At 43.9% G+C, this 55,808-nt stretch overlaps 1 long non-coding RNA gene across 1 annotated transcript; it reads left to right on the top strand.

The window, feature by feature from the left end:
- The first annotated feature begins 10,236 nt into the window (after window positions 1-10,236).
- LOC145716419 (uncharacterized) lies at window positions 10,237-42,351 on the top strand. Its single transcript, XR_014139054.1, has 3 exons — window positions 10,237-14,793; window positions 16,629-16,738; window positions 23,732-42,351. It is a non-coding gene; the product is annotated as an uncharacterized LOC145716419 (long non-coding RNA).
- The last annotated feature ends 13,457 nt before the right edge of the window (window positions 42,352-55,808 follow it).

Here is a 55,808-nt window from a genome sequence, read left to right on the forward strand (position 1 = left end):
AAAAAAAAAAAGATAATGAATAAATTGGTCACCCCACAATTTTCCTCCTGTGTCCTGTGATCATTCCCTCCACTTGTTCCCGTCTTTAACAGCCAGTGGTCTGCTTTCTTTCCCTATAGATTAGTCTATATTTTGTAGAATCTTAAATAAAATCAGACAGCATCTGCCCTTTTTTATACTAGTTTCTTTCAGTCAGCAAAAGTATTATAAGATTCATGTATATCAGTAGCTTATTCCTTTTTATGGCTGAGTAGTATGCTGTTGTATGGCCATACCACAGTTTATCAGTTTGCATGTTGAGGGATATTTGTGTCATTTGCAGTTTTGGATTGTACGTGGAGCTGCTGTGAACATTCATAAACAAGTTGTTGTGAGGACTAATGCTTTAATTTTCTTGGATAAATACCTAGGAGTGGAATGGCTTGATCATAATGGCAAGTGTATGTTTAACTTTTAAGAAAATGCCAAAACAGTTGTATCATTTTGCATTTCCACTAGCAGTGTATGAGAATGCCAGTTCCTTGTGTCCTCACTAACACTTGGAATGCTCAGTGTTTCTGATTTTAGCCATTCTAGTAGGTATCTCCCTGTGGTTTTAATTTGCATTTCTCTAATGACTGATGGTATTAAGCATCTTTCTCAGGTGCTTCTTTGCCATAATACATCTTTGGTGAAATCCCTATTCAAATTTTATGCCCATTTTTTAAAAATTGGGGTTTTTTTTTTTAAATAAATTTTGAGAGTTTTATATATTCTAGAAACAAGTCCTTTATTGGACATGTGACTTGCAAATCCCAGTCTGTGGCTTGTCTTTGTATTATCTTAACAGTATCTTTCAGAGAACAGTGTTTAATTTTGATGAAGTCTAGTTTATCAAATTTTTGATTATGGATTTTGCTTTTAGTGCCGTCTAAAGTTTCTTTGCTTAACCCAAGGTCACAAAAGTTTTCTCCTGTGTTTTTTTCTAGTTTTCGAGCTTTGTGTTTTATTATTTAGATCTATGTTCTGTTTTGAGTTAATTTTTGTATATGTATGGGTCACAGTTCATTTTTTGCATACAAATATGGAATTGTTCAGCACCATTTGTTGAAAAGACTGTCCTTTCTCTTTTGAATTGCCTTTGCACCTTTGTCAAAAATCAGTTGTGCATATATGTATGGATCTATTTCTGGACTCTATTCTATTGATCTGTTTGTGTATCTTTATACAAATACCATACTGCCTTGATTACCGTAACTTTGTAATGAGTCTTGAAATCAGGTAGTATTAATCCTTCAACTTTATTCTTGATATCCAAGTTGTTTTGGCTGTTGTAGGTTCTTTGAATTTTCCTGTGTAGCTTAGAATCAGTTCATCAATTTCTAACAAAAATGTCTTTTAGGATTTTGATTAGGATCCTTAGGAATTTATAGATCAATTTTGGAGAATTGACATCTAAATAAATTTGAATCTTCCTACCCATGAACAAGTTATATCTCCATTTATGCCAGTTTTCTTTAATTTCTTTTAGTAATGTTTTAGGGTTTTTAGTGTACAGGTCTTGCACACCTTTTGTCCGATTTATCCTTAAGTACTTCATATTTAATTTCAAGGTGTGATTATTCATTGCTAGTATATAGAAATACAGTTGATTTTTGTAGACTGCAACCTTGCTAAACTCACATATTATTTCTAGTATCTTTTTTGTAAATTTCTTAGATTCTTCTATATATACAATCATTTCATCTGTAGATATAGACAACTTTACTACTTCCTTATCAATCTGGTTGCCTTTTCTTTTTTTTCTTGCCTTAGTGCGCTGGCAAGAACCTCCAGTAAAATGTTGAATAGAAATGGTGAGAACAGACACCCTTGTTTATTCTTAGTCTCAGGGAAAAGCATTAAGACTTTGACCAGCTGGTATGATGTTAGTTACAGGTTTTGCAAAGATATCCTTTCTATGGTTGAAGAAGTTCCCTTGTAGCTGTACTTTGCTGAGAGTTTATCAGGAATTGGATATGGAATTTTGTTAAATGCTTTTTTTTTTCTGTTGGAATGATCATATGGTTTTTCTTTTCTTTTCTTTTCATTATCTTCAGTTAGCCAATATATAGTACATCATTAGTTTTTGATGTAGTGTTCAACGATTCATTAGTTGTGTATAACACCCAGTGCTCATCACAACATGTGCCCTCCTTAATACCCATATTATGGTTTTTCTTTTTAGTTTGGTAATATGGTGATTTACATTGATTGATTTCAAATGTTAAACCAGTCTTGCTTTCTTTGATAAACTCTACTTGACCATGATGTATTATTCTTTGCATATATTTTAGTAGTCAATTTGCTAAAACTTTTAGAATTTTTTTTTTTCATTTATGTTTGTGAGAGATATTGATCAGTTTTTTCTTTTCTTGTAATGTCTTTGATTTTGGCATCAGGGTAATGCTGGCCTCATAGAACAAATTGGGAAGTGTTGTCCTATTTTCAGTACCAGTTTGTGTCAAAATTGGTGTTTTTCCTCAAACGTTTGGTAGAATTCACTGGTAAAGCCATTTGGGCCTTTGGTTTTCTTTTGGAAAGGTTTTTAATTACACATTTGATTTCTTTAATAGGTATAGGGTTAGCTGTTTTTTGGAGGAAGTTTTGGTAGTTTATATTTTCCAAGGAATTTCATCTAAGTTGTCAAATTTATTGTAAAATTTGTTTATAATAGTCTTTTTCCATCCTTTTATTATCTGTAATATTTGTAGCCATTTTACCTCTCTCATTCCTGAATTTGTCTCTTACCCTTTTCTACTGATCAGTCTGACTAGAGGTGGATCAATTTTATTGGTCTCAGTGAACTAGTATTTGGTTTCATTGATGGTCTCTATTATTTTTCTGTTTTCTGCCTCAGAGATTTCTGCTCTGATCTTTATTCTTCCCCCCCCACCCCCATCTTACTTTGTGTTTATAATTTGTTCTTTTTTTTTTTTTTTTTTAAGATTTTTTTATTTATTTGACAGAGAGAGACAGCAAGAGAGGGAACACGAACAGGGGGAGTGGGAGAGGGAGAAGCAGGCTTCCTGCCGAGTAGGGAGCCCGATGTGGGGCTCCATCCCAGCACCCTGGGATCATGACCTGAGCCAAAGGCAGATGATCGAGCCACCTAGGCACCCTGTTCTTCTTTTTTCTAGGTTCTTAAGGTGGAAGTTTTGAGGCTTTTCCACTTTTCTTACATAGGTGTTTAGTGCTATAAATTTCCTGCTTTAGTGGCATTCCCCAAACTTTGATTTGTTGTTTTCATTTTCATTCAGTTCACATTCCGTTTTGATTTGTTCTTTGACCCATAGGCTATTTAGATGTATGTTAGTTTCCACGTATTTGGGGATTTCCCCAAGTGTCTTCTGTGAGATTCGAATCCCTTTAGATTTATTGAGTATCATTTTATGGCCCAGAATATGGTTGACTTTGGTAAATGTTCTGTTTGCAACTGTGAACAATGTGTATCCTGCTCTTTTTGTTTGGAGGGTTCTATAAATGTCAGATCCAGTTGGTTGATGGTGGTGCTCACTTTTTCTGTATCCTTGCTGATTTTCTGTATACTAGTTTTATCAGTTACTGAGAGGAATATTAAAAGTCTCCAGCCATAATTGTGGATTTGTTTATTTCTCTTTTCAGTTCTGTTCATTTTTACTTCCTGTATGATGAAGTTCTGTTGTCAGGTTACATGCACATTTAGGATTGTTGTGTCTTCTTGGTGAACTGATCGTTATATATTATCTTTTTTTATCCCTGGTAATTTTCCTTTGATCTGCAATCTACTTTGATATTACTATAGCCACTTGAGCTTTCTTTTGATTAGTGTTTTTGCATGGTGTATGTTTTTCTGTCCTTTCACTTTTAATTTTTGTTTACTTGAATAACTTCCCCACGAGGCTCAGCTAAGGGTGAATGTTCACCTGGGAAGTTGTTTTATATGTTTTGAACTCTCTTTGTATGGTATTATACAAAATGTCGTCCCTTTTCTCTAACTCCCGTGTCGAATTTGTCCATTTTCAGTTTGGTCTCTTCTGCTTTCTGTGAGAATTTCACGTCTCATGCTAACACTCTTGCAGCCAGGTATTTACCGTGGGCCTGGTGTATGTTAGCCTCTGTTCAGGGTGCTGAGGGTAAGCAACAGAGTCCTGCTGAGGGCGGCTATGTAGTAGTGCGTGAGGTAGATGATAAGCAAATCGTACTCTGTCCATGGTGATGAGCGCTCTGGGAAGCAATGAAGCACTGAGTAAGGCCGATGGAGTAACGAGGTTGGGTGGGCAGGCAAGGAGGATGTTGCTTTAGTGTTGCTGTAGGAGATGTGATCAAAGAGGACCTCTGACAAAGTGACGTTTGGGTGCAGACAGGATGGAAGTGAGGGGTGAGCTCTGTGGAACTCAGCGAAGAACATTTCCGGCAGAAGGAACAGTGAGCACAAAGACCTAGGATGGGAATATGCGTGGGGAGGAGAGTGTGGCTAGAACAAAGTAAGCGATGTCAGAGGTCATCTCAGCCAGCTGGAACATTGCAGAATTCTGAATTACTGCACTGAAAACTGGCCTTTCACAGCACTGTGGTTCAAACCCAACAGTACAAGGGAGGCTTACGCTTTTAGAATTGAGAGGGGGGCGCGGGCAGGGAGGAGGGCTGCTTCTTCCTTTGTAACGTCATCGGCTGAGCTGATGAAGTTGTTGATGTGGTAAGAAGAGTGGGCTGGCTGCGGTGCCCTTCTGGAGTAGTCTGCTGTGGGTGGAGGAATGTTCAGTTCTTTCCCATACCCCAGATTCCCATGATTTTCCTTCTGTTGTCAGTTCTCGAACATGCAGGATAGTCTTAGACAAGTCCCAGGCCTTTCAGAATCTTTTCCCTTATTTGTGAAGTGTGGCCATTTGCATGTACTCTGCCTCTCGGGTGCATTAAGTTACTTGTAAAATCCTTTAGAAAATTGGAAGACTTACCCAATAGATGTTTTCTCAAAAAATGGTTTGAGAAATTCAGCCTTGTTGAATAGTACATTCTGTTCCTTAGACCCATAATCTTACTGTACTTTATATACTTCGCACTGTATGTGACGTCACAATGCTGTTTGCTACCACAAAGTTTGTTAGGATTCAGATTTTCACAAGAGTGTAAGGGGACCGGCCATAGGGAAGGGGGAGGTTGGGCAAACACTTCTGTTTAGCTGGTCAGTTGGTAGTTCCTGTGTTGACAAAGTGCGTGTGTGTTTTTTTGTGTAGCCGATCTTATCTGGAGAGGAGTAAAGTGAAAACATTGACCAAAATAGCGGAAGTGTTGTATTTCAGAATGCAGGAATTCACAAATTTTTATTTTATTGCAGGTATTTCTTGGTGGATTTTTATGCACCAGCCACCGCTGTTGAGAGCATAATGGAACATTTGTCTCGAGACATTGATGTGATTAGACCGAATGTTGTAAAACACCCTCTGACCCAGGAAGTAAAAGAGTGTGAGGGGATTGTCCCTGTCCCACTCGAAGAAAAACTATATTCCACGAAGAAGAGGAAGTGAGAAGATTTACCCAATTGTAGCTTTGTATTTAATTCTCTCACTTTTGAGTACCATGGATTAAAAATTTACAAACTTGACCCTTATATGAGTGTTATTATAGGTGCCATTTAATTTTTCTAAGGAGTTTCTGGCTCTTGAACTCCCTTGCTGTGAGAAGTTGGGGACTGGCTTGCTTAGAGCCACTTTGTAATCTGACATGCCAGCACATCATTCTTGATTTCCTTTCATTAATGTCATTTCTTTATCGGTGAGGACTTTGCCCTACAACAACACTAACACCATTTTGCAGAGCAAAGCTTATAAAAACTGCCTCGGATTGCAAGCTAGTCATTCAGACTGTATAACCGTGCAAAATAAAAATTTAAGACCACTGCATTATATGAGTAACTTTTGACCAGAATGGTAAATGTAATTTCAAAAAAAAAAAAAAAAAACTCGGGGAGGTGTTTTGTCTCTTCACCTACCCCAGCAGCGCGAACGGCCCGAGGCCCTGCAGCTTGTGGCCGCCCAGAACACTAGCCGTGGGTGCCCAGGCCAAGTGCCGAGACGGGGGAGAATCCGGGGAGGACGGGGCGGGGACGCATCTCTCCCTCAACTACTGGGCTTTCTGTAAGAGCAATAACTTTTTCTTGTATCTCACAGTAAACCTGTCAGTGGGTGGGGGGTGTTCTGTGTAGAGGGACACGTATGTCCTGTGGCTTGAGCTGTGGCGTGCCGCTTCTTCTCATTCTCCTGCCCTCAGCACCTGCCTCCTCTCCTGTCCCTCTGCCCCAATGGGCCTCTTTGAGAAAGGAGCCACCTTTAAATTCTGCTCTTCCTGCCTTCTCCCCCTACCCCGATGAGTTGGAAGCCAGTTGCCTTTGAAGTCGGGGTTGCCCAGAGAGCCACCTGGCCCCAGAGCCTGTGACCAGTGGCATGCTGAGCTTTTAAATTGGAGACTTACAAGAAGGCACATCTCTTTTTTCTGTTTTTTATTAGATACTTATGGACCTACTTTTAAAAAACATGTCCTGGAAATAAAAAGACAGGTTTTGTTTTGAGGAACAAACAAGACAAGTTTTTGTTTTGGCTGGGGAGAGGTTGGTTTGGGGATGTTGTTATACTTTGGAGACTAGGAACCAACTAGTCTTTGCTTGAAATGGGTGTAATTAAAGTTACCATATTTAGCAAATAGAAATGCAGGGTGCCCAGTTAAATTGGAATTTCAGATAAACAACGAAGCATTTTTTTTTCCCATAAGTATCCTCCAAATATTACATGGAACGTACTTAGATCAAAAAATGATGTGGTGTTTATTTGAAATTCAAATGTACCTGGGTGTTCTGGATTTTATGTGGTAACCTTGGTATAATACCTAGCCAGAGACAGGGTCGGCTCCGCTCCCCAAAGCTTCAGGGAAGGGAAGCCAGCATCCTCCGGCATCCTGACTTTTCAACTGCATTGCACTGAGGCGAGTTCGAAGAGCATCGGGAGTTAATAGGAGAGAACGCAGCCGGCGTGCTCCAGTTTGCCTCAAACTCATATTCCCTTGGCCTGCCAGAGAAGTGATCTAGAAACTGACTGAAATTTCATTCCTGGTCAGTTCAGATAATCTGTGAGCCTTGATGTACACTGCACTCTTAGAATCAGTAAGTGCTGCCAGCCTTTAAAAAAAGAAAAGTCCATGTGTGGCCTCTGCCCTGGGCTGGGGACCCAGTGTCTCTGGCAGCTGGATGGCATCTGAGGCACGTAAGGAGGAGACTTTCTCCTGGAACAGTCACCGCATCTCCTCTTCAGTCTCCTCAGAGCTGCTGAATCGGAAGAAATTGACAGGGATCCATCTTCCCGAAGGGGTGCTCTGCACGGGGTTTCCAGCAGTGGCCCAGAGACAGAGCTGCTATGCGCACATGGTTGGGGCAGGTACCAACTACTAAGTAGAACCTCTGGTTACGTTAATTTATACAGTCAGATCATGTTAAAGCAGGAAGGGGCTCTGCCTCTTATAAATGGTGACGAGCCTGAGACACAGATGAGCAAGACCGGTGCCCCAGGAACCAGCAGGAGCCCGGCTCCTAACCAACCCAGGGCTTCCTCCCTCTGTCATGCTGCCCATCTCTGAATTCTTGTTTGTTTTTAATTGACCTACGTAGTGTTTGGATACTTTTATACATTACAAATGTACAAAATGATCACTCTGATAGGTCTAGTTACTCACTGGTCACCATCCACAGTTATTACAGTGTTTGGATACTTTTATACATTACAAATGTACAAAATGATCACTCTGATGGGTCTAGTTACTCACTGGTCACCATCCACGGTTATTACAGTGTTAGTGACTATATTCCATCTCTGCTGTACATTACATCCCAGTGACCGACTGACTTCATAACTGGAAGGTTGTACTTCTTAATCCCCTTCAACTGCCCATCCTCCTCCTCTCCGACAACCACCAGTTTGGTCTCTGTTGATGAGTCTGTTTCTGTTTTGTTTTTTAGGTTCCACATAGACGTGAAATCGCACAGTAACTATCTTTGTCTGAGTTACTTCACTTAGCCCAGTACCTTCTAGGTCCATCCATGTCGTTGCAGATGGCAGGATATCATTCTTTCTTTAATTTTTTTTTTTTTTTAAAGATTTTATTTGTTTGACAGAGACACAGCGAGAGAGGGAACACAAGCAGGGGGAGTGGGAGAGGGAGAAGCAGGCTTCCTGCCGAGCAGGGAGCCCGATGTGGGGCTCGATCCCAGGACCCTGGGATCATGACCTGAGCCGAAGGCAGACGCTTAACGACTGAGCCACCCAGGGGCCCCTCATTCTTAAGAGCCCAGAGAGCACCGAGCTTCAACTTCCTCCAGAGGCAAAATACTATAAAAGTCTCTTTGAAGAGCAGTCGTTCAGTGAAGAGGGTCATTAAAAACTGTAGGCTGGAAATAAAAGGGATAAAGTGGAGGTTATCTGGGAAAATATGCTACTTCCTGCTTCATTAGGAATTTCCTGAAAGCGCAGGCTTGTGGCCAGGGCCTGGGAGAGCTCAGACTTCTCCTGGACAGTTGCGTGCACTTGCACTCAGGCGCTGCCCGAAGTAGGTTTTTCCCTTAAGTTTGCGAATGTGCAGTCTGCGTGCTGCATACGTTTTCTCAGGGACCTCGTTTAGTCCTTCCAGCAGCCTTGTGAGGAAGCACTGTGTCATCCCTGGTGTTCGGATGAGGAAACAGACTCAGAGTGATTTGACCTTGACCCCACAACTACCAAATAACAGCTGGGATCTTGAACTGGGGACCCGGACGCCATGTGGTCTTTTCCCCTCAGTAAGCGTGAGCTTGTCCTTGTCCTCTCAGGTTAAACAAGGCCCCTGGATGTCTGGGGTGAATTCTTACCGCTCAGCTAGTAGCAGTTGTCCTCATGGCCTGAGTGTGGTGCTGGCACGTTCTTTTCCTGCACTTGCTGGTCCCTCGGAAGTCGACGGCCGTTCTTGAGCCTTCGAGGTCGTGCTAGTGTTCAGAATCCTGTGGCACAGTTTCAAGAGTGCTAGGAAGGAGGCTGGCTAAGTAGGGCAGCCACGCAGTGTGCCACTTGCCCTCCTCCGAAGCTCCAAAATGAAGCCACGGTCTCTTCCCTCTGAGCTGCTGCTGCCTAGTGGACCCTCAGCCACTTCGGGGCCCCTGCCCCCCCTCGCAGAATACCTGGTGTTGGAGCAGGGCATGTGTGGAGGTCATTTCCAGACTGGTATTTGCTGTCAGAGCCAAGAGTGTCAGCTCCTGCCCCGGCTGGTGGTGGCCTGAGGCGCTGTTTGGTGGTCTGCTCCTGCAGTGGGTGTCTCGGAGCAAGGTGCTGGAAGCAGAGCAGTCGACAAAGGCAGCCCCCGTCTCGTGGGCTAGTAGGGGAGAAGGCGGGAAAGTGTGTGTGGTGCCCAGGGAGGGGAGTCCTGCAGGTGCGGGTGAGCTGAAGCCTGGAGGGTGCACCCGCCCTGCGCACGCAGCCGCCCTGACACCCTGAGCTGGAGAGCAGAGAGTGCAGGAGCCGAGAGGGCCCTGGCAAAGAATCCAGTGCGAACTGGGAGACAAGACCCGCCAGGGATAAAGTTGGAGGGTCGGAGTCTGCGAAGCGCACCGAGCCGCAGAAGCACGGGAGGCCAGGTCCCAGGGTGAAGCAAGGATTCCAGAGTGTTCCCTTTGGGCTCCCTTCCTCGAAAAGATGCATCTTCCTTGGGTTTGTTACCTTGACTACTTGTGGCTCACTTTGGACAGGAGCGAGCTTCTGGAAGTACTTTGTTTCTCATATGGGGTGGGCTCAGGAGGGAGGTGGAGAGTGAGATGGAGGTTGTAGGCCCAAGAAGCCAGTCTCGGGTGTGTTTCGGAAGCCGCTTCCGGAGACGTTGACAAGTCATGGAAGCATTCAGCAGGTGTCTGAATCAGGAGATGACTAAGTCCCGTACCATGGAATGTCAGTAAGGTAGGACTGTGAGGCCCAGGTGATCCTCTTAGGTTTTTGCTGGAAGACCACATTTGTGTTGATTGAGGTGAAATATTTGATTGAAAGATTAGGAGGATTGAAAGTATGAGCTGGGCTTCCCTACTTCTAGTTGAGTCCAGAAGAGTCATTGTCTATCCCAACACAGATGGGGGATACTTTCAGCAAGAGCTCAATATGAACGGTATTCCTTTGCTTTCCTTACAACTCTGTGAGTAGTATACCCATTCTGCAGATGGGGCTACCCAAGGCTTAGAGAAAATAAGTGACTTGTCCAAGGCTGCAACGGGAGGAGTTAGATTGGCGATTTGAAAGCCCACTTTTGGCTCACAGCATCCTTCCACAGGTCGGTGCCTACCATCCCTGCAGAGTAGGCCATTCTCCGAGGGGCTGCTTCCAAGCAACGTCCTGCCCTGGGCCCCCTTCCTGCCCCACACCTGGGCCAAAGGATCCAGGCTTTATCATTATAAGAGGGGAGAGCGCAGATCTGGGACTTGGAAGTGTTTTTAATCTCAGGTCTTCAAAGAGAAGTCATGAGAACGACAGAATAAAAATGTTCATGTACTCTGGAGACCAGGCCTCCTTTCTGCACATTTTTTCCTCTGCCCTGTAATTTCCCACAGAGCTTTTTTTTTTGTCCATACTCCAGGGGTCTGTTTATGAAGCGCACACATGGCAGGTGAGGCCCTGGGCAGGATACAAAGATGAATGGGCAGTGACCCTGACCTCAGGGCCCTCATAGATAGGTGGAAATAATAATAATTCGGATTTAGACTAAATGCTGTGGAAACAGAGACCTGGATTCCTTAGCACTTGGGACTGGGTGGGGGGTAGTTTTCCAGCAGAGAGAGTGTTTAAACAGGCATGGGAACCAGTGTGGGGCATGGGTGGTAGGTGATGGGAAGTGGCAAAACCACACGGTGTGTTTTTGGAGCACCTGGGGGCCAGGCAGGTACGGTCGGGTGGTGGGCCCGGGCTTGGTGTATAGAGAGGTTGGGAATTCGGGGAGGGTCCAAGTCACTGTGTGTGGGTGAGGAGACATTCCATGGCTAAGGGCCTCTTAAACCGAAAGGATCATTTTGAAGAGCCAAGAATGAGTACTGTGCACATTAGCTCACTGTAAAATGTGCATCCGAACGGACCAACCCTCTACCCTGCCCGCATATTTGTCAGAAAGAAATGATAGACATTCACTGTGGAGAAGTACAAGGGGGGGTTGAGGCGAGGTTTTCAGATGCCCACCAGCCGGTGGACAGTGCTTGCCCAGTGACCCCCGGCTGAACTGGGTGTGCTCCGAAATGCTGTGTGTGGGAGCATCTTGAAAGTAGAAATCCTGCTCCCCTTTTGTGGTCTGGGCTGTTGCCACTTTCCGTTGGGAGGGCTCAGGGAGAGAGAGATGTTTGCACCTGAGATTGATCTGGAATGCCACCTGCTAGTACCCGCCCTGTCTTCTGTCCCTGGGAACAGGCCAGGATCGTGTCGGTGGTGGGAAGTTTCCAGAGCAATCTGTGGGATCCCTGGTCACCTGGAAGGAAATGTAGTGTTATGAGCATAGAACTTTGGGTCAGAGACCTACCCAGTGGCCCTGCATTTCCACCCTCCAGCCACAGGATCTTGCACGCTTTCTTTTTTTCCTTTAGCCTCAGGCTTCAGTCCTTGAAGGGAAAATGTGACCAGTGAACCAGCTGGTCTTAAAGAGACTTCCAAGTCTACAAGGCCCCGGTTCAGGTCCCTCTGCCTGGTTTGCTGAAGGGTTATTCCATCAGTGATTTGGGAACCTAGCAGGGATGTGGGGAAGGGTTAGAATACTTTCTCAGAGGCTTATTCTTTGCACACTTCTTTTCATCTTCTGATAAGCCTCTCTGTTGTTTCCGTGGCCTGCCAGTGGGTTCCGTGGGGCTGTTACCCTAAACAGAACAGGTGCCATACCTAATCACCAGAAAACAGCAAAGAGAGCCCCGGAGGCCAGCGCAAGCATTTGCTGGGCTCAAATTACCAACATACTTTTTATTCTTAGAACACAGCTTTAAGGCACATGGACTTAAAACCAAACACAGGCCCAGGGCACTCTGTTATTCCACAGGAGGAAGACACGGTGTGGTGGCCAAGAAGTCCCTGGGTGGTGGCAAAGTCTTGTTTTTGGAGGGGCGCACCACGATCCCCAAAATCAACCCCTAAGTATAGTGACAACAGCAGTACCAAAATAACCCAGATCCCCCAAGCCCAGCGGGGCAATTAGCAAACGATGCCTGAAACCAGACCGAGTCTCCACAGTGCTGGGGACCTTTGGGTTATTGCAAGTGGCGTCTGGTGCTGCCGAATTGGCATCTGCGTGTTGCATCTGCACCCTTTTCCCCCAGAACAAGCTAAGCTGTACCTCCTCTGGGGAGAAGATTTGCCTGAGATGACTCCATTGTGAGTGGAAAAGACAAGGACGCATTGTTCAGTGGACGATGCCAGAAGTAAGGAATATGCAAAATGGGCTCAACCTCTTCATTCTGAGTAAGTGGGAGACCATTGTTTCCATAAAGCTCCTATTGAGCTAAATGACTGGAATGTAACATTCTTTGTCCAAATGAATCCCAAAATGTAAGTACCTCTTTCTGGAGGGCTAGATACTGCTTTTTTTTTTTTTTTTTAAGAATTTATTTATTTATTTGAGAGAGAGAGAGCGTAGGAGCAGGGGGCGGGGCACAGGGAGAGGAAGAAGCAGGCTCCCCGCTGAGCAGGGAGCCTGATGTGGGCTCCATCCCAGGACCCCGAGATCGTGACCCAAGCTGAAGGCAGATGCTTAACTGAGCCCCAGGTGCCCTGTTGTTGTTTTTTTTTTTTAATATGTCAGACTCAATTCTCATTATTAAAAGATTCTGTATTTGCCTACTCGAAAAAATTTATTTGTATGCCCCCCCCAAATTGGTACGGTATTTTCACAGTCATTCGCGGGTGGGGAGGTGAACATTTGAGTCTCCTGTCGAGTCCTTTCCCAGCTGGGGTTGTCCAAGGTGACACTCTGCCTTGTTTCAGCTCTCCTACCATGAACAAGTGTTTTTTTCACGATCTATTTAGTGTGATCTATTTTGCATCTGTGTGCTCTTTGTTGGTGATCTCCATGTTTAAAATGGCCCAAGCGTAGTGCTGAAGGGCAGTCTGGTGTTCCTAAGCATGAGAAGGCTGTGATGTGCCTTACAGAGAAACTGTGTGTTAGATTAGCTTCGTTGAGGCATGAGTTACAGTATTGTTGGCCTTGTTCAGTGTTAATGAATCAGTATAGATTAAATAAGGTGTCTTTAAGAAGAAACACACATAAAGCAAGACTGTGTTGATGGGTCGGCATAGGGGTGATCAGAGGCTCCGAGGAACCTAACCAACCCCATGTTTCTCCTAGGAGCAATGGGTTAGTATTCTCTAACGGAGTGTTCGCAGCCCCACCTTTATAGGACATACTCTCTCGAATAACAAGAATCAACTCTCACTTGACTCTGGGGTCCATGCTTTGTTTTTCTGCTGAGGACTCCTTTGGCATATTTCTATAATTCTCCAACTTTTATCTGCAATAAAGATGATTTTTATTCCCACCATCATTCTTAACTTTGCTTGTCTGGTTGTCTTCCACCATCCTGCCTCCTCTTCTCATCCACACATACTTTATTTTCCACAGTCCTATCCACTATATGTCTACACGAACCCTTCTCTTAGAAAGTACCTCAGCAGAGGGGTTTGGTGATGTGGCCAGAAAGGGCCAAGACTATAAGAGAAGAGCCTGGACACAGGGCTCCATTTAAATCCCAGCTTTAGGAATGGGCAGATTCCTGTGGGGTTTAGCTAAGGCCATGGAAAGGGTTAGATAAGTAGTCTAGCAATCCCCCGCCGTCCCCGCCCTGGCAGGGCTCCATGCTAGCTCAGTGATTTTTCACAGCATTCTCCAACTCAAATACATTTTAATTACCTTTAAAACAAGAGCAAAAGTTTGGTCACAAGGCAAAATTGCAAGGAATTTTAAAGGCACTGATTTTATAGTTAATAGTTATAACCAATGCTTTGAAAGTTGCTTCTTCTTCCGCATACCTTTTACCTGATCTAAATATAATATGGCATAAGATATTTAATGTGGTTCAGCCAAATATTAAGGAAATTAATCCCTCCTCCCTCCTAATCATAATGAAATGGTTTTGGGTTCAATCTCTATTCTGGTCGAATGTGATGCCCTAACAATGATTGTCCTCATCTGACAACACTATTCACACTTTGCTTTCTTTCTTAAAACTTGCACCTGGGTTGTTAAACTAGAAACATTCTCCTTTTTAAAAAATCCAAACATACATAAAAGTACAGAAGGTACTAGAGCAGACTTGAGGTACTTATCACTGAGATTGAACTGATACTGTAAGTTTTGCTCTATTTTGGATCTCTTAAAGAAATAAAATGTTAGATACAGTTGAAGTCCCTTTTTTTGTATCTCTTCTTACCGATTCTTCCAAGAGGTGACCATCATTCTGAAGTCCGTGTGCATCATTCATCTCATTTATATATATGTTCTACTGCATATATAGAGGGTTATAATTTATAATAGCACTTTGTGGACTTTAACGAACTAAATGGATTCATGGTATGGAAGCTTCAGCTCTTCAGCACCATTTTTTTTTTCATTAAACACTATCATTTTGAGATCTGTTGTGTAGGTCTAGTTCACGGATCCCCATTGTGCCACAGGATGCCACGTGTGACTCCATCACACTCTGGCCCCTGGCCTCTTAACGGGCAAGCCCAAGTTTGATGTGCAGTGTTGCAAGCAACGCCATAGGGCACTTCCTGGCAGGTAACTCCTGGGGCATATGTGTATTTCACTAGACATTGAATTGCTGGCTCATTGGGTATTTTCATTTTCACTTTTACTAGTTATTGCCAGATTTCTCTCAAAGTCATCATACCAACTTACACACCCAATGGCAAGATTTGAGAGTTCCTGTTTCAAACACCTCCTGGGACATGGTATTATATTAAAAAAAAAAAAAAAGCAAACTTTGCCAGTCTAAGCATCAAGGGCTACCTCTTTTTTAAACTTATACTAATAGGCATGAGCTTATCTTTGTTTTTAAAGATTTTATTTATTTGAGAGAGAGACAGAACACAAGCGGGGAGGAAGGGTAGAGGGAAAGGGGGAAGCAGACTCCCCACTTAGCAGGAAGCTGGATGCTGGGCTCAATCCCAGGACCCTGGGATCCTGACCTGAGCCGAAGGCAGATGCCCAACCGACTGAGCCACCCAGGTCCCCAGGCATGAGCTTATTTTTGTGGTAATGGTCATTTGGGCTTTTTCTCCATTAATTGTCTTTATATATACTTTGCTAATTTCCTTCCTGGATTGTCATTTTTTCTAACCTGAGAAAACAGAGAGGCAAAGCTTTCTATACAAGTGCAGTTCACGAGGGTCTAAGACCACCACCCAGGTCTCACCCTGCCACTGGCAGGACAGAAGAGGAGGGACCCAGATTCTATGTGCTTCTGAAAACACCCCCTCTCATTTTTGCTTTCCCCCACACATGCACACCTGTGCACACACACAGAGTCTGGCTCTGTTGTCTCCCTTAAGAACTTCAGGACTGGGCGCCTGGGTGGCTCAGTTGGTTAAGCGACTGCCTTCGGCTCAGGTCATGATCCTGGAGTCCCGGGATCGAGTCCCGCATCGGGCTCCCTGCTCGGCAGGGAGTCTGCTTCTCCCTCTGACCCTCCCCCCTCTCATGCTGTCTCTCATTCTCTCTGTCTCAAATAAATAAAAAATAAAATCTTTAAAAAAAAAAAAAAAGAACTTCAGGACTAATACAGTGATGCCCTTTATTCTTGTCTATGAGAGTCACCACGAGAAGGCCAGGATTTCTAGGTCATCCCTCACCCTTGGCAACCCAATCTCCATTTTGCTCAGTCTATTCCATCTTTTGACCCATCCCATGAAACTGGGATCACCCTTGGAATGTCAGGATCATATAGTAGATCTATTTTTATTTTTTTGAGGAAACTCCATGTTGGTTTCCTTAGTGGTTGGACCAGTTCCCATCAACAGTATGTAAAGATTCCCTTTTCACCATATCCTCACCAGCACCTGTTGGTCTCTTGTCTTCTTGATGATATCCAGTGTGACAGGTGTGAGGTGATATCTCATTGTGGTTTTGATTTGTAGTTCTCTGCTGCTGAGTGATGTTGAGCATCTTTTCATGTACCAGTTGGCCATTTTGATGTCCTCTTTGGAAAAAAGTCATTTAGTTCTTCTGCCCATTTTTTAATCAAATTGTTTGTTTTGTCGAGTTGACTGAGTTCTTTATAGATACTGGATATTAACCTCTTATCTGATATATGGGTTTGCAAAAATTTTGTCCCATTCCATAGGTTGTCTTTTTTAATTGTTTCTTTTACTATGCAGAAGCTTTTGAGTTTGATGTTCCATTTGTTGATTTTTTTTCTTTTGTTGTTTGTGCTTTTGGCATCATGCCCCCAAAATTTTGTTGTTTGTGCTTTTGGCATCATGCCCCCCATATTTTTTTCAAGGAGTTTCATGGTATCAGGTCTTATGTTTAAGTCTTTGATGCATTTCAAGTTAATTTTTGTGAATGGTGTGAAGTAGGGGTGCATTTTCATTGTTCTGCATATGTTTTGCCAGGAGAAGAACACGTTTCTGCTGACTGGTCTCTTCAAGAGACCACCCGTGGGCCTTTGGTGCTTGTTGGCCCAGCAAGACTTCTCCAGTCCATTGACTTCCATCTTTCCCAGGTAAATATTTCCTTCCTTCCCTTTTCCTCAGTCTTCTAGTACATCTTTGCCCCCATTTCACTCTCAGCTGATAGATGATCTTGCTCCCTATTTTATTGAAAAAATTAAGGCAATCAGAAAAAAGTTCCACAAATGCTCAAACCATACTTACTGTCCCTCCTTTGTGTAACTGCATCCCACCTTCCCTCCTAGATGCACTGCCTGTGATGCTAGAGGGGTCAGGTCTCCCCTGGGCCTGGGCACCTGTCTCCTTACACCTCCTGGGGGCACCACTCCAGCAATCCACCCCCTTCATCTGGCCTCACCAGATTCCCCTGTCTTCTGGTCATTCCCATCAGCAAAAAACAGGCTGTGAGTTCTTTCTGAGAAAAACTTTTTAAGAGTTATCTGTAGTCATCATTTCCTCTCTTCTGAGTCTCTTGAATGAACATAGTGGTGAAAGAAACGAAAGAACTTCTTGTATTGAGGTGCATTCCCCACACACCTCCTTGGGCTCGCTCATATCAGGCTCACATCACTCAGGTCAAGGTCTCCAAGCTTGGCTCTCATTTCACTTTCCTGCCAGCCCAGCCACAGTTGCTGTAAATAGCATTTTCACTCAGTTTCTAGGCATCATGGCTCTGCTCTTCCTTCCAGTGTCCTCCATGGGCTCCCGGGCTGGTTCCTTCTCATTTCCCTGACTCTTAGTGTTGGGGTGCTCCAGGCTCCACCTCCTCTGTGTCTACTCTCTCATCCACTGTTCTGGTTTTGCATATATATCCCTAGTTTGTGTCTCCAGCACGGATTTCTGTCCTGGGTGCCACGGTAGTATCTCCAATGGCCTACACCCCATCTTCCCTGAAAGCCTGACAGGAACCTCAGGCTTCACGCATCAACACTGAGCTCCTGCTTCCCTCCCCACCCCCAAGCCCAATCTTCTGAGTCTTTCTCACCTTTTGCTGGCTCAAGCCCCAAACCCTAGAATCATCCTGGACTCCACTTCCCTTTACATCCCTGTCTTGTCCCCTCAGCAGATCCTGTTTTCTCACCTTTGGAACGTACCTGAAATCTACCTGATTCTCATCTCCTGCACTGTTACCACTGGGGCTCAAACCACGTCATCTCCTAGAGCACAACAAGAACCTCCTGGGTTAGTTTCCTGGGGCTGTCATCATAAAGTTCGACGAACTAGGGGACTTAAAACAACAAATTTACTCTCTCCCAGTTTTGGAGGCCGGAAGTATGAAATCAAGGTGTCCACGGGGCTACGTTCCTTTCCAAGGCTCTCGAGCAGGATCCTTCCTTGTTTCTTCCAGCTTCAAGTGGCTTCTGACATTTCCTATGCTTGTGGCCACCTCGTTCGGGTCTCTGCATCTGTCTTCACGTGGCTTCTCCCTGTGTCTCTCTGTGTCTCCTCTCCTCTTCTTGGGCTATCAGATTTTGATCTAGAGCCCACCACAAGTCCAGGATGATTTCAACTCAAGATCCTTAACTGATTACATCTGCAAAGACTCTATTTCCAAATAAGGTCACATTCTGAGGTTCTAGGGAGGCTGTGCATTTCGGGGGACACTATTCAACCCACCCCCATCTCCTCACAGGGCTCCCTGATTTGCTTCTGGCACCCCCTGGTCTGACTTCAACCCAGCAGCCCAAGCATATCAGTTCTCTGTGGAAACCCTGTGAAGGATCCTGTTTCACCCAGGGTAAAGGTCAAAGTCCTAATGGCCTATGAAGCCTTACTCAATCTGGTCCCCTCATCACCCCCTATCTTCTCTCCCACCCCAGCCCTCCCCCACTCTGGCTCCCACCCCTTTGGTTCTGGCAGCGCCCTCTACCTGAACACTTCCTTGAATCTTCGTGTTTGCCAGACACACATAGAACATTTATTATCTACCTTTGCCACTTGCTTCCCTTTCTGGATTGTTCACCACTGCACTTATTTTGCCTAGAACATTGTAGCTGGATAAACGAAGAGGAATCTTCCAAGCTGAAATGGTGGTATCTCAAATTAAAGTATCCTGGGCTGTGAACCCTCTCGTTCCAAGAGAGCCAGTTCCAACAGCCCTTCCATGCATTCTAGGTGGAGAACGGATGGGTCAAAAACTGGATAAAGATGAGTAAGGAAAAGGACAGCAATATACTTGTAGATGTAAAACACGAATTACCAAGGCCGAGTTGGCTGTCAGTAGCAAAAGCCATAGAAAAATGCATGCGTGCCCTGTGACCCAAGTTCTGCTTCTGGGCCTTCACCTTGAGTCATGATGACACACAGTGTTAAGGTACCAGGATGTTCACCAGATTATTCTTTAATAAAACCAAAAAGTTGAACACCATCTAAATGTTCTGTAGTAGGAGATCATTGAAATAAATTGTGTATGGATTTACCATGCCACCAGTAAAAATCCCTATATAATAGCGTGAGAAAATATTTATAACATATCGATGGGAGTAAAATGAAATTTAAACAATGCCTGATGGTATTTTAGGTACATAAACTTAATATGAAAATAAAACAGAACGTGCATCAAAAAAAGAGAACTGGCTTTACAAAATAGTAAAAAAACCAGACAGGTCCGATTAGTAGTATCAGTGGGAGTTCATAGAATATACTAGAAAATCAGCAATTGGATGTTGGCATAATCTTGAACACAGAAACATCATTAGGTTGGCACCAATTTGGAAGAAAACCACCTAACCTGAGGGTCATCACAAGGCACCGGGTTAGACACTAAGCAAACTCACTTGGGATGACAACCCCTGCTTTAGCTGTAGTGATGTGCCCATGCTCACGTTAGGGCCCTTATGGAGGCAGCCTGGTAAGCCCACTCTGGGGCCCCAGGGCACCCTGGAGAAGGTCCCTGGTGGAAACCTGGGTAGACTCAGAAGACGGAACAAAGGAGAGGTTTTGGTCTGAATGAATATCTCCGCTTCGCCTTCCTTCTGAGCTCCTCCCAAGGGCTTTCCAATGTGTTCACCTACTGCTTTCTCTCTGGTTAAATGCATCAGTGTTGGTGGTTCATTTTATTCTGCCCCCTAAACCGATCTGAGCTGCTGCTAGGACTGCTCCCGAGACCAGGACCTGCTTTTGCATTGAATTGAGTTGTAGCAATGGTGACGGTCTAATGCAGTCACCCAGCAGGCTGAGGGGGAGGTGGCCCTGAGCAGGAGGCAGTGTGGGACCCGGGCCTCGAGCTGAAGAGCAGTATGATGCAGTCTGGTTGCTTCTTAAAAATACATACATCAGAAGAAAAAAAAAAAATACATACATCAGGAAAAAGCCCTGAAATGCAAAGCACCAACCTATGAGCAGACATTGTCTCTGAGGAGTGTGATGATGAAGCTTTTATTTTCTTCTTTTTGTTAACTGTAATGGCTATTAAAAAAAAAAAATGACCATGTGCTGAAGAATGTGGTAGAAATATTTCCAAGAACAATGAAGAGAGACTGAGCAGCACCTGAAACTAATATAACACTGTATGTTAATGGTACTTGAATTAAAAAAAAAAAAAAAAGCCTGAAAGCTAAAGCATTATAGGGGAAAAAAGAAGGAAAGAAAAAAGAAAAGGAAAGAATGAGAGAGTGAGGGAGAGAGTAAGGGAGGAAGGGAAGAGGGAAAGAAGGAAAGAGAAAGAAAAGGAGCGAGAGAGAGAGAGAGAGAGAGAGAGAGAGGGAGGGAGGGAGGGAGGGGGAAGGAAGGGGGAGAGGACTGAGCATGGAAAACAACAGGAGAAAAAACCTAATGGGTCATTACAGCAAACGTGTGAGTGAGGCCAGGCTTTTGTTTAGAGAAAGCTCATATGGTGTGGAAGATAGCAGACCTGGTTTGTGAAATCATCCCGGGGGCTTTGTCGTGCTCTTCTTGGTCTTAGGAGAGACCCAAGAGGGCTCAGCAAAGCACAACTAATAATAGAATTAAGAAGATGATAGCAATTTGGATTATTTAGCCTAAAAGAAATTAGGGTTTAAAAACTGTCTTAAGAGGTTCTAGATGAAAACACTGATCAATTGCGAACCATTTTCACAGAGAATAGAAGAAGAAATGGCCTTAAATTGATTAAGAGAGCTTGAAGAAGAGATCCTTGCCAGGGAGGCTGATGATAGCTTGGCATGGGCTGATAGTGGGCTAGCTCAGTGCTGGGAGGACTGAATATAAGAAACACCATCTGTCCTAGAAGATCCAGGGACACTTTCCAGAAGGTTCCTTGAAGTTCCAATCCTGTGATGTCTTGATGAAGGTATAAACTCACCTAATCTGTTCCTGAATGAGCTATCCTGGAACTCGACGTGTCTGTATTCTTGGCCAGGACTGGTCTTGGGAGAGCTGGTAGCCATCTGTGTGATGGGAGGGCTGGCTGCCAAAATACCATTCCTACCGCTGAGTCATGCTGTCTGAAATCCTACCAGGTGACAATCATTCTTTGGTCATCAAGAGCCCAATGGAGTGTGAGTGATGCCCTTATGGTTTTCTTTTTTTCTTTCTTTTCTTAAGTTCCGGAGGGAATAAGTGTGGAGGTTTTGAGATAACCAGCTTAGAATTTTCTCTCTTTAGGGATTGTTAAGAAAAATTATCCAAAACTTAGAAACAAGACAAAGGGGCATGTCCTCTCAATGTCACACTTAGGCACTGTTTGACATGCTCACCCAAGGATTATTTAATTCTTGAGAATATACTTGTGTTTGACTAAGCCCAGAAACAGTAGAGTTACATGTTAACTTGTCGATTTCTGTCCCTTAGAAAAAATAACCACAAAGGTTATGGTTTTATTCCCATGTAGGCATTAACCAGTTTTGTACCTAACTGAGCAGTGATTCTAACATTCTGTTTTGGGTCTAAAGGTCGTCACTTCTGCAAATGCTCTTGGAACCATCTTTCCTATCGTACTGGTTTGCTCATTAATAAGTTAAATACATTTTGGACACATGTATATATTTGTGTGAGAGTCATGAGTTTAACTTTTTGAAAATTATGCTTTGATAGGAAGGAGATGAGATAACCGTAGCACAGTAGCTTTAAAGAGCACGACGTTGATTCTCATCTGGATAGAGGTTTGTATGTCATTCCTTAGAAGAGAGGGATTCCTTAATTCTCAGGTAATCCATGATTAGCCAGCCCTTGGTGAGCAAGAGGTAACTGGACTTTTTCTAACCTTAACAGAGGTGTTGGGCTTTTTTTGTTTTTGGTTTTTTGATTTTTTTGTTTATTGTTTGGTTTTGGTTTTTGCTGAGAGCTTTGGGTGAAGCCAGCACCGCCAGAGTGAAAAGGGATTCTGAGTGATTGAATGCTTAGGATTCTGATGGGTGCACCTGTCACATTGGAGAGCAAGATTTCAGAGGCAGAGGGATTCAGGGGAAGTCCAGGCCCTGGCACCGTCATGGGAGAAGGTGACTGAACCTCACCGCAATACAGGAGTTAAGGCAGCGAGTGGCTGGGAGCCAAAGGAGGCACCTGTGGGAATGTGGAACCCCTCGCTCATGGTGACAGACTCTGGTGGTGGCAGCAGTGCCACCTGCCCAGTGATGCCTGGTGACCAAAGGAGCCAGCGGTTTAGACCATTCCAGGCATAAGAGGCACAAATGGAGACGTCGGCCGTGAGAGGCCCAGTCATCATGAAAATTATTTGGGTGACACACGGGCAGAGTGTCTACCTGAGGTTGCTGCCTATCCTGTCCTAAGATGCAGAGACACAGGTAAACCTTGGATGCCAACCTCTCTGGTGTTGACATCGCATTCAAGGCCTTTCTCGGAAAACAGCCCCTTCTGTCTCAAGAGGGTCCACAGATGGGGCAAGCTGAGGACATCTTCCCAAGCCGCAGAAAGCAACACCCAGCCCTGGGAACCTTTGGACCTGCAGGGCTATATTTCATTCTTGGATGGCAGTCTGCAGATTCTTAAACTCACTCCCTAGCTCCTACCCTGGGGCTGCTATTCTGCTCCTGTTCAGGGCTCAAATGCCACCTCATGCTGCTGGTCCCAACCGGGGAGTCTGAGCCCCTCAGAGGCATCTCCCAGATAAAACCCAACACCACAATTCCGCACACTCATTGTATGGAGTGGTCTCACTCCACCGGGCTCTATCAAAGCTGCAAATTCCAGATTTCTCTCTCTTGTGTTTTTGAACCTATTTGCTTTTGATTATGGTTTGGTTTTGAAAGGAAGAGTCACACACGATCCAGCTCCCTGTTTTCTTTCTCAGATGGAGTAGTAAAGCTTATTTATAGTGGAACTGTTTTGTTTTTTTTTTTCCCATTATGGCATATTTAATTTTATTACTCTATTGCCTTGCGCTTTGAATTACATAGGGGAAGCAATGCATAAAAGAATATTCCGTTGGTTTTCTTTTTTTCCCCTCGTGTAGTTGATTGTGGAAAAAAGGATGTAGCATCCTATTAGTCATCCTGTACCATGATGATTTTTTTGCCTGTGACCAACAAAATTACATTTTACACTTGAATGAACTCTCCAAATGGACCCTTTTCTTCAACATATGTGGACATAAGATTCAAAGTATGGCCAACCCCATGCATCACATCCAAAGTCCATTTCAGCTGTGGTTTATGATTCTCTCCAGGAATGCAATATGCTGCAGAGCACCATGGTTTGGGCTTCTGATGAGAAGTTTGAGCATGCTATTTATTTTGTTCTTCTGTCTTTCTATTCAAACCATTTGAAAAGATCACTGAACTCTAGGTAATTTGGGACAGCCTTTGGTTACAGTCACCTTGGCTCCTTAGCTTATTTCTCCATCACTCTGGTCTTTGCTTTCTTAGGCTTGGAAAAAGGACAAGGAAAATCTCTCTCTTTGGAACCAACGAGGTTCCTTAATTGCTCAAATGGGCTTCCGAAAGATATGGTTGTATTTCACGTGAAGCTTTTTCACATGTTCTAAAGTCTTAGGTTTGAATCCACGTTTCTTACCATTTTTGACCATGTTTTCTGACTATGTTTTCTATCGTGTTGGACCAAGTAGGTACTTCAATGAGATGCTTCTACCTCTGTCGTTTCATTTCTAGGAGAGAACACGGAATCCGAGGGGAAGGTGTTTGCCATGCTCGAAATCCCCACAAATTAGGAGAAAGACTGATCGAACCCTATTGTTCTGTCTCAATTTGTACAAATGAAAGGAAAGTGGATTTTTAACAACTTGTGATGCTCTCCAATAAAGAGGTGGCAATGCTGAATATCCCAATTTTCTGTGTTCATTGGCCCCTCAGTTGCTTTGGAAAGCATCCTACGGATATGGAGAAATCAGAACCTTGGTATACTGCTGATAGGAATGTAAAATGGTGCATCTGTTTTGGAAAACAGTCTGGCAGTTCCTCAAAAAGTTAGACATAGAGTTACCATGTGACCCAGCAATCCCACTCCTATATATGTATATAAATCCAGGAAAACTGAAAAACGTTTGTCCACACAAAACTTATACATGAAGGTCCATAGTAGCATTATTCATAATAGTCAAAATGTAGAAACAACCCAAATGTCTACCAACCAATGACTGGATAAATAACATGATTATATCCATACAGTGGAATATTATTTGGCAGTAAAGAGGAATTCTAACAAGATATTTAAACCAAAAATAAAAATAAATCATTAGGGCAATTTTTTACTTCAAATCAAGGAAGGATTTATATCTAAACATAATAATAATAATGATGCTTGTTTGTTTATTATAGTTACTAATCTGCATATCTCATGATAACCTCCAAAAATAGTTTTTATCATTCCCATTTTCAGACAAGGAAACTGAGGTTCAAAGAAATGTGATACTTTCTGAAGTCTCCCAGTCGTTCTGTGTGCCAAGTCTGGCCGTCTTACAGTTTCTGAAATGTGTGATGCCCTTGACCTCAGGCTGGCAGAGTAAGTTGGGGTTAGGGGTGGAAAGAACCCACTGCAGTGTGGTTTTCGTGTGTTCCAACACATATTTCTTCAGGTGAAGAAGCAGGCTGCATAGACACATGCAGTTCTCCATAGTTCTTCATAGTACACTTCTAGTCGGCAATCGGAGAAAAGATTCAGTAGTTTTGCACCTGCACCCCAATAATAAATGGGGGGACAGCCCTGAATTCATGGATAAAAGGAAACTTTCTAATATATTAGTTCAGTCATTCCAGTTTCGCATGGGTAATTCTTTTCCCATCCGTGGCTTGGTCTGGGTCAGAAGCTAGCTTCTTGGGTCCACGGGTGGAGTTCTTCTACTCCGGTTTCAGGAGCCAAGTGGCTCCTGGTAGGTCCTGGGTTCATGCCAGTGGTTCCTTCCAGCCACCAGCCTCCCCCGGCATAGCAGCCTGAGTTCCTCTGCCTGTACGGACCCCAGTCCTGGCCCCGATGTCCCTGGCCTGTTTGAAGGGTTTGTTCCTGTCGGACTGTGCCAGGCTTTGTACCGTTCCTGACACTTTAGCAGTAGCTTGAGTGCTTTGTGTCACCTCTTTTTCTTCGGGCCTGTTTGCTTTTGAGCTCAGCTGTGTAACAAAATTCTGTTGTATTTTATTCAGTATTTCCATTCGTTTGGAGCAGGACATCTTTCCTCATCATCTCAGTCTTCCATGTTGACCAGAATGTCTACATTTTGACTGTTTCTTTTGTGGCCTTATTGTTATGGACTGAATGTTTGCATCCCCCCCAAATGCAGATGTTGAAGCCTCATCCCCAAGGTGGGGGTGTGAGGAGGTGGGGCTTTGGTGGAGGGGGGTTAGGGTGGAGCCCTCTCCTAATCTCCTTCACCCTATTTAAAGCTATTGGTCTTAAATTCCACTTTGTCTGATCTTCGCATTGCCTCCACTCTCATTTTGTTTATTCTTGCCTGATATAGTTTCCCATTTCTTTCTTTCCAAGCTTTCTTTGTCATTTCATTTGGCTGTTTTTCATAAATAGCATGTAACAAATAGTTCTTTAAAACTCTATTTCAGATTGTGTCGTTCAGTGAAGGAATTTAATCGAGTCCTATTTATTGAGATGTCTGATGTCCTTGGTCTTCTTTTTTCTTTTTCGTTTTTTTTAATGCATGATATTGGCCAGGCAGGGGGATCTTGGATCACAGCCTTACCTCTCAAAAGCCTTAAGCCTGGCTCTACTGCCTCAGTGTCCCAGGTGTTTCCAGTGAGGAATCTGGTGTCATTCGAATTCTCTTCCCTATGTAAATAATTTGTTTTCATTCTCCGGTAGCTGGCATTTGGGAATTTACCAGATTACATCCAGGTGTGATTCTTTTTTTGCTTTTCAAATTGTCATTATTAATCTTGCTTGGTACTTGAGTTTACTTCTGGTCCAGAAATTGTTCTTTATTCAGGTAAGGAGTATTCTGCTTGTTTTTCAAGTTTGTGTCTCCATGTCATTTTTCTCGAACTCCTAATGTTCAATAGCCAATATTCACCCAGTATGCAGTATTCTTGAATCTATACTCCCTATCTCTTCTGCTTCATTTATGATTTTCATTTCATTGAGTTTTCAAGCTCTGAGATCAGTCAGTTCATTGGTCATTCAGATAAACTTGTGCACCATTATGAGAAAGTTCAGGATGGAGGGATGACTGTTAGCATGCTGCACTTTTTATGCTAGTTTGCTTGGGAATGGTTTACACCTGGAAAGCAGCAGGATCCCAAACCTCTTGATGGGGAGACTACCTCAGTCAGGGGTTAGTTTCAGACTCCCAGGCTGACCCCAGATGGCATTTCAGCCTGCCAGATCCCAGGATGATTCCGGCTTCTAAAGGAAGTAGCAGTGCTGATGGTTTTTGAAGTTGAGTTTATTCTTTGGCCCAGTTGGGTATTTCCTGGAATCACTTCTTTTTTCCCTTTGTACCCTGTTTACGGGCCCGCCCACTTGCTCTCATCACCCTGACGTGGGTCCTGGGTATTGTTATCATTTGTCCCCGGGTCAGCTTCCTCATGAGCCTGTGAGTTCCATTTACCTTCCCCCCTCAGTCAGCTCAGGCTGCTGTAACAGAGGACCACAGGCTGGGGAGTTTAAACAACAGAAATTTATGTCTCAGTTCTGGAAGCTGGAAGTCCAAGATCAAGGTGTCATCAGGTTTGGTTTTTTTTGCAGCCTCTCCTTGGCTTGCAGGTAGCCATCTCTTTGTTGTGTCCCCACGAGGTCTTTCCTTTGTGTGTGTACATTCCTGGTGTCTCTTTGTATGTCCAAATTTTCTCTTCTTCTAAGGACACCCATCAGATTGGATCAGGGCCCACCCTAATGACCTCAATTAAACTCAGTTAACTTTTTAAAGGTCCTGTCTTCAAATATAGTCACATTCTGAGGTACTGAAGATTAAGGGTTCAACAGGTGAATTTGGGGGACACAATTTAGTCCGTAACACACTAGCTTGGTGTAGGCTTTGTTGATAGATGTTCAACTAACCAAGTAAAGGTTAGTTGAGAGCCTGAATGAAAGTCCTCCATTTGTTCTTTAATCATTTTGACTTTCGAGCAGGTTGTGTTGCATAGGATGGCACCATATGCTCTTTTAAGATAAATTAAATGAACTATCTCTTTACTGTCTTTTTTTATCCTTAGCCAGTAATATTTTGTGTAAGTAACTCTATAGTAGTGTGAATACATGGTCCTTCCTTCCCCCCCCACCCCTGCAAAATATCCTTCTATTGCATGGTAAAGAAAAAAGTTCAGTACCTTAGGGCAGATTCAATCCACAGCCTCCGCACTGTATTTCTTGCAACAGGCCTATGTGTGGTTTGTCTGTGGGGATTTGAATCTGTGTTATTGCATACTGGATTTACCTGCCTTGGGAATTCAGTTCTTTTTTCTTTCTTAGCACTTTCTCTGTCTCATCATATTTATTTCCATGCTCTGCCCCAAGCTCTGACAAATTTGAATTTTTCAAAAAGCACAGAGATATGCATTATACTGATTATGGCAGTTATTTGTGGTCTTTCTAGTTTATAATAATGAAAAGCTGGAATTAAAATTTTTTTCCTTTGGCTATTTTATTCTTTTGCAGTCTTCATTTTTATATTTTGTTTTCAGTCTTTTCATTGAGTTTTTGATCTCTGAAGTAGCAATTTAAAATAGCTATCCAATGGTATATGTATCCACAACAGAGTTTGTTGCCAAGCATACAAAATGAATGGGTTCCTTATTCAAATGTTAAATGCCTACATACAGAGTCTATGTATAGAACTGAGATCGAGATCTGGAATTGGATTCTACAATGGATATCATCAGGATGACAGCTTCCAGTGGACTTCGGATTTCATTGAATTTAATAGTCCATCAATGCTATCTAATAAAACAATGTGATTCTTCTCTGTGAATGGTCTCAAGAGCCAAGGGAAGTTCATGTCTTGGCCACTCTGAACTACTTGCTGTGACCCACACTTTCCACACTGGTTCTTTTCTGGCTCATGAGAATGACTTTCCATCTGCTAAGAACACTCTTCCTCTCTTGACCACTGGGAAGCTGTCCCTGATCCCAAACTAGCCTAGATGCTCTCTAAGGGCTTCCAAAGATCCTGAGCATGTATATGCTGATTTGGAAGTGACCTGTTGGTATGTCTGTCCCTCCTTTTTGGCTAAAGGTCCTTTCTGTGCCATGGATGTCTTTGGAAGCTAATGAGGCCTATGAATCATATCTTAGAATCATTTTTTAAATGTATAAATTAAAACACATTGAGTTCTGCTTCAGGGCAAGATGGAATAAGCACATTCCACTCTGTCTCCAAGCAGATGCTGCTCTAGGAGTTGGTAGAATGGTGAAGACAGAATCTGAAGTACCCCTGAACTGGTGGTGAGATATCATTTTCCCTTTCCAAAACCATCCAGCCTGGATTCAGCACAGCCCAAAACCCAGATGTACGCACTGGTGCCAATAGAGCCCCAAGAGAAGCACTACAGGGAGCAGAAAGGAGGTCTTCTAATATTCAGAAGGAGTGGAGAAATCCCCTATATAGTTTTGTTTTTTTCTCCTCTCCATTCTCTTGTAACTCAGCCCCCCAAGCAATCCTATGGAGTCAGGGGCATGAGAGCTCTCAGAAGCCTAAAACTGAGGGAGGAAAGTCTTACCTCTGATCAGAGGAACTGTGGCCCCAAGAGCATGGGGAAGCAAACCCCCCGAGTTTTTTTTTTTTCTCTGTGTCCTCCCACCGTTCGTCCCTGGGTGCAGATATAGTTATGGGACATGCATAGAAGAGCAGGCTAAGTAAAGCCCCAGATTTCTGGCCAGAGGACCAAAAAGTTGAGCCTCTGGGAACTGGAAAGTACCAGAGAGAGGGAAGAGTTAGAGAAAGCAACCTCATGAAGTTGTTAATGAACTTTTGGGCTCACCCCTGAGATTCACAAGAATAGACCTGACCCTAAATAGCATACCATTGCTTTTGAGAACTGAACTACAAATAAGATCATTGCCCAGGTTATGGACTGGCCACCTAATAATGTGCACAGAGACAGATCTGAAGTCATGGAAAACAGAACCCGTAGAAGACTGGTTGGAACTTGTGGCCTGAATTGAAGCTGGAAGATTCTCTGTTTAAAAAAAAAAAAAAAAAAATCAATGTTCTCCATAGGATTTGGCCTAGAGTCCTAGAGTCTTGTAAAATAATCATCAAATATCCAGGATACAGTTAAAAATTACTCAGCACATATGAAGAATTGGGAGGAATCTGTTTGTATGGGAAAAGACAGTCAACAGAAGCCAACGCTTAGGTGACACAGAATTTAAAACAGCTGTTATAAAATACCCCAACATGTAAGGGCAAGTATTCTTAAAATGAATTAAAAGATAAAAAGTCTCAGAAAAGAGATGTAAGATATAAAGAAGGGCTGAAAGGAGACTTTAGAATGGAAAAATACTATAACTGAAATAAAAATCTCACTGTATAGGCTCATTAGCAGAATGGGGATGACAGAGGAAAGGGAAAATGATATCTCACCATCAGTTCAGGGGTACTTCAGATTCTGTCTTCACCATTCTACCAACTCCTAGAGCAGCGAATTTCAATATAGACCAATAGGAATTATAAAATCTGAATCATACAGAGAAAAAATATTAAAAATAAAAAAGAACAGAGCTTCCTCAACCTGTGGGAAAACACCAAAATGTCTATCTTTTCATAGGAGTCCTAGAAAGAAAAGATGTGTACAGAAAATGTTTGAAGAAACAATGGCTGAAAACTTGCCAAATTTGGAGAAAGACATAAGCCTACAGACTCAAGAAGTCTAGGAAACTCCAAATGAGATAAACCAAAGAAATCCACACCCAGACACATCATTATCAAACTGCTGAAAACTGAAGGAAAAATATATTTAAAGATTTTTATTTATTTATTTTTGTGAGAGAGAGTGAGCATGAGTGGGGGGGAGGGGCAGAGGGAGAAGCAGACTCCCCAACAAGGTGGGAGCCCAATGTGGGACTCGATCCCAGGACCCTGGGATCATGACTTGAGACAAAGGCAGACACTTAAACAACTGAGCCACCCAAGCGCCCTATTTAAAGCAGCCAGAGAAAAACTACACATTAACTTATAGAGGAGTGTGATTTAAATAGCCACAGATTTCTCCACAAAGAAACGGAACATTTTTAAAGAACATTTTATTTATTTATTTATTTTTAATTTTTTTTTTAAGATTTTATTTATTTATTTGACAGAGAGAGAGATAGCGAGAGCAGGAACACAAGCAGGGGGAGTGGGAGAGGGAGAAGAAGGCTTCCTGCTGAGCAGGGAGCCCGATGTGGGACTTGATCCCAGGACCCTGGGATCATGATCTGAGCCGAAGGCAGACGCTTAATGACCGAGCCACCCAGGCGCCCTTAAAGAACATTTTAAAAGAACTGTCGACCCATAATTCTATATCCCATAAAAATTCCCTTCAGAAATGAAGATGAAATAAAGACATTCTCAGGTGAAGGGAAACTAAGAGACTTTGGTATCACCAACTCTATTACTAAAGAAATTTCTTCAGACAGATGGTAAATGACACCAGAAGGCAAGCTGAAACAACAAGAATTAAGAAAAAAACAACAAATGGTGAATACCTGGGTAAATATAATACTCTTCATCTTTTAAGTTTTTTAAGATATATTTTGGTTAAAAACAAAAATTATAACATTGTTTAGTGGGATTTTGAGTGTATGTTGATGTAACAAATACAACAACCCAACATGAGGGAGGGAAGGTAAGGGAATGTATGTGGTGTTAATATATCACTTGAAGTGGTAGATACTGACTCTATATAGACTATGAAAAGTTAAATATGTATATTTTAATCCCTAGAACAAACACTTAAACATTACACAAAGAGATACATAGTAAAAATGCAATAGATAAATTAAAATAGAAAACTAAAAAATGTTTAAAAGAGAAAAGAAACGAAAAGAAAAGGGAAAAGCTAGAAACTAAAAATAGACAAGCAGAAAACAAATAATAAAATGGTAGCTATATCCAAAGATATAAGTAATTACATTAAATGTGAATGGACTAAAGACACTAATTAAAGCACAGGTTGTCAGAACAGATTTTTAAAAATGACTCAATTATATTTTGTCTATAAGAAAAACTCACTTCAAATATAATGACCTAGGTAGTGTAAAAACAAAAGATGGAAAATATATATCACTAATCAGAAGAAAGCTGTGGTGGCTGCAGTAATATCAGACAAAGCAGACGTCAGAGCAAAGAATACAAAGGGGCAATACCTAATGACAAAAAGAGTAATTTATCAAGAAGATGCATAATCCTAAATTTCTTTACCAAATAAAAGAGCTTGAAAATACATGAAGCAAAAACTAACAATTGAAAGAAGAGATAGACAAATCCACAATAATAGCTAGGACTTCAACATTCCTCTCTTGGTCATCGGTAGAACTAGCAGACAGAAAGCTGACAAGGGGTATATACTATAAATTACTGATGTGAATTGACATTTACAGAATACTACACCCCAAAACAGCACAATACATATTCTTCTCACGTATACATGGAACTGTCACCAAGATAAATTTTATCCTGTGTCATAATAAAAATTTTTAAACAAATTTAGGGAATTGAAATCATGCCAAGTATGTTCTCTGACTATAATGGAATTAGACTGGAAGTCAATAACAGGATGATAACAGGAAAAATTCCAGACCCTTGGAAATTAAACAGTACTCTTCTAAATAATCCATGAGTCAAAAAGGAAGTCTCAGGGAAATTAGAAAATATTTGAATTGAATGAATATGAAAATATGTATCAAAACTTGTGAGATGCAGGTAAAGCAGTGCTTAGAGGGAAATTTACACAATTAAAATGCTCATACTTGAAATGAGAAAGCTATCAAACCAATAATCTAGCTTAAGAAATTAGAAAAAGAAGAGCAAAATAAACCAAAACAAGCAGAAGAAAAGGAATAATAGAAATAAGAACACAAGTTAATCAAATTGAAAACAATTTCAAAACCAAAACTTGGTTCTTTGTGAAGATTAATAAAATTGATAAATCTCAAATGAGAATTCTAGAAAGAGAGAGAACACAAATGACCAATATCAAGGATGAAAAATGAGTTATCACTACAAACTCTGTTCATAAATTCAACAATTGAGATAAAATGGACAAATTCTGCAAAAAACACAAACTACCAAATGTCCCCTGAGATGAAATATAGATGAGTAGCCCTAAAACTGTTTTTCAAAATGAGTTTGTAGTTAGAAACCTTCTGTTTTCTGAAATCTCCATGCTCAGATCATTCTAGCAAATTCTACAAAATACTGCTAGTGATGGTTCACACTAGCAAATTCTACCAAATATTTAAAGAAAAAATACAACAAATTCTACACAGTCTCTTCCGGAACATAGAAGGGGAGGTAACACTTCTCAAATAATAAGGCCAGCATTAGCTTGATACTGAAGCCAAACAAAGATGGTACAACAAAAGCAGAGTACAGAGCAATACCCCTCATGAACACAGATGAAAAAATTCTAAACAAAATATTGGCAAATATCTAGCATACATAATCACATGAAGAGCTGTTCAACATCATTGACCATTAAAAGCAATGCAATTTAAATCCTGATGAGATATAACTACATGCCCAGAATGGCAAAATAGGATGCTGAAAATAAAAAAAAATACTGACAATATCAAGTGCTCATGACAATGCAGAGCAATTGGAACTTTCATACATTCCCAGTGGGAATGCCAAATGGCACAGCCCCTCTGGAAAACCACTTGGTGGTTTCTTATAAAACCAAAGACTTACCTATGATCCAGCAGTCCTACTCCTGGGTGTTTCCCCAAGTGAACTGAAAACTTAGGTTCCACAAAAATCTACCTGAGTGTTTATAGCAGCTCTGTTCATATTCATCAATATCTGGAAACAATCCAAATGTCTTTCAATAGGTGAATGTGTAAGTAAACTGGGGTACATCCCTACAGTGGAATACAACTCAGTTTAGCAATAAAAAGGATGAACTATTGACACACATAACAACTTGGATGAATCTCAAAGGTGTTATGCTGAAAGAAGCCAATCTTGAAAGTTCTATATACTGTATAATTCCATTTATATGAACTTTTTGAAAAAATAAAACTATAATGACAGAGGCAGATCAGTCTTTTCCAGGGGTGAGAGGTTAGTGAAGAAAATGTTTTGTTATTTTTTCCCCACCCAAGTTCACACACCACTTGGGGAAGAGGGTCTGTGGGCCCCAAGTTAAAAAACCCATCCTATGCTATATATTATATAGAAATTGTCTTTTTTGTTTGTTCTTCTATGTCCTGTGCCTAGTAGAGTGGACCAACTTATGGTAGGCACTCAATTATCTGGTTAATAGAATAAATGAGGCACCTGGGTGGCTCAGTCGGTTAAGCATCTGCCTTTGGCTCCGGTTATGATCTCAGGGTCCTGGGATGGAGCCCCACGTTGGATTCTCTGCTCAGCAGGGAGTCTGCTTCTCCCTCTATGCTCTCCTTCTCTCTCAAATAAATAAAGTCGTTTTTAAAAAAAGAGAATAAATGAATGAACAATCTACAAAAGGACAAACATATAACAATATATTGAGAGACTCCAGAGACTTGAAGAAAAATGGACCCATTTTGTTTAACCCAATGTATGATCACTGTTCATAATTATGAATTGGACTGTCTCTAATAACTCCTCTAACTGTACTTTTCTGGTTGGGCCACTGACCAAGTTTTGTCTGGTGTTGTGGAACCTGCACTGTTCCTGAGCATCTCTTGTTTCCATCCTGTAGAGGGAACACAATTAAGTCCTTTGTCAGAATTATACAGCTAGGGGCGCTTGGGCGGCTCAGTTGGTTAAGAGACTGCCTTCGGCTCAGGTCATGATCCTGGAGTCCTGGGATTGAGTCCCGCATCGGGCTCCCTGCTTGGCAGGGAGTCTGCTTCTCCCTCTGACCCTCCCCCCTCTCATGTGCTCTCTCTCTCTCTCTCCTTCTCTCTCTCTCAAATAAATAAATAAAATCTTAAAAAAAAAAAAAAAGAATTACACAGCTTGTTGTCACCAAAGATGATAGATAACTGTCCTAAAGGTACACATCGCAATTAGTGTTTGAGATTTCTCAGGCCCTGTAGGACAGGATTTGGTAGGTGCAGAGCTGAGGCCATAACGAGATTCTGTTAATGGGTGTCATTCAGGCTTAGCAAGGAGTCCAGGGTGAAGGAGCAGAAGTGGGCAAGCACAGCAGGGCACTTTGCATGAGAGGGCATCAATGGGAAATTGATGGGGCCCCATAAACTAAAGTTGGTGTTAGAACCAGAGAAGCCCTCCACACCCCCAGCAGTAGTAAGAGCCGGTGAGAACAATCACCAGAAGGTTCTGGAAGAGTTGCACAAACCTAATGAGTTGCTACACTTTACTGACCCTGTCGTGTACCAGCAGTCTCCTTGGTGGTCCCTGGCAGGGCTGTTCCAGACCTGAATAAAAGATTGGAAAAGGCTAATATCTTATTTCATTAAGTCAAGTCAAGCCATTTTTACTTCTGTGAGCAAATGTGGTGGTTGGTGCTCAGTGACATTGCTGGATGTAAGATCCACCATTATTTTATATAAGAAAGGAAAAACACTCAGTAGACTGACGGGTGCCTTTAACAACAGTCCTGACTGACCTATGAATCAATCACAGCAGAGTTTTTTGAAATTAATCTTCATCTCTTCTGAGAAATTTAGCAAGAAACAGATATCTCGGTGACAGAAAGTAACACAGCTTGCCTGTCTTTGTTGGTATCTTCCTTTCTGAGGTTTCTAAGGCACTTGGTTGTTCCTTTGCAAGAAAACATGGACTTAATGATCATTCCTTTGTGACAAATATTCGTTACTAATACCACATTTACATCCTACTGTTTGGCTTCTGTGCCTTTCTGAGTACAAAATAGCTTGTCATTTCAATGCTGAATCATGGTGAAATTTTTTTTTGGAGAACATTTCTAAATGGCAGTTAAGCTCTCGGGTTAAACTAACAGATGCACATGCCTCACAATCGAAGTGAGGACAGTGCGAGAAGCTACGACCAAGTGGACACACAAACAGAGGCAAAGGCAGCGATATCATGACCACCACCACTTAGATCAACGGCTAAGGCACTGTTGACTGAGATGCATCTGGATTCCAGAGATGTTACATTGTGAAAAACTGTGCATCTTAGAATCAGTAGAATACAATGATTCTGTCAGATTCCATGATCTGGGAGAGAGTTCTGTATCCAAGATGTGTTTCTTCGATGTCCTCTGTTTGCCGGGGAAACTTCTGGGCCTAGAGTGGGAAGCCAGCTAGACAATTTCCTTGACTGCATGGAGCTCACACTGAGTAGGGAGAACATGTGATACATGAATAACCAGAAAAGTAATCCATTGTTTTCAGTGCAGTGAAAGAAACCGATGGGCCGGGATAGAGCCTCAGGGAGAGTAGGGTCCAGGGTGTGTCGTGCATTTCTGATAAGTCCTCTCCAATCCTGCTGATTTCCAACTGAGTGGACATTTGGATTTTGGTCTCTGAGAGTCACTGAGAGCCTGCAGGGTGATTGCCTGCCAAGGTTTACCCAGGACAGAGGGGTTTCCTGGGATATGGGAATGGTAGTCCGGACACGGGCAGTCCCAGCCACACCGGCACAGTTGGTCTCCCTACAGGGTTCTAACTCAGTTTCTTTTTGGTTTAATATTTGCATTACTATCTCCATATCTAGTGAAGTTTGATACTAAATGTACAACTGTGACTTATTTTCTTCTACTTCCGTCTCTTCTATTTTCATAAAAAGAGGTTAATTTGATAGATAGGACTAAAATCTTATAATCCCCAAAGGCATTCAGTCAGTCAACAGCACTGACTTAAGCTCCTACCTCAGGTCCTGGGGGTGCTGCGGTGATGGGGTGAGGTGGCCGCGAGGAGGAAGAGCGCCTGTCTACAGATGGCTGGAGGAAGGTAGGGAGCATCCACCAAGGACTCCAGGAGTTGAGAGGAGGTGGGTGTCTGATGATGCACAGGTGAGGAGGACAGGGGAAGCTGCCCTCTGTTCGTAATTTTCTTTTACTTTAGATGAACAATACGCACCAAAGGCTTCAAAGAACAGCAATTTCCTTTGCCTTTGAAATGAATTAAGGGCAAAAACAACGCCATGCTTTCATGTTAGGAATCATTTTGGTAACATAGTGTGGCTTTCTGTTTTGTAACTAAAAGACTGGCTGAACTCTGGACTGCAAATGCTTTCATGACTATATGAAATATATACTTTTTTCTCTTTGAACCAATGGAACGCATATTCTTGGCTTTCCCTTCAAGCAAGGGGCCCCCACGTGGAGAAGCCATTTTCACTTCTGTGAGCAAATGTGGTGGTTGGTGCTCAGTGACATTGCCGTCCTTATTAGGGTTCGCAAGCCCTCAGGGAACTTCGTGTTTGATCTCTGCCTTCAGCTGTGTGATTCCTTTTCTTGCCCCTTGCCCCTCTCCATTTCATATCCGCCTCATATCTCTTAAACACATAGTTCCTTCTTTAATGGCTCATTGCACTGAATGCCGTGGTCAGTCTCAGAAGCGCTGTCATCTGAACAAAGCCCCCAACTCTCCACCTGATCACTGTTGTTTATTATTATTATTTTTTTAAATATGATAAAGTTGTCATATGGAAATGGGGGCCTTGATTCCTTAACCTCTTTGCCAAAACTATTTAGCTCACATATGGCCAGGAAATAGAATGTAGGTATGAGAATGTGTGTGTGTACATGCTCACGTGCGCGTGTATGCATGCACTTGACGTAGTATGAAACCAAAAAGACTTAAAGTTCAGTAAAATTGGTAATCAATTTTTAAATGAGGTATGTTTTACGGGTTGATGTTATTTGAAAGCTGAACAGCTGATGTCAAAAATAGACTTCCCATTCTTTCCAAAGTGTGGCAAAAATAACCACATGCCTTTCTTGGCCTCCCGGCTCTCACCCCAGAGGGTTTTCTTGTATAGGAACCAACAATGCCTTGGATGGAAACTCGGGATAGGCTAGTCATTATTTTAAGATTTAGGAGATTGCAGATTCTTGGCAGACCTTGGTTGTTTTTCTAGAGTAGTAGGCAAGTAGTTGGACAAAAAAGCAAGGAGCCGATCCATGTCGCTGGCTTTGGGCTCTTTGTGAACAAATGAGACAAGGTGAGTAGCTACCCTGATCTTCCTGCCCTTGTTCCATGAGGAAGGGTTCTGGTGGCTGCAGCCCTGGTGTGTGGATCTTGGTCTCTTGGAAAACAATGGGACCCTTCCCCTTTGCCTTTAGGCTTGCCTGCCACTGGAGGAAGACCTAGACGATGTTTCTCTGGTGCCAGCAAAGCCCATCGAGGGGTTAGAAATAGTAGCATTGCTTGTGGAGGGAGAACAATCACTCCATTGTCAGATTTTTTTTTTTTTTCACTTTTCATCCAAACGCTGGGCTGCTTTGTAGCACAGTTGGAGATACTGTGTTGAGGAGCCTTTGCTCATGGCAACGTTTCCTCTGTTCGCTTTCTGCTGCTTCTTGCGTTGGAAAATTCCATCCTTTAACACTGGGATTATATGTCACCATTGCTGAAATGATAGACAGAGTTCACTTAGTTTGCTGCAAGCATGAGAGACAGCCAGAGAGAATGGGAGAAGCGTAGCATTCCCTTGTATAAAGAGAGGATTGAACAAGGTCAGTGAACCAAAGAACCAGCAGGTCACAAACCCTCAGGGGGTCATGAAAATCTTCCCGGGTTTCTTGTCTTTAAGAGCAAAAATGATGCCTGTTTAGATTAAAAAAAAAATTTTTTTAACGTATTTAAGATTGGCCATGATAATTGAGCTGGAGAAGTATTTTGAGGGCTCATTATTCTTGTTTCTGTACTTTGGCATGTTTTTGAACATTTTAATGATAGGAAGTTTTTAAGAAAGTATTTAAATACTTCTATCTCTCATTCCAGAATGATTCCAGAAGCACTGAGTGGGTATCAGATATCCATGTGTGGCAGGGACAGTGGCTTAACTGAACATGCTCGTGAATTGGCCTCGGTCAATTTAACTGAGCTGAACCCCCAAAGCTTCTAACCTGTTTACAGTTTCAAATGGCCTTTAGTCTTAGCCATATGTTCTTTGGTCCATATCTTGAATGGATCATTTGTTAGACACTAGAAGCATTAGCAACACAGATGCTGAAATTCGTGTTATTAATTCAGTAAATTGCCTGATGATAATCTTCTCTTTATCTGAAGATGATCTTTTTCTCATCAGAATCTATCCCTCTGAAGATGCCCCTGGACTTCAGAAACTAAGTGTTACAGAAAGAAAAGACAGTGACAGTTATGTCTAATTTTGGTTTTCATTGATAAAGAACCAATGATTGTATACAAGTGATTATAAATAGCAGAAAGTCGATTTTCTAAGCACAAAATAAGGAATTTCAGACATGAGGTCATGAAAGTGATTTTTGATGCCCCAATTCCTAATTAATTTCAACCTGTACTTTAATGTGAGCACCAAACAGCTAACACAAAATACTTCTTTTATTGACTTCCTCCCTGTATCTGGTGGCCTTGGAATTGTTATCATGATATTTATTGTCTCGTACTGTTTCCTAGTGACCTTTGGGCACAGAAATGGTAGAATTTTCTAGAAATAGGGTGTGTGGGCACCTTGTAAAGTTTATGGGTTTTAGACACACACTCCTGAAATTCTATGTTAATCCTCACATTCAATTAAATTTTTAAATATATTGAATATTAGAGTTTATACTAATATGAGATTTATGATATACATGGATGAAATAGAAAATATTTTTTACTCCAGGTCTCTTCTTTTTATAATACCCTGTATTGGACATCTTCTGTGCATGTCTCTCACCTCCTGGCCCACCTTTGATGCCAGCGATTGCTGAAAGGTGGACCCAGACAGTGCCTTGTTTCAGCTGCACCGTATGTCTCTCTTTCAGCCCTGGGCTTCTCAGAGACTGTCTCCTGGTCTCCTGAACATGCCTGTACAATCTAGAAGTTGAATGGGAGTCGACAACCCATGAAAACAACCTTCCAAAAGGCAACTGAAGTCCATGGGATAATGCTTTCCTTTTTCTTCCCTCAGGCTGAAAATTCCGGTGTGCCTTCTACACAGCTTCTTAGAAGGATCCTCACAGGAGACGAGATGGATCACGTGGCCACCTTCTCTCCTTCTTTCTTTGCTTCACTCCCTCCTGTCCTTGACCCCTGTTTGCTGGGATCATGCTCCAAAATAACCTTCCTGTACCAAAGCCCTTGTCCCAAGCTCTGCTTTCTGTGAGGAACCCAGGCTGGACACTAGAATAATGTGCTAGAATTAAGACATGAATGTGGATGGCTAAGGGATTGGTTGGGTTGTATATCTCTATGGGTGGCATTCAAAGAGAAGTTTGGGAAACACTGGACCAGATGTCTGTTGGAATCAGAGCATGTAAAATGAGAATTGTCAGGTCCCCATTCCACTCTAACAGGTTTGTGGGTGTCTGAGTCTACCATGAAGAACAATAGATGATCCCCAAGACTTATCAAGCCTGTTCAACACCTGTGAGTAAGTATGACATCCAGGGGAAGCAGAGAGCAAAACAAAACCAAACGTTTCGCAAACATTCAGAGATCCTACAATCTTGGGAGTCTTCTGCACTATTTCTGGATCTAATCCTAAAACTGCAAGTGATGCTGGCTTCTTCCAAGGAAATTGGTGACTCTAGGGCATGGTCTCTGCCTACAGGTAAAGGTGGAGGAGACCCACGGAGGGCCTCTTTGCTTTGCTCAGCTAGGTTATTGGCTGGACGCTCAGGATTCTGAAATCTATTTACCTCTCTGTAGCCTTTTTGTACTGTAGCATCTAGGCCAGTGGTTCTCAAAATGTGATCCCTGGGCAAGACCATCTTTTTCTGAAGGCAAATTTTCCACTAGGGGCAGGGTGGGGGGTGGGAGGAAACTAGAGATGCCATTTCTTGGGTCCCTCCCCAGATCTCCAGCAGTCTGTTCTGACAACCTTCCAGGTGATTCTGATGCTGGCTTAAGTTTGAGAACCACTTCCCTGGACTTTTTCCTTCTCATCCGGGTTTGTGTGCTTTGGGGCCTTCAATGTTGATTTCACACTCCTTCCCGGAGAATGAGCCCAGGAAACAAAAGACGCCTTGATTAGTCAGGAGGAGAAAAGAGGCTAGAACTGTGTAGGCAGCTACCCAGCTTATAAGCAGATCATATTCTGGACTTTGGAAGTCAGCTGTTTGGAATGTGAGCTGTTTTCCTAGGAATGGTAGAAAGGTTCCCACGCCAGCACACAAGGCATATTTAATCCTGAATCTAGCTGAAATACTGCTTTGTCACAATGAAAAAGAACAGATCACAATGCTTCCGTAGTATTAGCAACCACTCAAAGCAGAAGAAAGTGATAAATGAAACACAGAGATAGTATTTTATTTTTGCTCATATTGGTGGGTTAAGGAAAGATGGATTTGGAGGCAGATGACGAGGTATACATGGGGATTTGTCAAGACTGAAGGAGTTGCTGGCCTTTCTCTTTAGAACGTCATGATACTAATTCCTTTAGTTCGAGTTACTTAAATGTGGTTCTGGACTGTTCCCCACGCCCCTTTTTTTTTGAAGGCAAGTTTCGCACTAGGAGAGTAAAGAATTCTGAGAAAGTTGGCAAGAGTTGAAAAGGAGAGCGGAAAGAGTAAGGGGATTAAAGAGAATGTGGGTGTGCTTTCTGTTAACGCCATCATCAACAGAGACAGAATTACCGACGGGGTCAGGATTCTCCCCCTGACAAAAGAGGAAAGAAAGCACACAAAAACTGACTGCACAGTTGGTAAACCGATTTTCATTTTGATAAATATTTACGAATAAATAGTTTTATATGAAAAAAACAAAACAAAAAACACCTGACCACATGGTTTGAGAACATTCTCTCTCATTGTATTGCCTTGAGACAATCACATTTCCTGTCCCTTGTCCCCTCTCTGACTGCAGATGGGCAACTGACCAGAGACCTTGACAGTGTCCACTGATGTGGCGTAAGAAGGTGATCTGGACCACGCTGATGTCCCCCTTCCTCCTCCTAGGCATTCGAAGTAAGGAATGCCCAGAGCATTTGTTCAGTCTGCAATGGGAAGAGGTACATGGCTAGCCATGATCACTTTACATGTTTTCAAATCAAATGCTTCTAGCTAGGCTTTCTGTGGTGGCTAAAATCCTTTCTTCCTGGATTCGTGATGCATTTATTAACCATTCTATTTTTGTATCATATGAATTATCATCACTGATGGTTGAATGGCTGGATTTAGAGAAATGTGATAGCCCTAATGGAATTAATTAATTGAATAATATTGCCTGACAAATGGCTCTGTATACCAAAGAGGGCTTGAGACTTAATTACTGATGTCATTTATCTCTCTATTTGCACCCCAACAATAAGCGACTCGTTTCTCATTAACGTTGGGTCATTTTCCAAAAGGAAGAAAAGAGGCCAAAATATCAGGAAGGGGAAAAAAAATCGATGTCTTTGTTCCCCACCTCATTATCCTGATAAATCATAACAGACTCTGTTAATTAGATGGGCAGCCTTAACTGGCTGACTCCTGTCCAACAATTACCTCAGAAAGAAGCACCACTGGGAACATTGCCTTCCCTTGGGAGGAGATGAAAGGAAGTCTGTAACAAAAAAAGGGATCGTTTCCCCAGCCATGCTGGGGGGATCACAGTTGTCAAGGCAAATTTTGAGACCGAAGGGCGGAACCCATTTCAGGGACAGTGCCTGTGCATTATGGTGCCACGGGGTATCTGACACTGCCTTCCTAATCTAAGGCTTAGATGATGGTGCTCGGTGCCTCCAACTCTCCTGGGGAGATTAGAGCCTAATTAAAACGGGGGAACAGGTGTAAGAGGGCCTGATTTGATCTGGCCAAATTAATTGCTGAGATTGGGCTTGCATTTGGTAACTGGAAACAGTGAATTAACTATCACCGGAATACAGCTAATCCCTCGGTCTCACCGCGACTGTGTATACAACAGACTGAACTTGCTGGGAACACAAACACAGAGGGATTTGAAGTGAAGGTACGACGCATCCCTGTATAGGAAAGGCTGGGCAGTGAGCCTAGCCACAGAGGGTGGCCATACATCTCAGACTGCCTGCCTGGGATAGTGCTGGTTTATGCCCCTTGTCCCTGCAAAATTATTAATAGTGCCCCTTTCCATTCTCAAAAAAAAAAAAAAAAATGTCCCTGCTTGGACAATAACTTAAATGGTTACTGTATTTCAAGGTCAATTTCAAGCTACTTTTTTTTTTCTTTACCAGAAGAGGGGTGTTATAGGTTGGAACTGCATTCCCCCCAAAGGTATCAAAGTCCTAACCCTCAATACCTATGAAAGTGAACTTATTTGGAAATTAGGGTCTTTGCAGACGATTAAGTTAAGATGAAGTTATTAGGGTGACCTCTGATTTAATATGACTGGTGTCGTTGGTAAAAGGGATATTGGAATATCTGGACACAGAGGCACACAATGCACATAGGGAGAACACCATGTGACGATGGGGCAGAGATGGACAGGGTGCTTCCACAAGCCCAGGGGTGCCAAGGATTGCCAGCAAACCAGGAAAAGCTGAAAGAGAGGCCAGGAATAGATCCTTCCTCACAGCCCTCAGAAGGAACCAACACTGTGGACACCTTGATCTCAAGACTCCCACCTCTAGAACTACGACTCAGAACGTTTCTGTTGTTTTAAGCTGCCCATTTGTGGCGTTTGTTATGGTTGCCCTAGCGAACTCATTCAAGTGGGTGCTGGTTTCCAAGTGTCTGAAAACACGCTATGGCTCTTAGCTTGTACAGTTCACAAAAATGAGCTGTGTTGGTGGCAAAGACGGGTACCAGGCTGGCGTGAGAAGTCGTCAGTCAGGGAATCGACACTGATTTCTCAGTGCCAGTGCTGGGGATGGGGTGAGGGAGACAGACGTGGTTCCTGGCGTCCAGGAGCCAGCAGTTTGGTGGGAAGGGAGGCAGTGCAGATGACCTTGTATTTAATTAGTTAGATGAGAATATGTATCGACTAAGCAGAGGAGGGAGGGAAGCCCATCCCAGGGCTGGAAAGAAAACGTCTCCTCTAGAAAGGGACTTCTAAGCTGACCTGATAAGCAAGGGTTACTTGGATGAAAAGAAATGAGGGTTTAGGGGGAGCATGTGTGGAGGCTCTAGGGCAAGAGGGAGCCTGAAGTGTATGCTGCATACCCAGAGAAATCCAACTGCAGGAGCAGAGAGATAAACCAGGTGAAGACTGGGTCTTCATCTCAGCCGTCATCACCTCATTGATGAGAGGTTTAAAGACGCATCAGGTCCCAGACCCTGCACTAGGGGCTGGGGGATTCCAGTGGTGGAGACTAACGGGCAGGCTGCCAATCAAGCAGTTGATGGCCCAGGGCTGGGAGAACAGGTAGGAACAGCCAGAGGGAACAAAGCCACCTCTTCTGTCCGGAGAATTCCTCTGAGGTGAGTCTTGAGGAAAAGCTATATGCAGTACCAAGGGGGGGGGCGGGGCGCGGAGATGGGAGACACCGAAAATGTTTATCCCTGGTTCAAGAAGAAGGGGACCCATTGGTCCCTGAGTTCTCTGGCCAATAGTTTTCACGTGACCAGACTTGGAGAGTTCACGTGTTCTGCCCAGAAGCACTAATTCTTTCTAAGTGTCTAATGTGATTCTCTTTCCCTGAAGCAGAATTTGGATTGCTCCTTGTCTAGGTTTCCGAACATTCTGCAGAAAGCCTTTGTGATGGCCTCTTGCTCTGGAGGTGCCAGTGCCCCACATCCTTAGACCTTGGTTCTCAGGACCTACCAAGATGATGCCATCTTGGATTTGGGTTTCTATCTCCTTGGCCAGAGTCGGAGGCAATAATGAAATCAATAGACTCAATCCATACTGTGCATAGGGTTTTGAACTCTAGGTTTGGAGGTTCTCAGGTGCAACCCAATCAAAAGGGGCCGTTAACAGTGCCATTTGAGAGATGGATTTCTAGGCTGGATGTTTGTCTTCTCTAGTTGACTTCAATTATCTGTCTCTGGTGGGCCCAGGACAAAAAGTTTGGGTCAGGCAAAACTGGGCTCTGGTTTTGTAGGCATGGCATTCATTATGTAAGCGTACAGGTCGGCGTTTCAGAATGAAAAATAACAATAATAATTAAAGTTTCTCTAGGCTTCTTGTGTCCAAACCACTCTTGCAAAACCACCTTTGGATGAGCTTTAAGTGTCAGCAAATCAGAAACATGTGGATTTAATTTCCTTTGAAATACACCAGGGGGACGAGGGGCAACAGGGGTTGGCAACCAGCTTCTTAGGGTTTGCCAAACCCCAAATATCTCACACTTGGTAAGAACCATCCTGCTGCCCCTGCCACCCCCCACCCCCCACCCCGCAGTCTTATCTGGCCAGCCCGCCACTACATTTCTTTCTGTCCCAACTAGGTTTTCTCTAACCATTAGGCTGTTCCCTTGGTCCATTTCAGCTGCCAGAAGGATGCTGTTAATACCACCCACATGCGTAACAGAACCTTGGAAGAGGGCCAGGCTGCAGTGAGGTGTCAGGTTGGCTCTAGTCTTGTCTGGACGAACAGGCCATATTTGCAGCCATGACTGTATCTTTAAAACCCCAACCCACCATGAGAGAGCTTTTTCCAACTTGACTTCTGTATGGGAAAATATTTTGCTTTTATGGTGGATGATGGTATCAGGCCCCAGATATATTAGGTTTCATGACCATCCAACTCTCACGCATATAATATGAAACAGGTCCATACTCTGCAAAGACCACATCCACCCCACCATTAGGTTCCAAGGTAAATATGGGCCCACAAACCTCCTGGGGAAATAGAGAAGAAGTTTCCTTAAAGGAGAGGAACCACACAGTCGGGCAGTTTGTGATGCCTCTCCGAAACCCCCAGTTCCTGGTCTACTCTAATCGAAGAGTAAGGATGTGCTGATTGATGGGTCTTTGTCGTTCTCTGGTCCATTGTTTTTCCTTCTTGATATTAATGCCTCTCTTGTCCGTCTTCTATTTTCTATGTCCGGTATCTCTTTTGCCTTAAATAACAATGTACGGGCGCCTGGGTGGCTCAGTTGGTTAAGCAACTGCCTTCGGCTCAGGTCATGATCCCAGGGTCCTGGGATCGAGTCCCACATCGGGCTCCCGGCTCAGCGGGGAGCCTGCTTCTCCCTCCGACCCTCTCCCCTCTCCCCTCTCATGCTGTTTCTCTCCCGCTCACTCTCTAATAAATAAATAAATAAATAAATAAATAAATAAAATCTTAAAAAAAAATAACAATGTACACTTACTGCAAAGGGCACGCTGAACCTTAAAAAAAGTACTTTTCACACCTGAAAACAACTAATGATTTGGTGCCTATATGTCATATATTTACATCCGCTGACTCTTTTGTTACCCTCACCTTCCCCAAGAGGCAACTGAGGCAGCCCCAGAGAGACAGCGTAACCTACACATCACACAACTAGCGTCAGCTGCACCTTGACCTGGGGCTGGTGGGCTCCAGAAATGGCTACGTTCTCCAGAATTTCCAGTACATGATGCTGCCTCCTACTCCATTGTGGTGGTTCATTTTAATGTGTCAACGTGACTGCCCAGATATTTGTCAAACATTATTCTGAGTGTTTTCATGGAGGGTATTTTGGGAGGAGATTAACACTTCAATTGTTAGACTGGGTAAAGCAGGTTCTCCTCTACCTTGTAGTGTGTGGAAACCTCATCCAATCAGTTGAAGGCTTGACTAGAACAAAAAGACTGGCTCTCCCTTGAGTAAGAGATACTTCTCTTGCCTGTCCTATTGAGCTGGGATGTTGGCTTTCCCCTGCTTGGACTTGAACCGAAATATCAGCTCTTCTGGGCCTACTGTCGAGCCTACTGGCCTTGCGTTAGAACTTCACAACGGGCTCTCCTGGTTCTCAGGCCTTTGGAGTTGGACTGGAAATATACCATTGGCTCCCTCGAGTGTCTAGCTGGCCAACTCACCCTGCAGATCTTAGGACTTGCCAGCTTACACAGTGGCATGAGCCAGTTCCTTACAATATCTCTGTCTCTGTCTGTCTGTCTCTCTCTCTATCTCTCTTTATCCTATGCCTTGTTTTCCTGGAGAACCCTGATGCAACCATTTCTTATTTAATCTGCCAGGCAGTCCTGTGAAGTTGATGGATCATCGTTGCTTGCCAGATGAGGAAAAACCTAGAACATGTTCCTTTTATATACGCACATGTACCTGCATAGACACATGACTTCAGGACTAAGAGCAGAATCCAGGCCCACGCATTCCTTATTCAGGGCTGCTTCCCCAAGCCATCCACAGGGCAGCCACGGATGACATCGTTAGGTTATTTTTAGGGTCATTCATCTCCAGACCTTCTCGCAGAATAATCTGTCTTCACTATCAGGTGACAGAGGAACCACTGCTGTTTTGTTTGTTCTTCAGATTCCACATTGTAAATTCCAGCTACAAAAACACAATGCAGTAAGGAAGGAATCGACCATGCAAGTTCCCACCTGGAAGCAGTGAATGTAGGGAATGGATCCTTGAGGGTAGCATTACCTCTGAACAATTGGGTGATGAGCAGGCCACCGGGATTTCTGGCTAGTAGAATTTGTGTGCAAGCAAGGGCAAAAATCGTATTATCTATCTCATGTAAATGCCACGGCCATTCAGTGGGTCGAGACTATTGACACTTATCCTAGCGGTTTACTTTTCAAGCCTTTCTCTTTGGTAAAGCCACCCCACCCTTCAGAAGAAGTCATGTTCTCTACCCCTACCCCACTCCCTGCCTCTTGCTTTTACAGTATCCACCATGGCAATCCGGGGCAACAGCAGAGCTAGTAAACGCTGAAGGCATGTCCTGACTGTCCCCTGAAAGCCAAGGGGGGTTGGTGAAGGAACGCTTCTCTCCACTTACATCTTCACCTGCTCTTGCCAAGTGGTCAGAAGCTCAGGAGGTGGTGGCCGTGGACTTCCACTGCTGTGCCCAAGCAGCAGAGGGGAATTCTGTGCTGGGCTTCAGCAACCACGGGACCCCTGCAGCATCCTCTGAGCCTCCCCGCTCTCCAGCCTCCCACCCTGAGCTGTTTTATGTTGAAAGTGGGTGGGGGCACCGGTGCCTCCCCTTGAGGCACACACCTCACCCCCACCCCCGCGTGCACACACACCTCCCTCTGTTTCTGCAGGAGCTGAGAAGCTGGGGGCAGAGAAGGATGGTTAGGAAGGAAAGGCCAGGACTGATCCTGCAAAGATGGGGCAGCAGGAGGGCTTGGTGCTTGTCAGCAGGGAGCTTTGGTCTTAATTTAATTAATTAATGAAATCTGGCAAGTTCCCACCTGGGGACAGTGGAGACAGGGATGGGATCCTTGGACTGGGGTACGTGGATGGGATTCAGTTTGGCCAAGGGGAGAAAAACATTCTCATCCTCTAACTGGAAACCTTCTCTGTCTCTCCCAACCCCCCAGCCCTAGAACAATATTATTTTCAAAAGGTCTGGTTTGGGTTTCACACCATGCACGAGTTGCTGTGAGCAGCAAAGAAAAAAAAAAAGAGCATTTTCCATTTAAAAAAAGAGCCTCAAATTCACTAGTTCTTCCTGAAGCCAAAAGCTCCTGATTTCCACTGGCTTCTCTCTAATGGATAATGGGTAGTTTTTCATACTTTGAAAAGCACTGCTTTTTTCTCTCCGGTTGAGTAAGCTCTAGAGAGTGGGCTTAAACAAGAAACGCCATTTCTCATGGAAATGGCTTTATTTCCATTATACCCACACAGGCTTGTTTTCAGAGAGGCTCAGACGTGCTGGACAATGTACTATGAATTGAGGAGGAAAAGGGAGATGGTTGAAACATTTGCTTTGAGGGACGAAACCAAGCAAAGAGATCTATTCATTCGCATTGACCTTGGACATAGATATCACGTAATGCTACAGTTCAGGCCTAATTATTTGCTGAGGAGCAAGCAGGGCTCCTGTTCTGTGTTTCGTAGTCACGGTCCTCCCCCCGCGGGGAGCCCCCCGTATCGGATGCTGCTCCCCAGCGGGCCGGGGCTGTTTGATGGATCCTGGCACTGCCTGGTCACATTCCATCTCAACAGAGCTGTCCTTAGCCGCCAGCCAGCCCAGTGTCATTGGTAATGCCACAGAATAACATATACCTGCCTGTATGATACCGGGGGCTTTCTCCCGGGCTCCCTTCTGAAATACGCCCAGCCTGCAAAAGGATCTGATTGCACGGTAGATTTACTTAAGGCAGGCTTTACAAATATTGATTCAAGTTGAAATATCCTAAAAAAAAAAAGAAAAAAAGAACCCACAGATGCCTAGCCCCACACCAGATCAATGTCATAGAATCACACGGGGGTGGAGCCTGGGCATGGCCAACATTTCAAAAAAATCTCGGGTGGGTGCTTCTAAGGTACAGCCAGGGCGGGACCTCCTGAACTAGAGGAAGCAAAGCGGTCTTTTGGCCGTGTTTTCGGGGATTTCTGGGTGTCTGGCTCTGCGGGGGGCGCTGCACCATTGGCAGGCATGCGCTAAGGGGCACCAGGGGGGATCGTTTCACTGTTGGGAGCCCCGTTGGTAGGGAAACGGGCATTGCACGGGCTAAGCGCACTGGGCAGGTGGACACACAGGCACACACACTCTCAAACCTTCTTCCTGGCTTGAGAGGCTCTCACACTGGTCACGTGGCTGGGCATGCAGGGTATCCAGTAACCATGGGAGCTGCAGTCTCATGACCTCAATTTCTCATCTGCGGAACCGTACTCACCTGCATTCTGGTTTCCCATTGATTAAAAAGGTGCTTAATTTCTATTAGGAGCGTTAGAAGCCTTCTCTTCATACGACCCGTGGGCACCTTCTAAGCCCTATAAAGCCCACACCCCCTAGTTGTTGGTAGGCCACGGCCTTCTGCAATGATGACAAAAAGGCTTACAAGAGACATACTTTAAATATAAGGGCACAGTCAGGCTAAAAAGAAAAGGATGGGAAAGATGTACTATGCCAACTCAAAGCCTAAAAAGCTGGTGTGGTGACCTTAAGATCAGACAAAGTCGGCCTTAAGATAAGAAGTATCAACAGAGGTAATCCCCCAAACCCCAGAAAGCAATCCCCCTTCCCACCCGCCCACCCAGCCTTCAGACCCTGCGGTTCAGCTGCATCCGTGGGAATGGCAATCTGGGTACGGCGTGCTTGTGGGCACCTCTCTGGGCACATCTCTGGGCTCTTATTGCCTCCCCTTCTTACCCTTCTCCCCCCATCTTCCAGGCCCTTGGCATAATCTCATCCAGGGATTTAGGGTTTACAAAAGCAGGAATCCTTTCAGCTGGCTCAAATCCCTAAGGCAAGGAAGTGTGAAGCTTGGCTGCCGGATGGAACTTGGTGTGGGTGGGGAATAACAGAGCCAAAGCCGAATTAGTCCTTTAGCAATTGATCTTGCCCAAATGCCCTGCCACCTTTCCCAGGGGCTCACGGGCCGCTCCAGTCTCTTGGTCTCTTGTTTGGACAAGAGCTGCGGACGTGCTTGACTTTCTGATCCTTTCCCCTCCGGACCCCCAACTTTAACCTGGGTAAAGATGCTCTCATTTTTTTTGCAGGAGCCACTTGGCTCCCTCAGAAGCCCTGCATTGAATTGAGCAGAACTGAGTTATTCCCTTTGCAAGAGCATATGGGTGAGAGATTTGGCTTCTGGACCAAATCCTCACTGGGATTGTTTGCTGGTCTGACCCTGCTCTGTGTGCAGAGGTCCTCTTCGGGAAGAGAGCCGTTCTCACTCACCGATCCAGGCAGATTCTTTTTTTTTTTTTAAGATTTTATTTATTTATTTGACAGAGAGAGTGAGAGAGCACAAGCAGGGTGAGCTGCAGGCAGAGGGAGAGGGAGAAGCAGGCTCCCCGCCGAGCAAGGAGCCCAATGCGGGGCTCGATCCCAGGACCCTGAGATCATTACCTGAGCTGCATTTTAATAAGATCCCAGGTTATTTATGCATACATTAAAATTAAGAAACACTGCTACGGAGCGTTTATGTCACATTGATATGAATCAGAACAAGACTTCCGTATTTTAAAAATATTTTCAAACAGGGAAAACCAATCATGAAAGAACTTGCCGATTAAAGTAACAAAGAGTAAAAATAAAAAGAGATGCTGGTAATATTTTTGTTAAAGAGATCCTTTTTGGTTTGATACTGCTGGTGGGAATTAGCAAATTAGTACGGTGGCACAGGGCTTTGAAGGAACAATTTCATTTCTATGACTTGATCTCAAGTTAAAATTTAGGTGGTGCTGTAGCTTCAAAGATATGGCGAAAGGATTTTCAGACAATGGCTTAGTTTTTCTTATCTTCTTCGTTACTAACAGAACCCCAGTTTTGGGGGGAGGCAAAGGGGAGCAATTCAGCTGAACACATTTTCTGGACTCTTTGTGAATAGGGGTGGATTTGTCGTTGGGAGGCATCTCCAGGTGAACTGTTTATGAAGAGAATCCATTCAGTTACCAGCCCCTTCTGACCTGTGACTTCTGTTCCCCTCCCCGCTTTGATTCTGCCTGGAACTCTGATGGGATGTTGGCAATCCATTACTCACTAACCTGGTGTCAGCACTGCCTCCTTCCAGACTTTTCATTATATGAGAAAAACAAAATCCTAATTGAAATCACTGTCTCTCAGGAGTGTGCTATTTGCAGTTAAACACAACACCTAACTTCTATGCGATCTCAATGTCCAAAAATAGAGGCTTGATCAATATGTTATCATTAACCCCCACAATGAATGTTAAAAGGAATTTAAAAAATTGCATAGAGGGCGCCTTGGTGGCTCAGCTGGTTGAGTCTCTGCCTTCGCTCAGGCTCAGGGCGTGGTCCCGGGTTCCTGGGATTGAGCCCCACGTTGGGCTCCCTGCTCCGTAGGGAGTCTGCTTCTCCCTCTCTCTTTGACCCTCCCCCTGCTCATGCTCTCACTCCCTCTCTCTCAAATGAATACATAAAAAATCTTTTAAAAAGTTGAGGGGCGCCTGGGTGGCTCAGTCGTTAAACGTCTGCCTTCGGCTCAGGTCACAATCTCAGGGTCCTGGGATCGAGCCCCGAGGTGGGCTCCCTCCTCAGGGGGTAGTCTGCTTCTCCCTCTGCCTCTGCCTCTCTCTCTGTCTCTCATTAATAAATAAAATCTTTTGGGCGCCTGGGTGGCTCAGATGGTTAAGCGTCTGCCTTCGGCTCAGGTCATGATCCCAGGGTCCTGGGATCGAGTCCCACATCGGGCTCCCTGCTCCTTGGGAGCCTGCTTCTCTCTCTGCCTCTCTCTCTCTCTCTGTCTCTCATGAATAAATAAATAAAATCTTTAAATAAATAAATAAATAAAATCTTTTTAAAAAATTGTGTAGAACTGTGGTTTCAAATTATTTCTAGTAGTGGGCACCTCCCCTTATTAATACTCAGCCTTTCATCGAATGTTAGTACATAGAACTGTTAAAAGTAGACCATCCTGAGTGTGCTGAGGGTGGGAACTCATAATCTTCTCCTTCCACCTGCAAAATCTGTTCTCCCCTCTGTGGGGATCTTGAAGCACCCTCAGTGGTCTCTAAAATTTGGTAAAACACTAAAGCACAGTTTGAAAACGGTTGTTGTAGTTATCTCTTTACCCACGTGAAAAATATACTCGTGAGATCTTGTTAAGCAAAGAAAACAGTTTACTAGTCAAATTATGGTATGATCCAATTTTATATTAAGAAGATAAAAGATATATATACTGATATATCGATCACTAATTGTCCCAGGCTTTACCGGTTTTTGGAAAAAATGAAGTCGCATTAATCATTATTATTCAAGTTCCCCTAGCTGGCGGCCTTCAGTCTCCACAGGGTAGCACCTGCCTCCACAGTCTTCCCCCCAGCTATCTCTGACGAGCCTTAGGGATGTTTCCCAACTGTTAGGACCACAGTCCCCCCATATTCTCTCTCTGGCCTCTTGGTTTCCATCACGTGCAGAGGTGTGTAGGGACAGTCCCAGCCCCACTTTTGCTGCTGGTGCCTCGGGGAGATCTGACCCAGATGTCCACCTCCCACCCACTTCGCTGCAAACATCTGCCTTCGTCCCATGCTGCCTTCTGCAAAGAATGAGGAAGATGAACCCGGGCTGTTCCATGGGCTGAGCCCTAGCTCAGAGGCAGGCTGGGAACCAGAGGCCATGTCAGCAATTATGCAGACCTCCTCATTTTCTTCCGTGACCCCATGTCTCCATGCATTTAGCATTGACCTCCCAGTTCTCTCTGCCCCCACAAATGGGTTCACGGGGGGCCCCCATGTTCATCAGCCTGAGCTGGTTCCATGTGTGTGTTTGTGCATATATGTGTACGTGTGTGTATACACACACGTACACATGAGTATTATTAAAGCAATGTGAATAGGAATTTAAAAAAATTTTTGAAGATTTTATTTATTTATTAGAGAGAGAGAGCATGCCAGAGAGCATGAATGGGGGGAGGGGCAGAGGGCGAGGGAGAAGCAGACTCCCTGCTTAACAGGGTCTCCCAGGACCCCGGGATCATGACCTGAGCCAAAGGCAGATGCTTAACCGTCTGAGCCACCCAGGCACCCCAGAATTAAAAATTTCATTTGTAATTTGTGCATAGCAAGATTAGGGTGTCTAAGTGTTCTAATTTTTTTCTTGTGTTTTTAAAATTTCCACAATAAACATGTGTTACTTGCATTAAAAAATGAAGATGCATTTGAAATCAGTTATGACTGTAATCACTGAATACACTTAACCTAATTACGTAGTACGTAATTAGCTGCGAATTTCTTGCCTTCCAAGGCAAAGTATTTTACCTGTGTCAATTTTAGAGGGGTGGAGGCAGGCATTGGGAGGGGAGGGAGGTGGGTGGTGGGAATGGGAGATAGACCATAGACAAAAATCACGTAGAATTGTGGTTTCAGGTTATTTCTAGTAGAAGACGCTTCCTCTTTTTTATATTCAATTTTTCATAAAATCTCAATATCTATATACTGTTAACATTGGGTGTGCATCTATATCTTTTTTCCAGCTTTTGGGGGATTTAATTCACATATAACATTGTGTTAAGTTTAGGATGTACAAGGTATTGATTTGATATCCTTTTTCTCTATCTCTATTTGGATTACATAGATCCGAAGACACTGCTTTCCAACAAAGCCCAAACATCCCACACTTCTGGGGTGTGGTGACTTGCCCTTTCTAGAATGCCCATTCATGGGGCTCCCTGCAGCTGGTGGGAGCTAGGCTTTGGGGACACAGGCTGACAATGCAGGGAGTGTCCCAGAGGCCAGTGCTTCACTTGGGGTACCCCTGGCATTAACACTGGCACGTGGCTAGGGAGTGGGGTGGGGGCTCCAGTTACAGTGAGGGAAGGGGGACCATGACAAAGGTGGTTATACAGAAGCTGAGTCAGGTCACCATAGGAAACCGTAAACCATCTGCGTGCAGCCCTCCCTTTTGCTGTTAAGGACTGTTGGCTCCAGGATGATTTACAGAAAGATTCCTCTTATAATGGGACTTTCAACTCAGGTGGGAACAAGACGAGGGGTTCAAGGGTGCCTGCACGGTGGGTCTCCACTGACTTCAGTTCATTAGCTGTTTTCCTCTGAGGGAATCGCCAGGCACAGTGGATTCTGCTTTGAGAGCTGGACTTTCCAAATGCCCTGTTGCAGGGGACAAAATTTCAGTCCCCCTTTCACTGTGACAACAAAAGAAGGCTCATCCTGCGTGCCCTGTGGAAACTCCCGAATTTGTGTCATCCCCATGTCTGAGCCACTCCTGGTTCCTGACACATTCTCTTTCCTTTATTTTCAGAACATCCCCTTTGAAGTTCTTTTTTTTTTTTTTAAAGATTTTATTTATTTATCTGACAGAGAGAGACACAGCGAGAGAGAGAACACAAGCAGGGGGAGTGGGAGAGGGAGAAGCAGGCTTCCCGCTGAGCAGGGAGCCCGATGTGGGGCTCGATTCCAGGACCCTGGGATCATGACCTGAGCCGGAGGCAGACGCTTAACGACTGAGCCACCCAGGCGCCCCTCCCCTTTGAAGTTCTATCCCTTCTTGTCATTGTTCTCTGCCTCCCAACTTCCCCGATCCCCACCCTGCAGTGCTGCCCCTTGCTTAAAAGCAACGTCAAAAACAGCTTCAAGGCGCCTCCCTTTTTGTTTTAAATACTCAAACTTGCCCCTTGTCTTCCTCACCCGGCCAGCCCCCAACAGAGCCCAAAACACCCAGTGTTATTTTTTTTAAAGATTTTATTTATTTGCTTGAGAGAGAGAGAGCACACAGAGGGGAATGGAGAAGGAGATTCCCCGCGGAGCAGAAAGCCCTACGTGGGACTGGATCCCAGGACCCTGAGATCATGACCTGAGCCGAAGGCAGACGCTTCACTGACTGAGCCACCCAGGCGCCCCGTATCCGTGCCATTTTAAAAGCAAGGAATCTGAGGCTGAGCGAAATGAGTTGCCCAAGGTCATGTGACTAGAAATGACAGAACCAGCACTAAGACCCAGGAGCTCACACTGCTGTCATTCCAAAGAGGGACCTGCCGACTGCAGGGGACATCATTCATTCACTCACCAAACATTCTTCCAGAGCCAGAGCTAAGCTTTGTGGCAGATTTAACAATAAGTTCCAGAAAGGAGCTTCCTAATGCCAGAAACTTCAGGAGCAAACAAAACAAGGGTAGTATTTTTAATCATAAATCAACGTGACCAGCTCACACATAAATTCCATTAAGCCAACAATCTATTTGAGCACAGTGGTATTTTCTCACATCTTGCTGCATATTTTAATTTCTGTGTGGGGAGTTCATGCTGATCCTCCAACAGACCTAAAAAGTCCTGCTCTCCCTATTTCTAATTGTCTTTCACTCTCTGCATTTCTTGATTGACCCTGGGGATGGGCCATTGCATGCTCAAAGGGTTAAATACCAGGGTCTAGAAGAAAGACTTTAAAGGGAAGGTAGGAGGAGGATGGGGGAGGCAGCAGGATTTAGCATTGGGAATCTTATTTTCCTGTGGTTTCCGGGGGGAATTTTACTATAAAAAGGCAAATTCTAATGTCTACCCCTGACTGTTCCTGGCTCACTGGAGCATTTTCTGTGTAGAAAGGTGACACCCAAAGGCTTCAGCTGAGCTGGCTTTGGTAACAGGCTTGGGCTCCTCCTGGCTCCCACCCTCCCTGGCCTCCCGTCCCTGGCCCCGCTGGCCTGATTAATCAGAACCCTGCCAAGCCCACTGAGGAGGGCTCCCTGGCTAATCTAATCTCCGTCCCCACGCGGGACAGACACCCCTGCTCGGCCAATGAGACGCGATTGTGCAAGCTCGGCTGGCCGGTGGAAAATTCCATGCGCCCGTGGCTGCGGCGGCCCCTGGCGACGTCGCGCGCTCCGCATTCCGCAGCGGTCCCCCAGCCGCTCCCCCGGCCGGTCCCGCAGCCGGGTCCCCGAGCCGGTCCGCCCAGCTTCCAGGCGCTTTTCCCGAGTCACCGTGCGAGAAGCTGGTTTTGTTTTGTTTTTGGTCTTGTTCTCCCCACCTCTCTGCGAGGACAGCTTTCAGCAAATGCAAGAAAAGCTGGCGATGCCTGTATCATGGTGGGGGCGGGGGGGGGGCTGTACCTAAGGTGCCG

This window comes from Leptonychotes weddellii, chromosome 1 (genome assembly GCF_054177405.1).
Source record: "Leptonychotes weddellii isolate Sample4059 chromosome 1, ASM5417740v2, whole genome shotgun sequence".
Lineage (NCBI taxonomy): Eukaryota > Metazoa > Chordata > Mammalia > Carnivora > Phocidae > Leptonychotes > Leptonychotes weddellii.